This window comes from Vulpes vulpes, chromosome 4 (genome assembly GCF_048418805.1).
Source record: "Vulpes vulpes isolate BD-2025 chromosome 4, VulVul3, whole genome shotgun sequence".
NCBI classification, from domain to species: Eukaryota; Metazoa; Chordata; class Mammalia; order Carnivora; family Canidae; genus Vulpes; species Vulpes vulpes.
In genome coordinates, this window is record NC_132783.1 from 69359485 (window position 1) to 69431573 (window position 72089).

The window sequence follows — 72089 nt, forward strand, 5'->3', positions numbered from 1 at the left end:
GCCTTGGGCAATTCCAAAACTCCTCTAGCCTAGCAAGAGTTAAGTGGTGTGGTAAAATTTGTTTAGAAAAAGAACTTAGGTATTTTAGTAATTTAGCATTTATTTTGTTGATGGTAGCAGGTGTTTGCTTTGAAGCTTAGCAATAATAAGGTAAGGGTGAGTCATAATGTCAATACATTTATTTCTAACTTTGGTAGTTTTTTTTTTTTTATTCAGTTGAAGGAGCTTCTCAGTCAGTGAAAAGAAAGTCCCAGCTCTGCTGATTATCTGATTGAGCAGACAGCCGGAGAGGAGCAGGAGCTGGGAGTGTGGTTTGGAGCAGGTTGGGGTGTCAAGTGCAGGGCCCAGGAGAACAGCGTGCCAGCCTGCGGGGCCCCGGAAGCCCTTGACTGGTCAAAGTGCCTGCAGGGCTGTCACCATGATTTAAAGCTCTGAGAATATAAATTAGCAGGAGGTAGGTTGAGGGTGGATGGTGTCATTCTGGCCCTGAAAGGCCTTCATAAATCAGTGACAGTGGAGCCCCAGCCAACTCCCTTCCAGCTGGTTTCCGGAGGCCCTCCTTCCCAACTCTGCTCAGACAAGTGGAAAGAAGTGATTCTTGAGTGGGTGGGCTATTGGCCTCCCCTCTCCCTAGCTCTGAGACCTGAGCACCTGGGTTTTCGCTGCTCCCTGATGGCGAAACCACAGGCTCCTTGCTCCAGTGGTGGGACTCAGATTCAGGTCTTGGGCCGGATTTGCCTCTGACAGTGGGGGTGATGAGGGTGTCTTTCTGTCCTGTTGGAGAAACACAATAGAGCTCTCTCTGAACAAGAATGGTTTGTTCCTTCCTTCTACCCTTTGTGCTTTGTTAACAGAACGTCCCTGGCACATCTGTGCTCCAGCGTGCTGCCAAAAGCTTAGCTCCGTCCTTGCACAATACTGGGGGACACTGTCAGAAGGTCAGCTGTAAGTCCCTCATCTAGAGGCAGATGGAAGAGCTAAAACCCTGCCAACATCCTTAGGATGTTTATTTTCAGTTCTAAGGTCTGAACTCATTCCCTGCAGCCATCCTCTACCTCCACACCAACCCATCAACTCCTCCCTCTAGCTAGGGTGGAGATCTGGGGTTCAGAGTGTCTATAGCGCCCCTCTGGAAAGCAAGAGCACCCAGCCATTGACACCAGGTGCCACATTATTGCTCTTTGGTCTCTTTGGTTCTGTGCTCCAGCAGGCTTTATATTTTATGGAAGAACCAAGAGTCAACCGGAGGTCAGCTGTAGTCAACTTCCCCCCACCTCCCCAACTCACTTACCTCTCCTGTTAAGCACGTAGGCCCAACGTCATCTTGTCGAATCTCATAGTAGATGACATAGTAGAATGGGAAAAATGACCTGTAAGCATCTCTTAAGAACTGAGGAATAAGATTCAGATATCTCTCTGCATTTGGACAGTTTGCTTTCTTCTCTTCCCTGGAATGCCAAACTCCTTTTACAAACCGTGAGAGGTGACTTACTGTATGGCAGTTGGCCGAGCCTAGGATTCCTGACCTCCCCCCTGTTGTCTCTGCAGGCTGCTCAGCTCGGGGGGTGAAGGAATATTTTCAAGGTGCCAGGGCAGGATGTCTCCTTCTGGAACGAAAGTGTGTGTGGCCAGACATGGACCACCTTAACTTTCGGACACACAAATGCTTTGTGGTTTGGTCATCAGGGATATAAGAAGAGGGAGCAGTAGATCAAGTACCTGGAAATACTATTATTGCTCACATACAGGAGGGCAGAATGATCTGTCTCCCACCAGCCTCTTGCTCCATGTAGCTACCCTGGCTCTGCTACTTTCTGGCTGTGTGACCTTGTACAAATGACTTTACATCTCTGTGCCCCATTTTCCACCTCTGATAAATACATTTACTACAAATCAACAAATCAATAGAAATTAGTTAACAAAATTAATGAATAAAAATACTATTATCTCAGGGTTGCTGTTAAGATGAAATGAGGTCATAACCCTGGAGCTCCTAGAAGGGCGCCTGGCGCCAGGACGCGCTCCAACGTGTTCGCATTGGCTGTGCGTCTCCCGACGGCTTTTATTATCGTATTTAGTTTTAGACAAGCGCCGGCTCTCAGGTCGTGTGTTTTGAAATCCGGCCGTGTGCCTGCGAGCCACCTGCCGATAGCTCTCTCAGGGTGACGGCTCACTTGCGTTTTAGGAGCGACTGCGGGAAGCCGCGGCCCCGGGCCCAGCATGGCTGCCGCGTCCGCCTCCTTTGTGCGCGTCCTTGCGGCGCCCGCGTTGCCCTCCCACCGGCAGCGCGTGCTCGCGGAGCGGCCAGCAGGGGGAGCTGCGCGGCTGTCCCCGAGCCCGCCGGGCCGCGCGCCCGCCTCGGCTCCTCCCAGGACCAGCGGCCGGGTGGGGACCGGCCCGGGCATCTTGACGCTGGGAAGAGGGAAGCCGCGCTTGGCGGACGAGATGCGCAGGTGGAGCGGAGGAGACCAAGGTGGTATCCGAGAGCCGTCGGGAGCTTGGCAGTCACACACACCTGTGATGGGCTTTCGGCGCTGGCCACCTCGTGCAAGTGGCCTGACCTCCCTTAGGGGCGGTTTCTTTCCGTGTAAACCTGGAGAACCCACCTGCCCTCCCTGGGATGGAAGTCACCGTGTGGCTAGCAGAGGTCTCCGCCATGGAGTGGAGGCATTTGGGCAGTGCTTGGTAGCTTTCCTCTGCCATTCCTCGCCCAGGCCATCGTGAAGCCCCCAGGCATTCGCAGGATATTCTAAGGCCTCGCCCCACCCCTCTCCCCCCTCCCCCTCCCGCTCCACACTGGCTCTCTGCCCTTCACTGCCTGTATCTGAGGCCTGGGACGGAGGCCTGCGGGGGGGAGGGGGGGGGGAAGCTGCCTCCTCCTCTTCCTCCTCCTCCTCCTCTTCTTCCTCCTCGTCCTCGTCCTCGTCCTCCTCGCTCCCTCAGGACCAGCCTAGCTAGAGGAGAGGATGAGCAAGTGAAGTATTCTGGGGAAGGCCAGTGTAAACTCTTTCCTACTTCTCTTCACTTTTTAGGTGTATCCTACAACCCTCGCGGGGGGGGTTAGTCATGTGGATAGCAAAATGAACCACAAGCCTCTCTGCATATCCACCTTCACTCCATCTACCCTACCATGGATATGGGATTTGAGCAAGAATGAAACCCCAGAACATCATTCCTTATGGCCCACTGCACAGAACTGGCAATGTTGTCAGATGTCATCCTGGGTGGTGTCCATCCTCACCATACCTGGGTACCTGGATAGGTGTAGGCAGGGCTGTTCTAGGGGACTGGGAGCCTGGTGGTGGTGGTGGTGGTGGTGGTGGTGGTGGTGGTGTTGGTAACAAGGGGCACAGCCCCAGTGGGGTCAGAGGAGATCAGGCTTCTAAGGGTCCAGGCTCAGCTTGGATTGGGGAAACCTTCAGGTCTGGGTTGACACAGGTGATTTGGTTTGGGACACATGTGGAAGTCTCCATGTGTCCTGTCCTCATCTCAAATGAGGCTGGGTGTCTTCTGCAACTAGAGGGCTGGTCTCATTGCTCTCGGTCCTCGGGGACAGATTTCCTTTGTTTCCATCTGAAACTCTGGGTCTCTTATGGAGGGATAAAAGCCCTGTGGGTAGAATGACCAATTTGTTTTAGCTCTGAAAGTCCTGCGTCCTGGCAAACTCCTTAGTCACAGCTGGTGTTGGCCACTTTGTGGGATGTAGCACATGAAACACTACTCTGAGGCAGGACATCTCTGTAGGAGAGCTCCATGGCCCTAGGGGGCACCAGGGAAGACAGGAAAAAATAACTGCCATTTCCTCCCACCACCGGAATTGATGTTGGCCTTCCTCAGGCATCTCTCACAACACCTAATGAATGGGGCATCCAGGCCAAGCCAGTCTCTTCCAGAATTCAGCAGTGACAGGGGTCAAAGGTGGACTTACTCCGGAGGACCACACCTTGGAATGGCCTCCTGGCTCTGTGCCTCACAGCCCTCAGGACCAGGTCACTGGAGCCTTGGCCACTGGGCCCGGGGGCCCCTGAGGCATGCTGCAGCAAGCCCTGCTAGAGAGCAACTGCGGACCTTTGCTTCTAATTGGCCTCCGTCTCTGCACACAGCCATTTCCTCTGCCTGCGGCAGAAGTCATAAAAAGCCAGGCTTTCTTCCATACCTTTGAAAAGTTCAAAGGAACCCGTATCCTGGGGAGATCTGGCAGTGCAGGCACCTGGATCTGAGGGGACCGAGGACTCTGGGTGCCCCCGCCCCTGCCCTGTACTGCTTGTCAGTGTCAGTATCCCGTGCTGCATGGGAGGGGAGGCTCAAACCTTCCAAGGCCAGCTCTGTTCTGTTTTATGGGATCAGGCTGTGCTCTTTAACCCTGCCCTGCATTTTGCAGCAGGAGCTCTCATGGCCACGGAGCAGGTCATGAAACAGATGTCAAGCCCATCCTAAAGCAAGTGTGTGATAAAGCCAGACTCAAAGCTGATGAGTCAGTCAGCCCTGCTCTGGTCACATACTGTCTCCATGGCTTTGCTCCCATCATGCTTCTGCTCTTTCTCTGGGGACTCTGTGTTCCACGGGGAGGTGGAGCTCAGATGAGCTTACTTGAGCCCAAGGTGCAGATGTGTTCAGGTTGGGGGTAGGCTTTGCAGGCTCTTAGGCATAGCTTTTTGGTATTGACTGAACTTGGTTCTTTCCCAGTATCCAAATTGGTGACTTTAAAAAAAAATACTTTATTTATTTATTCATGGGAGACACAGAGAGGCAGAGACAGGCAGAGGGAGAAGCAGGCTCCCTGTGGGGAGCCCGATGTGGGACTTGATCCCAGTATCCCAGGATCACGACCTGAGCTGAAGGCAGATGCTCAACCACTAAGCCACCCAGGTGCTCCCAATTTGGTGATGCATAACATCTTAGATACTATCCTGAACTTCAGACCCCCAGAGTTTCTACGGGAAAATGAAATAGCTCTGTGCTTTCTATCCCAATTGGTGGTGCTTATAATGTGCTCTAGAAATTTCTGAGAAGGAAAACCCAGAGGTCCCAGGTTCTGGAACTCTGATAAACCGAGCCTTCCTGAGGTGATTGGATTCTTGAGGGATTGGGACAAAGGGCTGAGGGGCAAAAGTAGGATTCAGGGAATGGAGAAGGTACTGACAAGCTTTCCACTGTACACATCAGTGCAATTGAATAAGCATCCCATATTCATCTACCAGCTAGTTTGATGGGCAGTAAAAGAGTGAATCTCACTGGGGGGGGGGGGGGGATATATAAAAATTTCACCTTCCAATCTAGCCCCATCCTCTTTCTAGATACCTGTGACTAAACGGCTCCCTTTTGAGATCCCAGTTTCCTGTTCCCTAAGCAGAATTTATTCATCCATTCAACAAGAGTTTCTTTCTTTTTTAAAAAGATTTTATTTATTTATTTGAGAGAGCATGCATGCACACATAAGTGGGAGGAAGGGGAGGAAGATGGTAGAGGGGGGACGCAGACTCCCTGCTGAGGAGGGAGCCCTAAGTACATGGGCTCAATCCCAGGATTCTGGGATCATGACCTGAGCAGAAGGCAAAGTGTTCACTCTTTTACTACCCATCAAACCAGATGGTAGATGAATATGATATGCTTATTCAATTGCACTGATGTGTACAGTGGAAAGCTTGCCAGTACCTTCGTTCCCTCCAGTGTTTGACTGAGTCCCTACTGCAGCCACTGGGCAAGTATGTGGCATCTGTAGCCACATCATTCATAGCACATTGGGCTGGAATGTCTGCCTGTTGCTTCACATCTGCAGCCTCTAGATCATGTAGGGTGGAGGTGAGAATTGAGCCCTCCCTTTCCCCCCAACACATGCGTATTCACACACACACAAGCACACACACATATTCACAAATACACAAATGTGCATACACACTTCTACACACAAACACTACAAACATGTACATACTCCCCTCTCCCTCAACCTCCTCCCACTGGTTGAGGAATTGGGCTAGAAGAGAAGATAAGGAAACTTTCATTTGCTTTTAATCACAGCATTCCGTACAATAATTATTCTGTAGGATTTTTCAATGTCTGACTGAAATTGTTCTAAGTTTTACTGATAACAATAGTTTAACACTATACAAATAGATATGGTTTTTATGGTTTGCAGCCTCTGGAACATGGTCATCTGTCCACGTTTAAAGAGTTTGAGGCAGCAATATCCTTGAAGGTTTTTTTATGTTATTAGTTTGCTTCTGAAACGCATCTGCTCAATCCTGCTGTGGTACATATCGCCCCAGCTCCACCCAGGTTATGAATGTCAGTGCTGAGTTCTGCCTTGAGATATGAATTCAGTTTGTCTGGCAACAGTTCTGATTATAATGTGTTTTGTGCAATGAGTCACCAAGCTCAGCATCTCCCCACAATGGGGGATTCTGTGTGGGGTTGATTGCTTTCCTGACCAGCCTTGATCACTTCTGAGTGCTGTAAGCTTGGAATTACTGTGATACTCTGCTGTTCGCTCCTCCAGCTACTTGGCCATAGTAGTGCCTCTCTTTCAGGACTCTTGTGACAAGTAAGTGAGAGATTTTAGTAAAACCTCTGACACATGTTTTGTGGCCCACTGGTGAAATAAATTTGATGGGCTGTGACCAGTGTTAAAGAAATAAATAAACAAAATAGAATGGATATTGATTTTTCTTTGGGGTGATGAAAATGCTAAAAGTTCCCAGAATAGATGATGGCGAATGTTGCACTACTCTGGAAATATGCTAAGAGGTATCGAGGCATACACTTGAAATGGGTGAATTTTGTGGTATGTAAATTGTATTTCAACGAAGCTATTTATATCTATATATCTATATATCTCTATATATAATCTCTAAGAGATTAGGAGCCCTAAAAAAATCCATCAAGCTGTGTATTTGAGATTTGTATACTTTATTATGGTATGTAGGTAGGCCTCAGTTAAAAATTAAATATAAAAAATGGAATAGAGAATATAAGAATCTCTCCCATGTAGTGAGGCCAAACAGTATTTTTGTGAGACGTATGTGTAAATATGTGTGCGTTTGTGCATGTGTGCATGCACTGGGCTACAATAAAATGTGCTTCTTACTGTGGATTGTTGCATAAAATGTTTAAAGCCTAAATGTTTGGCCTAGATCTGCCCAGTCAGAATAGGCATTTAACAATGGTTATTTATACCCTCCCTTCTTTTCTTTTCTAGAAACCCAGAGTGTGCCCATGTTCAGTCATTGACCTTCCAGTATGGCTGTTTTTGCCACAGAGAAGAGAAATTCTGACTAGCTATAGAAGCCCCCTTTTCTTCCTCCCTTCCATGTGCACACGCGTGCGCGCGCACACACACACACACACACACACACACATACAGACACACGCTCAATTAAGTCAAGCTGTTTTTTTCCAGTTAAATAAACATCACACCCTTGAAAGGAAGAACAAATAGCGGGACTATCCCCAAAGAAAACGTGCCTCTGGGCTTCTGGTTTTGAAGGTTTTGTAATGTTTACTTTTCAGTGTTCTCTACTTGACTGCTTCCCTCTTTCATTTGATTTTAAATACCATGGTTTGAATTAGCTATCCTTGTGCCCTGACCCTGGGTAAGGGGTTGTCTTGACAGACATGTGGCTCCCCAGCCCCTTCCTCCTTCAGAAGTGAGAGTGGTAGAGCTTGTATCCAGAACCTGGAGATACAGAAGCACGGCTGTTGTGTGGGTGCGTGTACACGGGGATCTCAGCCACTGACACCCTCAAGACATGTGTGGACTGTGACTCAATCCAGGTAAATAGATTAAGTCATCAAGTGCTCGGTGACCTTATGAAAATGACCAAGTTGCAGATAGCCTGGGGTTGACTCTGTTTGACCAGGGATGAAAAGATTGTGTTTCTGTTGCTTTTGGACAATGCTGTTTCCTTTGGGTGTTTGCTCATGTGACACCTTTCATGACTATCGAGGGGGCTGGCACAGATATACTGGATGGAGAGACCAAGTTGGGAGTGACAGGGATGGCAGCCGTCTATTGGCACAGGGATGGCACTGAAGTCTGGGAAATTGGGGAATTATTAGAATTTAATCTGGTTTTGTAAGTTCTGGGTTCAAATTCCATTTTGTGTTTTAGAGCAAGATGACTAGTTTGGGGCCACTTGGCAAGTGGTTTGGGATAGAGGGTTAGCCTCTGACTGTAATTAGCTATGATGATGGGAAGGCCATGTCAACTCCTTTAGTCACTTGGTATCCCTGAATGCCCAGAGCAAGGGTGGATGTTTTTATTATTTTTACTTCTGATTTTCTGGCCACCCCCCCCACCACCAATAAGATGATCTATGGTAGATGATAAATAGTAGATGGTGGGTGGTAGAGGCTCGGTAGTCAATGGCCAGTGGTGGATGGTAGTGGTTAGGTCCCAGACCTTGGAATCAATCTACCCACTGGGAATCTTGATTTTGTCTCTCATTTGCAGCCTGGTCTTTGTGCTTCAGTTGCTGTATCAGCAAAATAATAGCACTTTACTTGTGGGATTTCATTTCTATTGTGGTAAAATAATATGTAAAATTTACCATCTCAATTGTTGTCAAAGGTACTGTTAAATATATTCATATTTTGTTACCATCACCACCATCCATTTCCAGAACTCTTCATCTTGCAAAACTGAAACCCTGTCCCCATTAAACAACAACTCCCCATTCCTCCTCCCATCCCAGCCATGGAAACCACTGTTCTATTTTCTTTCTCTATGGATTTGACTGTCCTGGGTACCTCATATGAATGGAATCATACAATATTTTGTTTTTTGTGACTGACTTATTTCACTTAGTATAGTGTCCTCAAGGTTCATCCATATTTGTATCATGTGTCAGAATTTACTTCCTTTCAAGGCTGAATAATATTCCATGTATGTACATATTTTGCCTGTCCACTAATCCATCAATGGATACTTGGGTTGCTTCCACCATTTGGTAATAGTAAATAATGCTGCTGTGAACATGAAGGTAGAAATATCCATTTAAGTCCCTGCTTTCATTTCCTTTGGGTGTATACCCAGGAGTGGAATTCCTAGGTCCTATGGTACTTCTATTTTTAATTTTTTTGAGAAGTCCATATACTGTTTCCACAGCAACTGCACCATTTTACATTCCTACCAGTAGTGTACAAGTGTTACAGTTTCTCCACATCCTCACCAACACTTGTTATTTTCTGTTAAAAACACCTTTTAAATAATAGCCCCCCACCCGGATTTTATTTTTGAGGGTTACATGACAGAATGTATGACAAGCGCTTAGCATAGTGCTTGGCTCAGCAGATGATAGCTGCCTTTGGTACCTCAGGTTTTAGCTCTTTCTTTCCTTTTTTTAAAGATTTTATTTATTTATTCATGAGAGACACACAGAGAGAGGCAGAGACACAGGCAGAGGGAGAAGCAGGCTCCATGCAGCCTGATGTAGGACTTGATCCTGGGACTCCAGGATCACGCCCTGGGTTGAAGGCAGACACTTAACCCCTGAGCCACCTGGGTGTCCCACTCTCTTTACTAGTAGAATAAGTGATAACTTTCTCAGAAGCCACTTCAGTGCCTGCTTGTCACCTTGCAGATCACTGGCCCAGGAATACCAGGGCTGTGCATTTGGACAGGAGTAATAGATTCAGCTGTAGTCTGGAAAGGCCCTATATGGCTTGGGGTCATGTCACGCTTGGAGATTCTTGAGAACAGTGTGGCTTTAAGGGTACCCCAGGATGGGGAGTCCTTTCTATGTAACCTCTTAGTCTTTTCTTGCCTGAGTTCCCACCACCTTACCAGGTTTCACTACCTGGCTTGGTAGACACAAGCTCTGTATAGATAGATGAGCAATGAGAATATTTTGCTGTGTCCCATGGACTCATATGAAGAAAGACATGGTGATTAACACAAAGGTTTTTTTTGAATTCTTATGGAAATGTTGGGAAACAACTTTTTTAATACTTGATCATTTATTTAGTAAGAGGATATTTGAAATATTCTCTTGAATAACTAGCAAGATGAGAAATGGCCTTTATTTTCTAGATTGAGGCTGCATATTTGAAAAAAGGACAAAATGAACATGATATCAGGTAGGAAGACAGTTAACATCAATAGCATTTATTTCATAATTGGAATATTCCAAAAGAGGCTAAGAGACATGTTCTGTGTATACACTATTTCTCAGCCAGACATTGGGCTCTGTCCTCTCCACCTTCAGCAAATGACTGCAGATTTATGTACCACATGTAGGGGTTTATACTCTCTGGTAAGGCCTGAGAAGTGATTTTTGGACTAAAAAACCAGGAAGGGGATGCCTGGGTGGCTCAGTCTGTTAAGTGTTTGTCTTCAGCTCAGGTTATGATCCCAGGGTCCTGGGATGTAGCCTAGCATCTGGCTTCCTGCTCAGCAGAGAGTCTGCTTATCTTTCTCTCTCCCTTTGCTCCTCCCCCCTGCTGGTTCTCTCTCACACTTGATCTTTCTCCTAAATAAATAAATCTTAAAAAGAAAAAAGAAAAAAAAAAAAAAAAAAACAAGGGAAGAATTCAGTAATCCCCCTCCCCCCCAAAATAAATAAAAGGAAAAGGATAGAAACTTCTTTGTGGTCTGGAATTTTGCTCAAAAAAAATTCAGGGGAAGGTGTTTTTGTTTTTGTTTTTTGTTTTGTTTTGTTTTGTTTTCCAAGGAAAGTTTTTAATAGTCATGTTTCCATCAGCTCCATAGTCCTTACTCCTCATTTTAAAAACAAACCTAAATGTAAATAGTTTTACATTTTGATCCAACCTTAAAATAACTCATTGGAGTATACTTGTTACATATATCTATGTATCTACATTTATTGCACACACACACACACACACACACATACACATATATTATCTGTAGATACAGGAATGGATACCAGTTCCATAGCGTGGTAGCTCATGAAATTTCAGTGGCCTTTTTAAAGAAAAAAAAAAAATATGTTCTTACTGTGCAGAATTTTCCAGAAACACAAGTGTGTTAACCCCTCCCAGGTTCTGGCTGAAGCCAGAGTTTCACCGGCTTCCTGGAAATCTGCCCGCGGGCACACATGACCCTCTGTGAGGTGTGCCCCCTGCAGAGGCTCCCTGGAGGGTGCCCTTGTCCGGGGCTCCGCGGGCGGTGCCGCACCCCGGGAGCCCCGCTGCAGCTCCCTCCTGGCTCCGAGGCCGCGGCCCCTCCCCACCCGCACGCGCCGACTCAGCGTCCAGGAACGGCGCTTCTCAGGAGCGAATCCAAGCGCTTTGGTCTTGATGGAAGATGAGAAAACCTGCGGCGGTGGGAGGGGGTAGGGGAGGGGAGGCAGAGAAGAGGGGGCGCGGCGCCGGCTGGGGGTGCACAGGGCTCTCCCCGCCGCCGCGGCACGAGGAGCGCCAGCTGCTTCAAGCTGCGCTGGAAATGGCCTCTCCTCCACGTGGAGGCCGGGAGGCCGGGAGGCTGGGAGGCCGGATTATTCACGAGACGCGAATCGGCCGGCGCCCCCTGGAGCCCCACTCCAGCAGGTGCCTGGTCACCTCCCCGCGGTCCCGGGAGCCGCCCGGCCGAGCTCGGCCGCCTGGAGCCGCGCTGACCGCCACGCGGCCCGATGCTCAGCGTCCCGCCGTCCGGTCTGTGCGTCCTTCTGTCCACAGAGGCGCAGGGTGGGTGCTCGGGAGAGGAAGGACAGCAGACGCACCCCAAGGCGAGGGTGCCTGTGAGGAGAGCGGAGAGAGACCGGGGAGATGCTCCCGGGTACACGGACCAGGGACCCGCTGTCTCCGCGCCCCGCGTACCTAGACTGGATCCTGGGTCAGGGAGAGAGGCCATAAGGGACGTCATGGGACAAAGAAGTTGATACATGAATTATAGAATAGATCATGGTATTTACTGCATTCGAAAATTATACTGTTGTTACATAAAATAGGATCTTTGTTCTTCGGATGAAAATGCTGAAATATGTAGGGGTAAAAGGGAATATTGTCTCTGAAACTTACTTTCAAATTGTTCAGAAAATAGTAATTATATATACATACATGTATACATATATAGTGTACAAATGTAGCAAAATGTGAGTAACTGCTAAATAAAGGGCGTAAGGGAGTTCTTTGTACCATTCCCGAATTCTCTAAAGTTTGAAATTATTTCACATCAGAAAGTCACAAAATAAAAAAGTGGAGGGTATGGAGTTCCTAGAGCCATGTATTTTGGGGTGTTTTCCAGCTGTATGTTAGAATTCCTTGGGGCGTTTAATCCTTTTTTTTTTTTAATATTTTATTTATTCATGAGAGACACACACAGAGAGAGAGAGAGAGAGAGACAGACAGACAGACAGACAGACAGACAGACACAGGCAGAGGGATAAGCAGGCTCCATGCAGGGAGCCCGATGTGGGCCTCGATCTGGGTCTCCAGCATCACACCTGGGCTGAAGGCGGGCGCTGAACCGCTGAGCCACCCATGAATCCCGGGGCGTTTAATCCTAAATCAGCTCCAGCTCCTGCTTCTACGGGATTAGATCAGAATTTTGTCTGCACATTGCAGGGACGCCTAGCCCGGGAGAGGCTCTGACAAGGAAACACACCTGTCCTTCCACCTATTAGGTTGTAAGCTCATCTTCCTGGAGGAAGTGTTTCTTAAAGTAGCAGCTGCTGGCTGCCTGAATCAGAATCATCTGGGGGTGCTTGTGGGAAATGTCTACTCTCAGGCTCACCCCAAATCTGCTGGAGCAGAGGTCTGTGGGTAGAACCCTGACTCTGTAGCTTAAACACCACTTAAGTATGGGGAGGGGGCATTTTCTGTAGGTTTCATTAGGTCTGACAGATAAATATTAGTTATGTCCCAATAATAATAATAATTATAAAAATACTGAAAGCTTTTGTCTCAAACTCTTAATCAGCGGCTTTTGGAATCATCAGGGGTTCCAGAACAGGTGGACTCTTCCCCCCCTTTCATTCTCTGGTAGTTCCTCTCTTTGGCTACATGAGTGATACTGGTGCCACGAGTTCCCTCGTGCCATCACCTCCAAGGTGCCCCTTGCTGTTCCTTGTAGGTAAGGGCTCAACTATCTCCCTTTTCTCTCCAGGAGTTATGCTTATTTATTTCTTATTTACTTAACTTTTATTTAACCGTTATTTATTGAGTAGCTCATATACTCACAGAGTTGAAAAATAAGAGGTATGAAGAATACATGAATAACATCTCTGTGATTCCTGCCTCACCAGCTCTCCCAGGGGCACACAATTTCTTGTTTAGCATTCCAGAGAGAGTCTCTCTGTATTAAGGAATAGGCTTTTCTTCATTATTAAAGAACAAATTCTAGTACATTTTAGATTTTATTTTGTACTTTGCTTCTTTTGCCTATTTAAAAATATATCTAGGAGGGATCCCTGGGTAGCGCAGCGGTTTGGCGCCTGCCTTTGGCCCAGGGCGCGATCCTGGAGACCCGGGATCGAATCCCACATCAGGCTTCTGGTGCATGGAGCCTGCTTCTTCCTCCGCCTGTGTCTCTGCCTCTCTCTCTCTCTGTGTGACTATCATAAATAAATAAAAATTAAAAATATATATATATATCTAGGAGGTCATGCCCCAGCAGTCTATAAGAGGGTTCCTCATTCTTTCTGTGACTGCATAGTATTCCATTGTGTATATGACCCATGATTTGGTTAATTGATTCCCTTTTGATGGCCATTTAGGTTGTATTCAAACTTCCCATTATAATACATATATGAGTATATTGCATGTTAAATTCCTAAAGGTAGAATCAGAATTGCTGAGTCAAAGGATATAAGCTTTGGTAGGTTTGATACATGCTGCCAGATTTCCTTCCACTGAGGTACCAAATGACATGGCTACAAATCATCTGTAAGAATCTATCTTACCACACTCTTGCTGCCATAATAGATTATTAATTTTTTTGACATTTGCAATTTTATAAATGAAAAAAAATGGTCCTCCATTGAAATTTTAATTTGGATTCTTTTTATAATAAGTGGATTTGAACATCATTTCGTGTTTAAAATCCATTTTCATTTTATTTTGGAGGCATTCCCCTGCACCACCCACCCCTGCCCATATCTCTCACTCTTTTCTCTTGGGTTATGTTTTTATTGACAAGGAGCTGTTTCCAGATTAGCTCCTTGTTAGTGACGTGAGGTGCAAAATGTAATGCCATGCAGACTCTGAAACATTTGTATGTAGTTCAATGGATCAGTCTTTTCTTTAATGGATTCTATTTTGTTTTGTAGTTAAGAAGATATTCTTTATGCTAAGATGATTTAAACAATTATTCCATGAAGACTTCTAACTCTTCCATGACTTAATTTTTATATTAAAAATTTAAATCCATACTACATTTACTCTGGTGTAAGATGTGAAGTATGATTCAACTTCATTGTCCCCACAGGTGTTTACCTAATTATTCCAACATCGTATTTTCTGTACTGATTTGATGTGCTGTCCTTTCCATACACTAAATTTTCATTTGTGCTTAGGTTTATTTATAGACTTTTAGTTCTATTTCATTTATCTGCCTCTCTACTTTTCATCATTACCACACTATTGCAATTATTAATCATAATATGTCAGTATTTGTCTGGGCTGTCCTATTATTACTTTTCTTTTTTAAAAATGTGACTGACTGCTTTGTTTGCTTGTTTCTATGTATAATCTTTAGGATCAGGTTATTTACTTAAATAATCTTGTTGGTGTTTTATTTGGATTGTTTCTTTATAGGCTATTTATACAGTAAGTTAGAGAGAAGTGACATTGTGTTATTTCCCAATCCAAGAGTATGATGAGCCTTTTTATTTGCTCAGGATATTTTTAATGTGTCCTATAGTAACATTTTAATTTTTTATATAGATTTTTACTTAGTTCTTTTTGACTTTATCCCTAAGCAGTTTATCCTTTTCTATTGTAAATTACTCTTTTCTTTAATACATATTCTAATTGGTTGTAGTTAGTGTATGTTGAAGGATATTGAGTTAATCATTTTATATTATCACTGAATTTTCTTATAGTTTGAAAGGAACACTGAGTGGCGGTTTTAATCATTAAAAATTAGCTTTCTCCCTCTTCCCTTTAATATTTATTCATGGGATAAATTCTCTAACACTGGTCAGCTCAAGTTTTCTTGTGCAAGTGACTGATGTTGAGTACCGTTTACTTTGACAGAACTTATTATCTAATTTGTCATGGGTCTCCTTTCAGTGGGACTGGTTTCTCAGATTTTGTTATTTATGTTGATGACATTTTTGGGGTCAAGTCAGAAAAAAAAATAGTTTTCACAAAGAATTTTGTGATTCACTTCTATTCACCGATTGAATTGTCAAACAATACAAGAACCTATTCATCATAATTGATTATGTAGACTAGAAATCTTTTTTTCTGCTAATTAATGTATTATTGCTTTTGTTATGGTCCGAAATTTCTTTTGGTTACAATTTGCTTCTTGATATCAGAACAATTTCTATTGGTTTCTGTGCTTCTATTTGTCACTTTTGTTTCATATTCTAATGGAATTTATATATGAATTTTCTCTCAGGTTTTTAAATAGATAAATTTAAAGGTGAGAAAAGAAAGTCCCTTTCATATATACACAAAAAAAGAAATTTGTACTTATGTTTCAAAACATCTTTCAGTGGCAGTTATATATAAGGGTGTATTTAAGCTTTAATAAACTTTTAAAAAACATTTTATGGGACACCTGGGTGGCTCAGCAGTTAAGCATCTGCCTTCAGCTCAGGGTCAGGATCAAGTCCTGACCCTGCGTGGAGCCTGCTTCTCCCCCTGCCTATGTCTCTACCTCTCTCTCTGTGTCTCTCATAAATAAATAAATAAATAAAAACATCACAAAACATTCTGCATTTTGTTTGTATTCTGGGTTCTCTTCCTTGTATTTGGAAATACATTTTAGACTCCGTAAAACAATGTTTACTCATGTTGTGGAGCTTGAATAGTGGATTTTGGGGACTCTGGTGAGAGTTGGGGACTCATTCCCTTAGGTTTAGTGGCCTGCAGTCACCTCTGTGTATCATCAGTTGCTGTTAATGTCCTGGTGTGGGCTAGCTCCCAGGAATATCTTATTGCCAATCCTATGACTGACCATGAGGATGTAGGAGCCAGTTCTGTAGCCACCTACTCCAAAACAGAGAGGAAAGAGATGGTGGTCCTAATGGAGCTCAGTTAAGATATTTCATCTTTGCAAATATTCAGGAACACACAACCACACTAAGGCTAGAGCTCTTTACAGGTGTTGGGATGATGGTGCAGGTGATAGGCTAAGGCGTGGCCTCTTCAGCCCTTTGCAATCACCTCTGATGATGCACCTGCACAGGCTCCATGGCTTCTCTAGTTTTTCTTAGAAAATCAAATGTCCTTTGGTGACTTTTGATTGCCAAACTCCATTTCAGCTAGGCAATTAGAATGTGCAGGCCTGTGTAATAATGAAATCTTCTAACTTGATTCAAAGTTTTTTTTTAAATTTTTTTTTAATTTTTTAATTTATTTATGATAGTCACAGAGAGAGAAAGAGAGAGAGGGCAGAGACATAGGCAGAGGGAGAAGCAGGCTCCATGCACTGGGAGCCCGATGTGGGATTCGATCCCAGGTCTCCAGGATCGCGCCCTGGGCCAAAGGCAGGTGCCAAACCGCTGCGCCACCCAGGGATCCCAACTTGATTCAAAGTTATACTAATTTCTACTTCCCCTGCTGGGCCTTCTGCACTTTGGAACTGGGATGGGTTACAAACTTTCTTGTTCCTAGTACAGATTTTATTTTTGACAATATTTTTGTTGATTTTCTTATTCTTTTCCATGTAAACTATTCTATTGTTTGAAAATGATTGGAATTTTGTAATTCTATGTTGAGTTTTGTTTTAGCTTTAGTTTCTTCCTTTTGCCTAATTATTTTGGCTAGTGTGCAGAAGAGTTAACATGGCAGGCCTGAACTGCTTTCCTTGGGAAGGTCTGCTTGCAAAATTGGCACTTGGCTATCTGGAACTTTGATTTCAGGAGCATCCCACCATTCCCACAGGTGACGAATGGCTCACTGTACCTAAGCTGTTTGTACAAACAGCATGGTCTTTGCTAAACACCTACTTCCTTCTAGGTATCTGGAATTTGGGTCCTTGCCAGCTAGAGGCTGCTTACATGATCAGCCCCCGATAAAATCCCTGAGCAATGAGTGTCTAATGAGCTTCCCTGGTTGGCAGCATTTCACACAGGGGAGTTAACCCTCCTGACGTTTTGATATCAAGAGTGAACACTGCCAAAGTGGTATAGCCATCTCTTGAAGTAATGAGATCCCAACAAGAGTTAAGGCTAACAGGGACCTTGGTGAAGAGGACACAGTTGATAATAATGAGATCAGAGTCAAAATCTTTTCAACTATGGGATCAGTGTTTCGTTTTCAAAACCAATAGATTCTTTCAGGCTTTTCTCCCCACCCCCATTCCACTCTGCACACTACACCCAGAATAAGCCACTTTTATCATATCACTCTGTTCAATATCAGGAGTGGCCTCTACTTGCCTGGCTTGTTTTCAAATCCCTCCAAAATTGGGCCCCACTAACCTGTCTATATAATTCTTCAATACTATATTTAAACATCCTAATGTGGGGCCATACACATAGCATATGTACACTACCCCCATGCCAGTTTTCTCATTGCCTCCAATAGATGTAGTTTCTTTCTTTCTTTTTTTTAAGGATTTTATTTTATTTGTTTTTCAGAAAGAGAAAGAGAGAGCACAAGCAGGGGGAGTGGTAGGCAGAGGGAGACACAGGCTCCCTGCTGAGCAAGGAGGCTGATGCCGGACTCGATCCCAGGATCCTGGGATGCATGAGACACTGAGCTGAAGGTAGACAATCAACCGATTGAGCCACTCAGGCTTCCTGAGACATAGTTTCTGCTCATCTTGTTGTTGCCTCCCTAAGCCACCAGTTCTTCTTTCATGTAGTAATTACTCCAGAAAGCCTGGCATAGGTGTTGGCTATTCTAGAACTGACATGGGTTTTGGGGTTCCTTTTTTAAAAAAGATTTTATTTATTTTTATTCATGAGAGACACGGAGAGAGAGAGTCAGAGACATAGAGCAGAAGGAAAAGTAGGCTCCATGCAGGGGCCCAATGCGGAACTCAATCCTAGGTCTCCAGGATCACGACCTGAGCCGAAGGCAGTTGCTTAACTGCTGAGCCACCCAGGTGTCCCTAGGGTTCCTTTTAATATCAAGTTCCAAGTGCTTTTGGCATCCCTGGAGCTGTCCTCAAAATGCCCAAGAGCAAATGCGAATGAGGCATAGCTAATCTGTAGGACAGTAAGGTGAGCTCTTACATGGCTGATCTGAGGCTGTGTTAATCCACCAAAGCCTGTCCTTTGCAGCAATTCCAGGCTGACCAAGAGACATGCTGTTAACAGTTAGCAATCCACAGAGTGAATTTAAATATAATATATTTTTCACAGTGGAATTATAAGATATTATCAGAGATCAGGTTTAATCAGAACATTGCATTCAAGTACAGAGCTGCAGCAGCATATTTTCAAAAATTAACTTTTATTTATATAAATAATTTGTACTTATTGTACAAATTAATAATCAATAGTTATTAAATAAAAGGTTCTTCTGAAATTGCCCACTTAACACTTTGCTGGGAATCCTTTCCAATAATTTACACATAATATATATTATATACATATATGATATGCATATGTATGCTTTTCTTTCACAAATGAGAAATAATCTGTACATATTATTGTTTTGTTTCCACTTATCCATATAAGCCAGACATTTTTCCTTGGCATATAGAGATAACTCATGTTGTTTTCAACGGATACAGGGTATTTTGCTATATGGATGTTCCAGTATTTATTTTAGCAGCCTCTTCCTTTTAGCCTTGTTTTTTCCCAGTTCTTTTGCTACTAAAGACAATACTGAAATCAATATTTTTATGCAATGATACCATTGTATATTTTTAAAACTTTATCTGGTGGAGAAATGCCTGGAATTCCAATATAATTGCTGGGTCAAAAATATACATATTTATAATTTGGGTGGATGTTATCAAGTTGCTCTCCAAAAAGGTCGTGTTGATTTATACTTCCACCTACAGCATTTGAGAGAAGAGCTACATCTTTGGCTACAAAGATGGAAAGAAGATATCTTTCTACCTACCTGTGCTCTTAATGGCAGCATATGGAGGAGTGAAAGAGCACAGAGATGGTACTCAAGAAAATCTTATAGCATCAGTTTGGTGTCGGACAGAAATCAGAGAGTTTGGGAATCATAAAGACTTCACTTTTCATCTTGATCCTGCCAGCCACTAACAGTGAATCTGGTGCAATTCACTCAATCTCTTTCAGTGGTGATAACAGTGCTCCCCTGCAGCGGTGCTGTGAAGGTTTAATAAGATAATATATACAGAGTATATATAGGTAACCATCTGGTCCTGGACTTTTTTTGTTGGGGGTTCTTTGATTACTCATTCAACATATTTGCTGGCAATCAGTCTGTTCAAATTTCTATTTCTTTGTACTTTGATTTTGGTAGCTTATATGTTTCTAGAAATTTATCCATTTCTTCTAGATTGTCTAATTTGTTGGCATATACTTTTTCATAATATGCTCTTACAATTTTGTATTCCTGTGGTGTTGATTGTTATTTATCCTCTTTCATGTGTGATTTCATTTTTTTGGGTCCTCTCCCTCTCTCTTTTTTGATGAGGCTGGCTAAAGGTATATCAGTTTTGTTATCTTTTCAGAGAACTAGCTCCTGGTTTCATTGACTTATTCTATTGTTTTGTCTTAGTTTCTATATCACTTATTTCTGCTCTTCTCTTTATTATTGCCTTCCTTCTGCTGGTTTTGTTTTTCTTTTTTCTTTTTCTTTTTCTTTTTTTCTAGCTCATTTAGGTATAAGATTAGGTTGTTTATTTGAGGTTTTTGTTTTGTTTTGTTTTGTTTTGTTGTCTTCTTGAGGTAGGCCTGAAATGCTATAAACTTCCTCTTAGAACTGCTTTTGCTGTGTCCCAAAGATTTTGGACCGTTGTATTTTCATTTGTCTACATGTAATTTCTGATCTCTTCCTTGAACCAACCAAGAGGCTGACCCATTCATTATTTAGTGGCATATTATTTAACCTTCACGTATTTGTGGTCCTTCCAGTTTTTTTCTTGTAGTTGATTTCTACTTTCATAGCATTGTGGTCAGAAAAGATGCTTGATATGACTTCAGTCATTTTGAATTTTTTGAGACTTATTTTGTGCCCTATTCTGGAGAATGTTCCATGTGCACTTGAAAAGAATACATATTCTGCTATTGTAGGAAGGACTGTTCTGAATATATCTGTTAAATCCATCTGGTCCAGTGTGTCATTCAAAGCCATGTCCTTTGATGATTTTTCTGTTTAGTCCTGTCCATGGATGTAAGTGGGGTGTTAACGTCCCCTACTATTATAGTATTACTATTGATTAGCTTCTTTATGTTTGCTATTAACTGTTTTATGTATTTGGGTGCTCCCACGTTGGGTACAGAAACATTTACAATTGTTATATCTTCTTGTTGAATTGTCCCCTTTATTATTATATAGTACCCTTCTTTCTCTCTTCTAACAGTCTTTGTTTTAAAGTCTATTTGGTATGATATAAGCATTGTTACCCTGGCTTTCTTTTGACACCCGTTTGCATGATATGTATTTCTCCATCCTCTCACTTTCAATCTGCAGGTGTTTGAAATGAGTCTCTTGTAGGCAGCATATAGATGGTTTTTATTTTTTTTACCCATTCTGTCACCGTATGTCTTTTGATTGGTGTTTTCAGTTCATTTACATTCAAAGTAATTATTGATAAATATGTATTTTTTGCCATTTTTTAAAACTTGTTATATGGTCGTTTTGTAGTTTTTTTTTTTCTGATCCTTTGTTCTCTTGCTTTCTTTCATGCTTTATTAGCTTTCTTTAATCTTTTTATTAGCTTTCTTTAGTGATATACTTAGATTCCTTTCTCTTTCTCTCCTTTTAAAAGATTTTATTTATTCTTGAGAGACACAGAGAGGCAGAGACACAGGCAGAGGGAGAAGCAGGCTCCCTGTGGGGAGCCCGATGTGGCACTCAATCCCAGGACCCCAGGATCATGACCTGAGCTGAAGGCAGATACTCAACCACAAAGCCACCTAGGCATCCCGATTCCTTTCTCTTTATTCTTTGCATATCTACTACTGGTTTTTGATTTGTGGTTACCATTAGGTTTGTATAGAACATCTTCTGCATAGAGTACTTTACATTAAGTTGATGGTGGCTTAAGGTTGAGCCCATTCTTTACTTCTCTCCCCCCATGTTTGACATATATGGTGTCATATTTTGTATCCTTTTATTTTATGAATCCCTTGACTGATTTTCCAGAAATATTCATCTTTATGGCTTTGTGTGTTTTACTTTTTATACTCTCCCTTATGGTCTTTCATTTCCAAAGAGTCCCCATTTTAATATTTCTTGTAGGGCTGGTTTAGTGGTCATGAACTCCTTTAGTTTTTGTTTATCTGGGAACTCTTTATTTCTTCTTATATTCTGAATGACAGCCTTGCTGGATAGAATATTTTTAGCTGCATATTGTTTCCTTTTAGCACTTTTTTTTTTAAATTTTTATTTATTTATGTATGATAGTCACACACAGAGAGAGAGAGAGGTGCAGAGACACAGGCAGAGGGAGAAGCAGGCTCCATGCACCGGGAGCCCGATGTGGGATTCGATCCCGGGTCTCCAGGATTGCGCCCTGGGCCAAAGGCAGGCGCCAAACCGCTGCGCCACCCAGGGATCCCCTCCTTTTAGCACTTTGAATATATTGTACTACTCTCTTCTGCCCAGCAAAGTTTCTACTGAAAATCTGCTGATGGCCTTATGGGGTTTCCCTTCTATGTAACTGTCTTCTTTTCTTTTGCTGCTTAAAAATTTTTTTCTTTATTACTACTTTTTGCCATCTTAATTACTATGTGTCTTGGTGTGTACTTTCTTGGGTTGATTTTATTGGGAAATTTCTGTGCTTCCTGGATCTGGATATGTTTCCTTCTACATTTAGGGAAGTTTTCAGCTATTATTTATTCAAGTATTTTCTGCCCCCTTTTGGTGTCTCTTCTGGGATTCCTATAATGCAAATGTTACTACATTTGATGGAGTATAACTTCAGCGGAAGTCCCTTAGACTGTCCTCAATTTGCATACTTTTCCCCCTCTCATTTGCTCAGCTTGATTACTTTTCATTAGTGTGTCTTTCAGGAATTAATTTATGCCTCTTGTTTTTCTAGCCTGTTATTTGTTCCATCAAGTTCATTTATTGTGTTTTTCATCTCTGCTTGCCTCTTTTTTTATCTCTTTGCTAAGGGTTTCACTGATGTCCTCCACTGTTTTCTCAAGTCCAGTAAGTATCTTGATAATCATTCCTTTAAGTTCTGTCAGACATATTACCTATATCCATTTCACTTAGGTCTCTTGCTACAATTTGGTTCTATTCTTTCATTTGGGACACATTCCTTTGTTTCCTCATTTTGTCTCTTTGCATCTGTTTCTGTGTTAGGAAAGTCAGTTATGTCTCTTGGTCTTAAAGGTAATGGCCTTATGAAGAAGAGGTCCTGTAATGTCCTGTAGTGTGGTGTCTCCTGTTCCCTAGGACTTGGCAATTCAGGGAGTGTCTCCTATGTGTTTTTCATGTGCCTTCCTGCTGAGACCTGGCCTCTCTTGTAGTCCAGTTGTCTGCCAAGGCTCTTTTTGTCTGTTATAGGCAGTGTTTGGTCCCCGGCTGGGTGGGGCACTTTTTAACAAGATATGTGTTGGTCTACTTGTGAAATGAGACCTGCTGTCACTGCTGCCAAAACTGAGGCTCCATAAAAGGCATAGGTCAGGAGATACAAGGCTGGTCTTCTGGGAGAGGGGTACTGCACCACAGGGACTGAGGTAAGCAGGACTGGAAAGGGTGGATCCGTGGAAGCATGGGGAGCAGGGCTTGGTGTAAGCAGGTTATTTAGTGAGTGTTGGCATGGTAATGGTTCCTGCAGATGGCTATATGTTTATGTTTGAAGGGTTGGGGAGGAAAATGGTGCATGCCAGCTCCTTTGTTCCTGAAGGGGTCTCCCCATGATCTCTGCCTCTCTGGGTTATGCTCTGAGATGAGTAAATAATGCCCCTTACCATCTGTCTCTAGCATTTTTCAAAATGCTGCTTCCAGGCTGTATCTCCACTGGCTGTCTGCTCTCTCTTTAAGGGCAGGGACTCAGCTTCCTAACACCCTCTGTGCTCTCCCAGAGCCAAGCATGCTGATTTTTAAAATTCCAGGCTCCAAGTCCAGCTGGTCATAAGAACTCACAAAATTCAGTCCCTCCTGCTTTCAAAGCTGAATGTTATGGGGATTTGTCTAACCTGAATGGGCTCCCCAGTGTGATTTTCTGTTTCTTGCCCTTCTCTGCAACCCCAGCTTCCTCCTGTGCAGATGGTCATGGTTCTTTTCACTCCCAAACTGCATCTTTGCCCTTCCTACCTTCTTTGATGTGGCCTCTTCTCTACCTTTAGTGTGGAGTTTGTCCTGCCAGTCTTCAGGTCATTTTTTGGATTATTTATGCTGATGTGAGCGTTAGCTAGTTGTACCTGTGTGATGAGGCAAGCTTGGATTCTCCTACTCCACTATCTTTCCAGCATCCTCCCCAAGTTGTTCTGTTTTGGGACTTAAGTAACTAGTGCATGTAAAATGCTTAGATGAGATATGGAACTTAGCAAGTCCTAAGTAAATGTTTGTTAGAGAAATAAATTACTTAGGCCCTCTCTGCCTAGATGACCCTTAGACTTGTTAAATGGATTTGCCATAAAACATTTCAAGCAGGGTGCTCAGTTCAGGTGAAAGAGCTAGGATCTGGGGACAAGGGAGCTAGATCCAATAAACTCTAAGTAGCATAGTTGCTTTTCCTGACCAACAGGTTTCTTGCCAGACCTATATATCACAGGGCCAAGAAATGACACAGGATCATAATAAAAACTCTCTATTGTTTCCAGTGTAATTACAGCTGAGAATGGAAGCCAAGGCTCCTTTCTTCACTTCATTTATTGTGGTTATACCAGCATGCTCTTTTTTACCTTCAAGCCATAAGGTCAGACTCCAAGCACACTTATACCACCCCTTCCTTGGCAAACATAACCCCAAAGCTGCTGGGAAGACAATGTCTGTACTGATTTTGCCCCAGTAGGAGCTTTGAAGCCACAAGGAAGAGGCATTGAGGGAACAAGAGCTGAGTCTTGGAATGGAGAGCCCTATAAACTGCTCTTAAATTCTTACAAAGTGGCGATGTCATGCAGAGTGATGGCTCAGCTATGAAGAGCTTGTTGTTCTCTATGACATCAGAGGACCAGAGGTCCTCTTCAGAGATCCCTTGTGATGAGTTTCAGCCTGCAGTCCCTGCCTATTTCTGGGTATGTTTGGCAAAGTCAGCTCTTTTAGGTAAACCTATCTTGGATGGAAGGAGAGATGACTTGCCCTGAAGTAGGACTCCTGGACTTATTTCTGGATTCATCCACTGTTTTTCTTTCTGATCTTGCAGTAGTCATTCAACCCCCTTCCTGATTTTTTCTTACCTAGCTCTAAAATAGCCATTCAAGAAGCCACTAAGTCCCTAAGCCACAGTGAGGAATTGATGATGTTCAGGAGTGGCTCATACTCATGCTGCTGAGAAAGAAAATATCACTTAGTCTCCCTCTCTCTCTTCCTTCCTCTCTTAATAAGAAGGGGCTGAATTCATCTTTGGGACACAGTCAAGAGATTTGGAAAGTGATAGAAAAATCTTACATACTTAAGAAGAAGTCTTTAGAAAGGACTCACTCATGAAGAGGTGGGATCTTTAGATATTCTTTGGGTTCTGCCCTTAATTTGTACTGTCACTAGGCAGTCATAAGACAGACAGGTATGTGTCACCTTTGTTGCTGGGGAGTTGAGAGAGCTAATAAATTAGGGTTCTTGTGTGTAAAATTGTATGAGACGTAACAAAAATATCTTTACAAAACTGAAATTTACAATCCAATACCTTGAAGGCAACAATGATTTTCTGTGGTTTAGTAGGAGTCTGACCAGGAATAAATTGTTGCAGCCTCTCTGTAGGGAAAAAAAAAAAAAAAATCCTGCCCTAGACCCTTTGACACAAGTACCTGCTGGTCTGACTTGTCATCAGCAGTAAAGATCCTTTAAAAATAGAGCCTAATTAACAAGGCAGAAGAAAAGACAAGAGCAGGGGTTCTTTTTTTTTTTTTTAAGATTTTATTTATTCATCATAGAGAGAGGCAGAAACATAGGCAGAGGGAGAAGCAGGCTCCCTGCAGGGAGCTTGATGGTGGGACTCGATCCCAGGACCCCGGGATCACTCCCTGAGCCAAAGGCCGATGCTCAAACACTGACCCACTCAGGCATCCCAAGAGCAGGGTTCTATAATAATCCTGTAATAGATGGGAAGGGAAAGATAGTTCTTTTATGGTACATAGTGCACAACCCTCTACCCTGGGAAAAGCCATAACATGAAGTGATATCATACTGTTTCTCTCTGTAGCAGAGACTAATGTCCATTTCAAGAGTACTCTCCACCCTGGCCTGGAAAGAGAAGTAGGATTGCAGCCAATTGTCAGGGGAGACATGCTGCATGGTAAGACCTGCAGTGAGTATAGGGCTAGCCCACTTGGGAGCTCATCTGTTGAGGGCCTACAGAGTGCCCTACCATGGATGCTTAGCAATCTGCATGTTCTCAGAGGATGACATTTGAAATTCAGATATTGGGACAGCTGAAGGTCAGTGTATGTTCTGTATAGCATTTAGCACATGATTGATATTTAGCAGAGGGATGAAGTTTTATTGTTTGAGAGTCTATGACCTCTCACCAGAATCCACAAGGATCATTCCTAGAAATTGTTCAGGTGAGAGCTGCTCAGGGTCCAGAGAGTTTGGGGGCAGATGTCCCTAGAGGAAATCTGCCCTGCTGCTGGGGTCTGGCCTGTGGGAATCCTTACGTCCTGTCTCTAAGTACGCTGACCTGTCTTTCTGATCCTCTTTAGTTCATAAAAGTGGAGGAGAAGATGGTGGGCACTTACTTCTGCCACAGAGTGCTGAGGAAGGCTTTTCTCAGGTAATCCACATATCTTTGAGTTATGGAATTCAGAAATAGGATAAGACTTAGGAGTCTGGCCACATTGAATACTGCAAGAGACAGCCAGGAGAGGCTTATGGTAGATGAATTTGAAGACCTCAAGGGGGTTCAGCCAAAAAATGGCAAGAGTGAAGTTTGGAAGGAAAAGGAAGAGGACAGGCATTTCAGAACATCTAAAGGGCTCCTTGCCTATTGTTGGAGCAGAGGGGAGAGGACACCTCAACAGTTGACTCACCTAGCTGTTTCTCCTTTTGGTGCCTGGCCACGACCTACCCAAAAACAGTGCTAAAGCATGGAGGAGGAGCCAATTTGCAATTTGTGATTTGCCCATTATCATTGCAAAGCAAGAGGGACTGAGTGGCTTAGTGTCCTCAGTCTGACCTGACTTGGGAATGGGACACTAGCTCTGCATGGAGGCTGATTGACACAATGTCAATTAGCAAATGATAGACATGCCTCTGAATTTGTGACTACATAGGAGAAAAATACTTGGCTTTGGAGCCAGACAGGCTAGACTGAAATCTATGTTCTATCACTTAGTATTTGTGCAGCTTTGAGAAAGTCCTCTCCAAATATCAGAGTCCCCATTTGTGAAAGAAAAAACTATTCCATTGCTCAAGGTGGTGGCCATTGCAGAATTTGCATGCTCAGAATGGCAGGGAGTCAGCTGTGGCTTTTATGATGGAGGAGAGCTCCTGATCCTGTGTCTTTGTGTCTCTTCTGAGCCTCCCAAGTAGTAAGCCTATGAGAGACACATTGTTAAAGGCAGAAGGCACTAAAATATGCATGTGCCAAATGTTGGGAAAGCTTGAATGTAAGCAGCGTAAATTGGAAACAGCCTTGCAGTGCAGCATGACTAATTTTATCGCTCAGAGAAGTTATCGAAGCTCCTCCATATCATCCAGATGACTGTATTAAGGAGAACATCTTGAAAATTTCAGATGAGCTTCTGATCCTAAGCGTGACATGCCATGGTTTCACCCTTAATGCTTTGTATCTCCCAAGGTGGGGTATGGTCGTATTTACAAGCTCACTGATGGTAGCCTGGGGAAAGGCCAGGGCTGAACCCTCTACCTAATCCCTACTTTTCCCTGGGCAAAAAACTGGCAGGGTTTTCGGTTTCTGAGGCGATTCTGTGATCATGGCATTTTTTTGTTTCCTTGCATGAGCTGGTACAGGACTGGCAGGGCAGCTGTCTTAGTGGCTGGGTAGAGGGTGTGGAGGGAGGCCAGAGGGATAGGGATGGGGGAGGGCTAGGGCCAGTCTTTGATCTCAGGTCTCCTTCCCCACCCTCTGGACTTGTACCCTCCTGCCACTGGCCTCATTCTCTCTCCCCAGAGGCCTTGACTGGACCTTTCTGGCTCACACGCCACTTCTCTTGAGAATGTTATCTCCATTTGTCCTCAGATTGTAAGGAATGTATACTTCCGGGCCTCATCTGCCTGGTGCTTTTGAATATTGAGATCTAAAACCATGCTAAACTGAAGAAGTATAGTTTTTGGTCAAAAGAGATCAGGCACATTTTCTCCTTTTACTCCTTTCCCACTTTTCTCAATGCATCGGCATCCCCTACATGTGCCTGGAGTTTCAAGTACAAGGCAGTCTGGTTCAGTGAAGTTCCTGTGGACACATTCCTGGGTGGAAAGTAGTTGGTTCCACACACAACCTTCTTGGAAAGTGTGACTGCCATGCTGGTGGGGCTCCTCTGCTTTAGGGACACTGTGGAACTTCACATGGGCAATGCTGAGCCTATGTTCTTGGAAAAATGGTCTTCAATCTGCATGAGGCTACCTGGTCAGCACCAGGAAGTTGCCTTGTCCCCGCCTTCTGTGGATGCTCCCTGATGCCTTATCACTGACTAGAACTCCCAGCCCTCCTGAAGCCCATTGCTGGGACAGACACCTTTTGAAGCCGCTATTCCACTATTTTCTGAACACAAGCTTTGTGCCAGGGACTCATGTGCATGCCCTCCTCTAATCCTGACAACCCCTCTGCCAGGGAGATATTGGTAGGCTCACTTTACAGTGTAAAAGCTGAAGCTCACACTGACATACGGACTTACTCAAGGTCATGTGGCCTCTGGGATTGGAGACCAGCCCAGCGGGCTCAATCTCCTACCACACTGTACTGCACACAGGCCCTTGACCAGCACCGGCCTGGGTGTGGCAGCAAGCTGCTGAGTTAATGCACAATGAAATGGGACATGTGTAGGTGGGAGTGGTTCGATTGACAGCCCAGAAAATATTTCCAGAGCCACACTCAGACTTATGGCTCCTTTCTTTCCTTTCTGGTTTTAAAATCTGTATCCTGGGTTCAACAGTTCTCACCTCTAGAATCACTGCAATTGGGATATTTTTCTGCTCCCAACTGTTTCCAAGGATAAAGTGGAAGTGAAAAAAATAATAGCAGCACTCTGAAAAGTATGGAGCATCAATGTCTAGAAAATATTTATGGCTTCGGAAAGTCTATTAATCAAAGGGCTTTTTATGCTAAACAAACTAAAATGCACAAAAGCCCTAGAAATCTACAATTTCAGAAGTGAATTGTAGGAGAGAAAAACAGCAAGAGTTCAACCAGAGCTTCACTGAGCCTCTCACTATGAGAGAAAACCCTGGATTCCACAGATTTCATCCCTGTAAACTTTGATGAGTGAGTGACAAGTCCTTCACCCAGTAAGATTCCACGTTGGAAGCATTACATCATGGAGGCAAAAGCTCATTGGTTGTCTGGCCTCTGAGATCCAATCTCTGGCTGCTGGCAGGTGTAAAAACTGCTTTTTGTTGGAATGATGCTTTATCCAGCTTCTAGCATCCATCTGTTTCAGAAGGCACATGTTTGGTTTCCCTTGTACCCAGATGAGGGATGCATGTATTTGCACTATTAGGGCCACTGACAAGACCTGCTAATGAATACTACAGCTTCTGCAATCTGTAATTGAGTTTCCCTGCGAATCCTGTTCCAACTTTGTGGTAATTCTAGTGTCACTACAGGACAGATACGTTCTATTGGATCAGGAACTGGGAAAGACAATTTTAACAGTTGGCTCATTTGCTTAGTGACTGGAGGTTTAGGTCTGTATTAACCTCTCAAAGCAGATAAAGTCCAGATTACTGCAGTTTGAAGGTTCTTCTCCCCAGAGGAATGTTGTAGTGGTACCTCTCCTTGGCCTAACAGGGATGGGAAGAACCCTGTAGATTCTACACATAGAAGGATGGGATAGGAGGGTAGGAGTATCTGTTCCCACGGGAAATTCAAATTCCTGCTCCAGGAAAGCATTTCCAGCTGGGAATGGAATCATCTGTGTCTGGGAAGGGACTTGTTAGAACTGGGAAGAAGAGTGATGTGTGCTTATCTTGTCTGTTATTTTTACATGTTTGAAGTCATATGGCAATAAAACTTGCAGAGAGAGATAGAGAACCCCAAGGCCACAGATGGGCTTTCTTTTTCCCTTGCATTATGATATGTGGGAGAGACCACTGGATTTGAAGTCAGAAGAGCTGGATAGAAATACTATGACTTTGGGCAAGTCTCCAGGCCTCCTAGTGTCTTGACTTTCTCAGATGTAGCAAACTGTTGATAATAACTCATTTCTTACATGGATGATATGAGAACTAAATTAAGTAATTTGAGTCTATGCTCTTAACCACTAAAGGAGAGGGCAGTGTCAGGCCATGACAAAAGCCCTCCTGGGATATATGGTTTTATATTCTTCTGGTTTTACCATCCCATAGCTAATATCATAGGGTGGTTGTCAGAGAATTGTAAATATGGATTGCTGTAACTCAAGGGTTGCCTGCGTATATAATTGTGAAATAGTTTGGCTCCAGCTCTTGGTAAAATTGCAGTTCAGAGCAGAGGAGTTAAATTGTTTTAGTAATGGCAGGTAACTGCTATAACAAATACTCAAATAAAAACTTATTTCTAGTGCTCACTTTGGCAGCACATATACTAAAATTGGAATGATACAGAGAAGATTAGCATGGCTTCTGTGCAAGGATGACATGAAAATTTGTGAAACATAGGAGAAAGGAGGGAAAAGCAAAATAAGATGAAATCAGAGAGGGAAAAAAACCATAAGAGACTCTTAACTATAGGAAACAAACAGAGGGTTGCTGGAGGGAAGGTGGGTGGGAGGATGGAGTAATTGGGTGATGGGCATAAAGGAAGGCACTTGATGTAATGAATACTGGATATTATATGCAACTGATGAATCACTGAACTCTACCTCTGAAACTAATAATACACCACTATATGTTAATAATTGATTTTAAATAAAACTTAAAAAAGAAAAAAAATTATTTCTATCTTACTTGGTAGTCAAGTGTGTATGTGAATGTGTGTGTGAGTACGTGTACATGCATGTGCATGATACATGCAGGGACCCAGGCTGCTTCCCTGTAGAAGATTTGCAATAACCTGGGCCTTTGAGTCCTCCCCTGGATGCACTGCATATGGACAGCTAGTGAGGAAATAAAGCAAGAATAATGGCTCAGAAGACTTTTTAGGGGCCAGACCTGGAAGTGCTATGGACATTTCTACCCATGTTCCCTTAGTCAGAACTGTTTAGCCCTACTAACTACAGAGAGACTAGGAAATAGAACTCAGCTATGTGTCTGAGATGAGAAGAAAAATGGGATTTGGGAAATACATAGTATTACTGTGTTTGCCATAGTCTATCCTTCTGGTCACTAAATACCTGTTTTATCTTTCTCCCACATTTATTTCTCCCACATCCCATAATCCCATCCAGTCTCTGCATCCAGTTTAATGATCACACACAAAAGATGTGCAGTCCTCCCCACCAGTCTGCATGTAGCTGCTTATGGTCTAATGCCCTAAAGACTAAAATACATGTCTTTCCACATCCTCATAAACTGAACATGAAGGGTAGAACAAAAACAGGATAATCACAGAAGTTCATATCTGCCAAGTTCGTCTAGAACTGAACACAAATTGAAAAGCAGTAGGCCTTCAGGAGTTTTAAACTCCTAGTGGACAGAGATTGTGAAGAGCCCCTCCCCCCACCTTTTGATTTGATCATTGTATTAATTATCTATTGCTGCATAGCAAAATATCTTAACATTTACAACTGAAAGCAATAAATGCATACTTATATTATAGTTTCTGAGGGTCAGGAATCTAGAAGTAGCTTTCATGAGTGGTTCTGGCTCAGGGTCTCCCCTAAGGTTTCAGTTAGTATGTTGACTGGGGCTGTTGTCATCTGAAGGCTTGACTAAGGCTGCAGGAGTTGCTAACCCACACAACCGTAGGTTTGAGGCCTCAGTTCCTCTCTGGCTGTTGATGAGCGGTCTCAGTTGCTCATGATACAGTTCGTAGGACTACTTATGTGTTCTCCTCCATGGCAGCTAGCTTCCTAGAGTGAGCTATCTAAGAGAGAAAGAAGGAAGCCACAATGCCTTTTTAAAATGCTTTATTTCAAAAGTCATACATTATTCCATCACCTTATTCTATTTGTTAGAAGCAAGTTTACACATTTAAAACCATCACAACCATGATTCTGCCTTCTGGAAGAATACCCAAGTCCATTATTTCCATATTAGTTCTGTGTTAGTAACACATCCAGAGCATATTTCCTAGACATTATTACTACTATTATTTTTCTTTTTTCCTCCATTATTATTTTTACTAATTATTATTCACAATAATCATTCCTCTTTCTTATCAACTTAATGGTGGCCATTTTGTTATTATTCAAGAAAATTATTAGGGAAACAATACCCTTAACGTGATCATTGGTGAAAGACTGAATTGTTCAGCTGAGAAGTTTACTGGACTTCTGACTTTAGAAATAGTTGGGTTTTCCAACCTTTCAACACCCAAATTTCCAGACTATATTTCCTTTCATTCTGCTTACTCATTGGTCAGGTCTCTCTTGGTCTCTTATCTTATATATCTCGCCCAGAAAAAGCCAGTAGTGGCCGATGCACTCTACCTTACTGGTTCTTTCCAATTTTTAGTACATGTGTTGCTGAAGCAAGCACAACCACACTGGTTCTTTCCAATTAGTTACCCTGAAGCCCTCTGGTTGGTAGGCAGGTGGTTTCCAAGTTATTGCAGGTGGCAGTTTTACCAAGTGCTTTACCACCACAGAATATGGGGTGCCATTTTTCTAGACTCTGATCCTGGTTTCTGCATGCCTGCCACACAGCTGTTAAGCTAATTCCATATTTAATTTTCATGGTGAAAACTCATTTCAGGGCTCCAATGACTGTATCAGTCAAAGTTTGGTCTAAAACTATTCTGGGGCAGCCCCGGTGGCTCAACGGGGCCCCTGATCCTGGAGACCTGGGATCGAGTCCCACATCAGGCTCCCTGCGTGGAGCCTGCTTCTCCCTCTGCCTGTGTCTCTGCCTCTTTCTCTTTCTCTGTGTCTCTCATGAATAAATAAATCTCTAAAACTACTCTATGTTAAAAAAAATAAAAAATAAAACTACTCTATATTTTAATAGAAAAAGATATAATATGAGGAATTATATGCTCATAAAATTGTTGGCAGGGTTGAGGGTACAACAGGAGAAACACTCCTGGATTTGAGAAAAATTAGAAAGTGCTGGAATTGTAGGAGGTCACCACTGGGAAATCCACTACCTGCTGAATTAAAGCAGGTGATTTCTGGGAGCTTGCCTAAATACCATGAAACCTGTGTCTGCTGTCTGGTCATACACCTATTCATTGCTATTAGAGAAGAACGATACTTTATCCTTTCTCTTCCATCTTCCAGATTTCATCTTCCAGTGGCATAATGGCATAAGCTAGACCAGAAGCTTCCCTGGTTGAGAGAATAAGATATAATTCCCAGGATTTCAGTCCCTGTGATATAGGAATGATCAGAGGTGAGAATGGTGCTGAGGATCAGGAGACAGTAGGACAAGGGCACCATCCTGGAGAAAATAATACTTGATTCAGGAAACAGACATAGGATTTGAGTATGTAAAGAGAATAGATGATGTCTTTGAAAGTGACTGGAATCATATGATGAGAACATATGTATGACAACTTGCTTAGTAGTTTTGGTCCTAAATGTACTCCATAAATAGGTGACAGATGAATGTAGGTGGAGATGAGTGTACTATATTCATGGAAAGAGACATCTGAATGGGAAAAAGGAGTGGATTAGATCTAGAAGGGTATGATGCCATCTCACTCAGCATCTTATAGTTTTCAAAGTTCACCTATATTATCTTTGGTCCTTTTAAGTATGGTAGGGGGTGGATTACCGGGGAGCTTGACAAGAGGTGTGAGAATTCAGACGAGGGATGGGAGATGACAGCTGGCATTTACTGAACACTCATTACATCTAGGCTTTTTACATACCTCTCCTTGTTACCTTTGCCTAAGTAGTTCATCCTGTTCACCTTCACCTCAACATGCTCACATCTACCCCTATATATTCACCTTGTTCATCATTATCTTTACATAGTTCAGGACAATCCTAGCTGAATGCAGTTTTATTGTTCACTTTCCAATGAGAAAGACTGATGTTTAGAAAACTTAGGTAATTTTAGGGCAATGCCTGAATTTGAACTTAAGTCTGCCTGACTTTTGGTCCCAGTGCTTTAATCTTAAATCTAATCCAAGATTTCCTGTTGGGCAAGAAAGAGGCAGGCATTCCATGTCTCAAGAGCATGACTTTACTTGGTAAAAAAAAAAAAACTGTGTAGGCTGTCTCCAGGTAGCAAGTCCTTATCTGGCCAGGACTGACTCCCTCCTCCAGGTTGCAGTTTCTAATTCCATAAAAAGAGGGGATTGGACTAGAACAGGGTCAGCCAACTGTGGCTAGTGTCACATGGCCCTTGCCTGTCCCTGTGGATATGGCTTTATGGGCACAGCCACACCCTCTCACTACCTCCTGTCTTTGAGGCCCTTGCTGTACCACAGTGGAGCTGAGTTGTGACAGGGACTGTATGGTCTACAAAGTGGACACATTGACTCTCTGGCCCTTTACGCCCTTTACAGACAACATTTGTGACTTTTGGACTAGATGATCTAGAAGGGCTCTCCTAGGTTTGTACTCTGAATTGTAAGGTCAGTTCTTAAATTCCTCAACTAACTGTCAAACCCTTGCCAATGGATCATTTACTTCAAGAAATATTTGTACCAATTCCCTTTACAGAAGATCCCTTGCAGTTTGTGTGATGGGGTGTGACCCATAACATTGCTGAACACCCTTGTTGCCCACAGCCCATTGCATCCAGACAGGAGGATACTGGATACTGACACTTTTACCATGTGTAAAAAGGGTGACCTCTGGAAAAGTAGCAGACCTTGCAAATATCCAGGTAGTACATTCCCTACTGTTAAGAGGCACAGGGGACCGCGGCCTCTCACATCCTAATGATTCTGGTGAAGTTGAGCAACAGTTGGAGCACACTGGGCAGAAGAATGTGAGCTGGGTGGAGCTGGCCTGGCCCATCCTGGGGGGCACTGCTGCCATGTCCTCACTTGAGACAGCAAGATGTGGCCTGGGATGTGAAAAAGTGGGCCATCTGGTTTTGTAGCTGCCTATAGCCTACCAGATAGTTTATGATCAACTGACCTGTGGCAGGAACTGCTCAGGTAATTCCAGTGACCACCCCTGCTGGGCTATTCCTAAGTACTATCCCCTTTGTGTGTGCATAAGGAAGTTGTCTTTCCATCATGTTGCTTTTTGAATAGTTTATCCTCAGATCACTGGCTTTTGTGCTATTTTTTAAAAGATTTTATTTATTTATTCATGAGAGACAGAGAGAGAGAGAGAGAGGCAGAGACACAGGCAGAGGGAGAAGCAGGCTCCATGCTGGGAGCCCGATGTGGGACTTGATCCCGGGACTCCAGGATCACGCTCTGGGCCAAAGGCAGGGACTAAACCACTGAGCCACCCAGGGATCCCCTGCTTTTTTTTTTTTTTTAAGGATTTTATTTATTCATGAGAAACACACACACACACAGAGAGAGAGAGAGAGAGAGAGAGAGACAGGCAGAGACACAGGCAGAGGGAGAAGCAGGCTCCATGCAGGGAGCCTGACGTGGGACTCGATCCCAGGTCTCCAGGATCATGCCCTGGGCTGAAGGCAGTGCTAAACTGCTGAGCCACCTGGGCTGCCCCACTTTTATGCTTTTTTGAAGATGATTTCAGTAAGAAATTAATTTTATAGTAAACTAGTAGGTAAATACTCAGTGCTGATAGACGTGTATGTTTCTGCCTATAAAAATGAAACAGTTTCAGACAACAATACTCACCCTCATTCTTAAGTGATATACTTTGATAGATCCTATCCTAGTCTGTACTTTATCATGGTTTCAATTTACTAAAGTGATTTTCCAAGAAAATCAAGCCATGACTTACAGCTTGAAAATACTGCTCTAGATAATATGTGGAAAGCTTTTGGGGGAGCTATTATTATTTTTCCATAATTCTTAATTGCAGGCCACCTCAGGAACACTGGCTTGTATCATGAGAAATGCATTTGTGCCTATGTATCTGTGTGAACTTAGGCAGGTCACTCCCCACTCTTGGGTGCCTCTTCCCTTGCATGTAAAATGGGAGTTAGGACTGGCTAGTAGTAGCTGGGTTTCCTTCCAGCTCCAAGTAATCAGTGAGTCTATGTTGTGTGTGTCCCCAGGGTGTCAGGAATACCTATCCTGTAATATTGGAGACAACATTCAAGGACACCTCTGGCTCAGGAAGGAAGGGGTGCTCCTGGATGCTTTTCCATTGCAGCCCGAACAGAAGGAACTTCTCAGAAAGATCACTAAGAAGTCTCAACTTGGTTGTTGGGCTTGTCATCTGATGTACTCACATGTATTGTCATCCTTCTTTCTGGAATATTCATATTTACCTCATGACACTCTCTCTTCATCCCTGCAAGGACCTGCAAAGTGCCTATGTGCTGTATGCACAGAACTGCAGAGGCCAGGCTCCTTGTGCAGAGCTGGATGAAAATCTAGGCCTCTGACTCCCACCTAGTGGGACCTTGAGGCCCCTAAATGGGCAGAGTTGATATCTCTGGCTGCAGAAAGCAGGATGGAGAAGATGGCCTGTTCAGGGGACCCTGCCAATTCTAGCATTTCTTATTTTGTCTACTGTAGGAGACCTATCAGGCATGATGCCTGCTATAAGCAGTGTCACCCCTCCTTCCTGCTCTAACCCTGCCTGGGAAAGAAGCAGTTCCAGGCTAGGTTGGTGTGTGTGTTTACCTGACCCAGAGGCTGGCTTTGAGGTTCTGCCCAGGAGAGCAGGGGCAGGCAGCCACACCAAGCAGTCTAGCCCCGAATCATCTAAGCTGGGGAGACAGGAGGACTGGCCAGCTGGTGGGAAACAGGCAGACCTGGACAGAGCAGCAGGAGCTGTGAGGCCATGAGGACAAGTGGGTGTCCACCTTGTACTTCCTTGTCCTCTGTTCCAGGTTCAGGCTCCTTGGAGCCTTGCAGGCAAGGACCTCCTTCCTCTCGGGGTGGCTGACTGTGGCTCGGTCACCCACAGTTGCATCCCTTGCTCAAAATTATGTAGTAGGGTGGGGGAAAGATGGGATGTTCCCAGCTTTCAACTCCCCACTCCAGCCTTGGTCCTTATGTTCTCTGATCATGTCAGCGGAAAGGTTTTGGGCTTACACTCTCAATTGTGAGTTATTTATTTTATTTAATCTATTGTACAACTGTGTTATATATAATTTGTACATTAAAAATATACACAAAATAAAGATCAAAGTGATATACAAGTAATATTTTGAGTTAACGTTTGTTTATTACTTATTAAAGAGTCCCAAAATCATTTTCTCTCAGTGGGAAAAATATTTACATATTCTCTATTTTCTTTTGACATCTTGGCTCAACTCTGAGTGATGTAGTGATTCTAAGGCCTGTGATAAACCCAGTTTATTTAGATACATGGATTAATGGCTGCTGCAGCTAAAGAAGATACACTGGGTCCAAGTGGAAGCTGCCCATACGAGGTGGCACATTCTAGGCCTTCACTGAGTGTCATTACTCATTTTTCAGTTGTATCTACTGATTATGCAACGTTATTTATTAAAACTTAGTAACTACATTTCTACCTTTCTTGCATTAATTAGTGAAGTTCTTAAAATGAATTGGATTGCCTTTATATATGCATTGTTTGGAGATTTAAAAAATATATTGGAAAGGTCTGTTTTTAAGGATTTTTTGGTATCAGCTTTATTGAGATATAATTCACATACCATATAATTTACCCATGTAAAGTGCCCAATTTAATGGCTTTTGTATATCCACAGAGTTGTGCATCTATCACCACAGTCGATTTTAGAACATTTTCATCACCATAAAAAGAAATGCTAAACCCGTTACAGTCCCCCCTCATTTTTTAGCTCTAGACAACCACTAACCTACTTTCTATCCCTATGGACTGCCTTCCCTGGACATTCCATATAAATGGAATCATTCAGTGTGTGGTCTTTTGTGACTAGTTTCTTTCACTCAGCATACCATTTTCAAGGTTCATCAATGTCATGGCATGTGTCAGTACTTCATTCCTTTGTATGGCCAAATAATATTCCTTTATATGCATGTATCACATTTTAAAAATCTATTATCAGCTAATGGACATTTGGGTTGTTTTCACTTCTGGTTATTATGAATAATTCTACTGTGAACATTCATGTACAAACTTTTGTGTGGACATATGTTCTCATTTCTCATACCTAGCAGTGGAACTGTGGGGTCATATGGTAATTGTGTTTACTTTTTGAGAAACTGGTGGATTGTTTTGCCAAGTGGCTGCACCATTTTGTCTTGCTATCAGTAACACTTGAGAAGTCCAATTTTGCTATAGGTTTTGCTTTTGTTTCTTTGTTTTTGTAATGATTGTTATTATCTGTCTTTTTTTATTATAGCTACCTAGTGAATGTGAAGTGGTATCTCATTGTGGTTTTGATTTGTGTTTCCTTAATGTCTAATGATGTTGAACATCTTTTCAGGTGCTTATTGGGCATTTGTGTATCTTCTTTAGAGAAAACCCTATTAAGTTGGGTTGTTTGTCTTTTTATTATTGCGTTATAAGTGTTCGTTGTGTGTTTTATGATATTATATATGTGATTTACAAATATTTTCTCCCATCCTTCGGGCTGTCTTTTCATTTTCTTAATGTTTCTAAGTTTTTAAAATGTATAGATACCAGGGTTTCTGTAGGTGTCACACTTCGGTGGTTTTTAGGAAGAAAGTCACATAATGATGTAAACATTTCCAGAGGCTGGTTTTAAAAATGCCTTCTCCAACACACAACTTTGTTTCTAAAAGAGTTCTTTTCCCACTCTTGGTTATAACTTTTCTTTTATCTTGAAGAGTAAGAGTGTTTCAAAAATTTATTTACATAATCTTAATAAAATCTGCTGGCAAACAAACTGCTGAGTCCCTCTTGTCATCACAGAAAATGTCAGCCAACTTGGAGTACCTTGTATAAGAAGAACAGTTGGATTGATAAGTCTTTTAAGTATCTTGCCATGAGGCAACCATTATGGTACAGAGTTTCATGATCACTCTTAATAAAAGTTTAAAGGTTTTGTTTTTATAAAATGAAACACATTGGAAATATCTAGCAGCACTTATTGTTGCATTGTGACATCCACTTTTATGCCAGAGTAACTTGTCTGCAAATGAAGTTCAAGTGAGGTGCTTTATGAAATTCTGGAATTTCTCAAATATATATATATTCTCATATATACAAGAATTCTGGTTATAGCAGAGTTTTAGTCTTCCCATAGACTTTATTTTTATTGAAGTATCATTTAATGTTGAGTACATCTCCAGGGCATCTTTTAGCAGCTCATAAAAAAAGCCTTTTTAAGACACATTGCATTATTGATTTAGACTCTAATAAATACTATAAGCCAAACCATGTTAGGGACATCTGTCTTTTCATCTAATTGTATAATAAACTTCCTCAATGAATTAATTTGCTTTGATGCTTGCTTCTTCAAATGCTCAACAAGATTTGAACTTGTATCTTTCAGTAGTATCTGCTAACAAAGGGTTACATTTTAGTTTGTTGCTATTGTTTTTCATATCTTTTATTTCAGTCATTATTCCCCCAGCAGGACAAAAAAAATATGTGTTTCCCAAAACAATGATTTTGTAGTCTACTGTTATGAAATTAGAAGAATTGAAAAGAATTTTAAAATTTATCATTAAGTTCAGTGAGCTTTTCAAAGGTGGTGGATGAAATATTTCCTCACTTTTTTTTTTTTTTAATTTATGATAGTCACACACACACAGAGAGGGAGAGAGGCAGAGACATAGGCAGAGGGAGAAGCAGGCTCCACGCACGGGGACCCCGGTGTGGGATTCAATCCTGGGTCTCCAGGATCGCGCCCCGGGCCAAAGGTAGGTGCTAAACCGCTGCGCCACCCAGGGATCCCTATTTCCTCCTTTTAAACATCGCTGAAGAACGGATACAGGTCTGTCCTCGCATCTATATTCTTGTTTAGATTTTAAATGTCTCACTCATAATAATGATTTCATTATCATTAGCCAGGATCTTGACATAATATACACTTTGAGGAGATTAAGAGTAGCCATAAATTCATTCTTCAAATCATCTTCTTGATTATTGCAATATTTGTGGCTGATTATCCATCAGGTCTGATTAGATTGTCCCTGTTTTTACTTGTGAATGTGACTGATGGAGAGTTTGTATCAGGGATGGGAAAAGGATCATCTCTGCCATTTTCTGGTAGTTCACTAGGCTTACATGATTAACTTTATCTTCACTCTGTCGTTTTCTTGCAGGAATCTTTTAAGGTCGTTTTGTAAGAGTTAATCTAGTTCAAACTAGACAACCTAATGGGGCACATGTCACTGCACCACGCAGCAGCCACTGCAAGAAGAAATGAGTGAATGAGAACCCCATGCCACCTCTTCCAGGGTCCCTCAGGATACCTGTGCATTGCTTCCAACCTGGGACAGTCTGATATGTAGAAAAAGCAAAAGCTGCAACTTCAATCATGGAGTAAATAGCACAAAACAATCTCCTCATTTTGTAAGATAAAAATTAAATTTCTAACATTTGTTTCCATCCCCTAGTAGATTGTTGTGACTAGTTTTAAGGTACATGTACCCTACTTTGGAAACCAACTACTCTAAACATTAGACCAAAATAACGTTTTAAGACAAAGTTAGCAAGCAAGTCTGATATATATAATTGTTTTTCAAAAAGAAAAAACCCAAGCCTCCCTAGAGGCATGCTCATTTAACAAATGTATTGCTTAATAGTTTTATTGGAAACCTAATTTTTAAAACAAACTAATCTAAGTAGATAAGGAAAACTTGTGATCCTATGATGGATGAATCCATTGTGTAAAGCAAATGATCAGTCCCTAACTGGATTTCGTAATTTTGGACTTTGTTTTTAACCCCAGACATGGAGGGCTGAGTTAATAATACTTCTTGGCTCAGGGCACATTATCCTCATTGTCTGTACAAGATCCTACTCTGGTTTCTAATTTTCATTATTCATTTCTTTTTATAGGCATTTCCCATTTCCATTTTCTTTCTTTCATAGGCAACCCTTCCCCATTTTGGATCTGTATCTATATCTACTTTTTTGTTTATAAACATATAGTTTATCCAAATACAGTTCATGCATAAACTATGTATAAATGTAATTTATAAAATGTGGTGTAGTTTTGTATGCATGTGTTTTTAAAATTTAAATAAATGGTAATGTGCTCTAGATCTAATTCTGTTTCCGTTTTTCACTCAACACTATGTTTTTGAGATCTGTCTGTACTGCTGTGTGTACATCTGGTGTGTGTTTCTCACAGCTGCATAGGATTCCACAGTGCCTATCTACCTTATGGGTATGTTGCTTCATCTGGAAATGGATGCTTAGATCACCCTACTTCCACAACACCACAACAAACGGAGACGAACATCCATGTATTCATCGCCTTCATCCCCTTCTAGGACATCTATGAGTACTTGCTATAGACTGAATATTTGTGTTCTGAAATTCACATGTTCGGATCCTAACCCCAATGTGATTAGGGAGAAGGGCCTCTGGGAGGGGATTAGATCACAAGGGCAGAACCTGTATGAATGGGGAAAGTACCCTTAGGAAAGACACTTTCCAGAGTTCTCTGAACCCTTGTGCCACGTGAGGACACAGGGAGAAGACAGCCACTCACGAACCAGAAGTGGCCTCTCCCCAGCCACTAAACCTGCTCGTGCCTTCATTTTGGACTTCCCAGCCTCCCAAACTGTGAGAAATAAATTTTTGTTGTTTATAAGCCACCTGGTTTATGGTACTCTGTTCTAGCAATGCAAATGAGCTAAGACAGAACTACTCAGGAGCTGGATGGCTGGGTCCTCAGTGTCCATATACCTACATGGAATAGCAACCATCAGGTTGTTGGCCACATGGCCGCACCAGTTTACAGCAGGGCACTTAACCCTGCCCAGCCTTTCAGTTGTTGCCAACACAAGAGGTATTATGTGATATTTTGTTGTTTACTTTCATTTTTCTGATAATAATGAATTTGAATATCTCACCCATGTGCTTGTCAGTCCTTTTGGATGTCCTTTTCTGTGAATTGCCTATTTCTATACTTGGCATACACGCTATTTTTCTGTTTGGCTTCCTTGTTCTATGCTTGCTGGTTTGTAGGAATTCCTTATATATTCTAAATATCAGTCCTTTGTTTTTAGACACATTTTAGACACACTTTAACAAGTAGCACCACTCTGTGGAGTGGCTGTGCAGCAAAGTAGAATGTGGCTCCCAGCGGCCTGGCTGGCTCAGTTGGTAAAGTGATCTTGGGGTTGTGAGTTCAAGCCCCACATTGGGTATAGAGCTTACCTATAAAAAAAAAAAAATGAAGAAGAAAAAGCAAGAACATGGCTCTAGATGTTTGCATCTAGACAATCTGGGTTTGCTTTCTGGCTAGGGCCATTAACTATTAACTATGTGATCCTGAGTATGTTAACTTCTGTGCAGCTCAGCACCTTATCTGTAGAATGGGGATAAAAATAGTACCCATATCATAGGGCTTCTAAGAACATAAGATCAGTCAGTATTTTGAAGCACCTAGATCAGTGCTGGCACATAGTATGTTGTATAGGAGTATTTGTTAAATAAATACAAAATATTAACTTTGCTCTGGAGTTTTTTTTTTTTTTTAAGATTTTATTTATTCATGAGAGTCACAGAGAGAGAGGCAGAGACATAAGCAGAGGGAGAAGCAGGCTCCCTACAGGGAGATCCTAGGACTCTGGGATCATGATCTGAGCCAAAAGCAGATGCTCAACCACTGAGCCACCCAGGTGCCCCTGCTCTGGAGTTCTTAGTTGAACAGAACTCCTAAAATTTGATGCAATCATATTCGTCAATATTTTAATTCATGTTTTGTGCTTTTTGGGATTCCGTTTAAGTTATTCTCCATTCCTAGTGAACAAGGTTTTTTTCTACATTATCTTCTATAAAACTTACAGCCTTACTTTCTACATTGGGATGTTGAACCATCTGGTTTCTACCATTTCATATGGCTTTAGGAAAGCATCCAGCTTTATTTTTTGGAGTCAGTTTCCTAAGCCCATCCCGGGATGTCCTGGCTTCGGTGATTATAGTTCACTTCATCGCAGCCTCAAACACATTTGGGCTGGTGGAGTTCTCAGTCATGCTTATCACCATTACTGCTGTTGAGCTGTTGTCATGTGGACATATTAGTGGGGCTTTAGAGATGGTAGTAATTTCTAGTTACGTTTTTTTTTCTCTTCTTTTTCAATATAGATTTAGCTATATATAGATATTATTCTTTCATAAACATTTTAGAATGTGTTTATCAAATTCCTCATAAGGTTCAGCTATCATTTTTACTGGTGTAGCATTGAATTTATGCATTTATTTGGGAGAAAAAAGGTATCTTTAAAATATGATGTTAACCCAGCTGAGATCATGGAATATTACCCTATTTTTTCAGGTCTGTTAAAATGTCCTTTAAAAGAGTTTTGTTTTTCACAGAGGTCTGAGATATTCTTTAAGTTCATTCTTTGATACAATTTTTGCTACTACTGTTAATCATTTATTATTAATATCATTCTCTTGTTGATTTTTGGTGATAAAGAGAAATGCTATAGTGATTTAGTTAGTTTTTCTTGTCTCCGGGAATTTTTATGAAATCCATTTGGTTCCTTAGTATAGATGATTCCATTCTCTGCAAATAATGATACATTTTTCTTTTTCCTTCCAAATTTTATGATATTCATCTTCTTAAAGAAATTTCGTGGGGTACCTGGGTGGCTCAGTTGGTCAAATGTCTGCCTTTGGCTCAGGTCATGATCTCAGGGGCCTGGGATTAAGCCCTGCATCAGGCTCCCTGAGACTGCTTCTCCCTCTCCCTCTGCCTGCCGCTCCCTCTGCTTATGATCTCTCTCTCTCTGTCAAATAAATAAATAAATAAAATCTTAAAAAAAAATAAATTTCCTGTTGGCTGAGACCTCTAGGACTGGGTTAAACGCTGGTGATGGGAAAGCACTGTCTTACTTTCAGTCTTAAAGGGAGTGAGGCTGAAGCTTCTCCCATAAGCTTAACATTTGCAAGTTTGTAAGTTTTCTGGTATAAAACTTTTTCTGAGTTAAGATATTTCCTTTCAACTTGTAATTTGTTTAGTTTCTTAAGAGCTTTTTAAAAAAATTATAGATACTGAACTTTATCAAGTGTGTTTTTTGCAAAAATTGAGATAATCATAGAATTGTTATTTATTCTAGTAATGTTAAAAATTACATTGACATATCTTCTTATTTTTATTTTTTTAAAAGATTTTATTTTTTTATTTTGAGAGAGAGAGAGAGCACTCACGCTGGCCCATGCACATGACTGTGGAGAGTGGGGGCTTGGGGGGCAGGGCAGAGGGAGAAAAATCTCAAGCCAACTCCATGCTAAGTGTGGAGCCTGTCACGGGGCTCCACGCCACAAACCTAAGATCATGACCTAAGCTGAAATCAAGAGTTGGACGCTTAACCAACCGAGCTGCCTGGGTGCCCCTAGATCTTTTTATTTTTTAACGCTGAACCACTATTGGCTTCTGGAGATGAATCCTGATTAGTTATAATTTTTCTTGATATACTGTGAGAAACAGTTACATTATGAAAAATATCTATTCCTTGAAAATTTGGTAGAATTTACCTATAAAATAGTCTTAGCGTGAAGATTCAGGTTTTGATATGTAGTGTTTTCATTGTTAGTTCACTGCTAAGTATTTTATAATTTCTCCTTTATTTTTAATTTGATATTGATTTCTAATTTTATTGTTATGTGGTCAGAGAATATATATGGATATATTAAAAATATATATATTTACATACTAACTATATATACATATATTTTTTTTTAAGAGATTTTTTTTTTAATTTTTTTTATTTATGATAGGCACAGTGAGAGAGAGAGGCAGAGACACAGGCAGAGGGAGAAGCAGGCTCCATGCACCGGGAACCTGATGTGGGATTCGATCCCGGGTCTCCAGGATCGCACCCTGGGCCAAAGGCAGGCGCTAAACCACTGCGCCACCCGGGGATCCCTATATATACATATATATATTTATATTCCTTACAACCCATCAAGGTACATGGTTGCCTTTTTATGGATATTTCATGCATTCTTTAAAAGAGTGTGTATCTTCTTGCTAGGTGGTGTTAAATCCTAGCTACAGCTGATAGCTCAAGCATGCTCATGACTTTTGTCTACTTGGCCCATTAGGGTTTGAAAAAGTGTGTTGAATTTCCATCTACAACCATTGATTTACTGACTTCTCCCCACGGGGAGAAGTCTTTGCTCATGACTTTTGTCTACTTGGCCCATTAGGGTTTGAGAAAGTGTGTTGAATTTCCATCTACAACCATTGATTTACTGACTTCTCCCCACAGGTTTGTTAGTTGTGGCCTCATATATTTTGAGGTTATACTGTTTTGAATTTAAGTGACTATGTCTTTTGGTTCTATTATTCTTTTCACTAGTAATCCGTGATACCATACGCTTTGGATTCTATTTTGATAAATATTGTTATCCTAGTTTTTGGATTTGATTCACATTTGCCTAGTAATATTTCCCACCTTTTATTTTCATCCATTTTTTAAAAATTTTTGTTTTTAGTTCCCAATGACTATGTTTTAAAGGTGAGGGTATTTGTGTTGCATTCTATGTACGTGGAGAGTTCTATGGTACCTGTGAAGCAGAATTTACTCAGGGCAGCAGGTGCTTTTTCTGAGGGATGACCAGTCCTGGTTTCTCTTTCTCTACCAATGCCTTCATAGCTCCCTGGCTGCAGAGTGTGTCTGGTAGTGTGGCTTTCCTGAGTCACACCAAAAACAAAAGTAAAGGTCGAGTTTCTCAGCCACTGGCCTCCCAAGCTTGAGAAGCCTGAGCTTAGTAGGAGTTAGCGTTAACTCTCTCATGGACGCTAGTTGATGTTTATTTGAAGTACGACCCCAATCCTAGATGAAGAAACCAAGAGAGGAGGCAAGAAGTTTCACTGAAGGATGAGCCTAAATGATGCAATTGAAGAGACACTATAATGGTTTGAATTTTGTACCATCTTATGCCATTCTCATTACTCTCTTCTCCCACTTTATGCACTGAGAGTTGGCCTGAAAGCTTCACCCCCTAAGCTCTGATACAGGCCTCCTACTTTTTCCTAACTTTCATAGAATGAATCTGTCCCTGCATGTGGGTTAGGCCTGTGAGCATTGCCTTTTTCTTCACTGGTCCTGTTCCCCCACTTGGTCCTTTCCATCCCTCCCTGCTCTGCTCTTCACAAATCATCTCTCACCCTCCACCCATCTTCTCACCCACCTGCAGAATCTGATTTCCCTTTCTGACTGATAATTAGATTTGGAGCCGAGTTCCAGATGCCAAGGATTTATTTATTTATTTATTTATTTATTTATTTATTTACTTGGGAGGTGGGGGCAGAGAAGAGGGAGAGAGAGAATCTCAAGCAGACTCCCCACTGAACACAGAGCCCACACAGGGCTCCATCCCATGACCTGAGATCGTGACCTGACTGAAATCAAGAGTCCAATGCTCAACCAACTGAGCCACCCAGGAGCCTTCAGATCCTAGGGATTTTAATCTTGAAGACCCAGCCAGAGAATGACCTTGAGAAGCCAGCAGGCACACCCATGCTATTGTGGCCCTGTGTTTGCTATTCTGTCACCATGGGAACAGTGGTATTGCACGTGCCCCCACCCGGCAGGGACTTAGATTGGAACCATCTGCACACAGAGCTTGGGACTCACTCACCCTGGCTCTTACCTGTCCTGGGGTGACCTGGGATACATGTTCACCTTTATGAAACTTTGATTTCCACCCACATTTAAAAGGTAGAAAATCAGCCTTGATCTTTACCCATTCCTATCAGCTCTGGTTTAAACTGATTTATTAAAAATCCTTTTGTCTCAGCCCAATGATTCAGGTTTTAATTATCAGTCATTAGCAACCTGTTTTGTGTTCTGCTCTTTCCTCTCCTTGCAATGATTTACCTTCAAATAATTACTAATGAATTCGACTTGAAATAAAAGTTGAGACTCATCCGACCACTTCCTGAATGTATTTTCTAAGGCAGGGGTTATCCCAACCCCTTCTCAAGGTCCTGTATGGGTGGGACGAGGAGACCAGGCCTTGGAGAGCTGCAGGTGCTGACAGTGTGGGCCTTGCACAGGTGAAAGCATGTGTCTATGCATGAGCATGTGTATAAAACAGGGAAATAGACTCTGAGATTCTGAAGGCAAATCCAATGTGAGTTCTAGGTATTTTATGAATATTAATCATCTAGAGAAGAGGCTGTTTCTTGATGGTTCCTGGAATTTGGTTCATTACTTGAATTTTGCTTTGTACCTTGTAACCTGTACCCATTTAGATTGTGCTGGCAGTCATGATTCATTGGACACAGCTGGAAAGGATGATTAATTACTCCTTTGTTCCTGTGGTTTGATTTGAGAGCACATAGGGACAGCTGACCTTTGGAGGTTGTTGTGAGAAGCTCTGTGCTGCTGGGGTGTTTAAGGCCTTGTGCATGGCAGATTATCTTAGCCTCCCAAGATTTAAGTCCTTGAAGCAATTTGATTAAAGCTTGGTGTTCTTTTGCTCACTCTTTGTCCCTGAAGAGTGAACAGTTTTATACTTTCCTGAGCTTCCTTTTGGTGACTTAGGAAGGACTTGCCTTTTGAGCTGCGTCAGAGAGGACAGAGGCAGAGTTTGGGCCACCATCTGCTAGCGCAGCTCAGCCACGAGCCCTATTGGTCTGGTAATAGTGACCATAGCAGAAGCTTCTCTGTGAGATCAATAGGTTAGGGAGGGTATCAGGGACAGCTCATTGCCATTTTTGGAAAGGTAGCCTAGGATGTGTTTCTTCAGCTATAAACCATTTATTATCCTACGTGAATTGACTGGAGTAGATGCTGTTCAGTACAGCCCAGCTCTATCTAATACAAAGGGAAATTTGTTACAAAGCATGCATATGAAGTGGTTTATTGATCATTTCATTCTCTTGCAAGAGAAAAGGGAAGTATGAAGGTATTGAGGGCCTGGCCCACAGGCAGGCAAAGAAAATGTGGGGAGAGTCAAAATAGACAGTTGGAAGGTGATTGGAGAACCCAGAGCTCCATGTGTCAACCCTGACCACTTCCCACTCTGGCTCTGAGAGTTGACTGGGAGAGGGTCCCTGCATGTGAGTGTCCTTGTGGATTGTGTATGACTTCTGCCAAGTGTGGCTGTGATAACCCTGTGGGCCTGGGGCATTTGCCTTGTTATTTAAACATGAAATATAAGAGAATGTCACCAATTCATGAAAGCCCTAACTCTGGCCACACTATGTTCTCTCTCATGTTCTTGACGACTCTTTTGGGTGATCTATTTAATAGGGTTGTGGTACTGACTTCAGTGGTTGTTAAGAGCTTTAAATGCATCTAATGTGCCCCCACTCCATCCATATTTGTGCACCCAGGAAAGAGTGTAGATGAAAATCCTCCCCACTGCCCAGCCTTGACTCTACACTGCATCTCGATGGCCTTATGTCCATGTGGTGGAGACCTTAATTTCATGTCCCTGAAGACAGCCATTCAAGCCTAGGAGTTTACACACCTACAGGGTGTTCTGTCCTTTGGAAGATGGATCCAGGGAAGAGGTCTGTGTGGTCCTGGAAGCTGACCCATTTGAGGGCAAGAGCTTCAGGTGACTGGCCTGGAAGGGAAGGTACACCTGGTCCCCTGACCCCCAGACTCCTCACCCCACAGGGAGAGAGTGGACAAATGAGAACATGAGCAGGACCCTCTCAAGTGGGAGACCCAGAGATTGGAGTGGCTCAGGTCTAGGGCTGGTGCTGTGACACACCATAACCTATTAGGAGACTTTCTGATGCAAGGAAAAACCTAACTCCCTCTAACCAGCTAAGGAAAAAGGGACTTATTTGCCTCAATCAGAAAAAAACAGAAATGGGGGCAGCTTGGGTAGCTGAGAGGTTTGGCGCCTCCTTTGGCCCAGGGTGTGATCCTGGGGACCCGGGATCGAGTCCCACATCGGGCTCCCTATGTGGAGCCTGCTTCTCCCTCTGCCTGTGTCACTGCCTCTCTTTCTCTCTCTGTGTGTGTCTCTCATGAACGAATAAATAAAATCTTAAAAAAAAAACACACACACACACACAAAACCAGAAATGGAGTGGCTTTGGGCATGTTTGGATCTTAGGACTCAAAGAGTGAGGTTGAGGCCTCTCTTTTTCCTCTTGTCCTCCATCAGCCCTGGGGTGCCAGTGGGTAGACTCAGTCTCCTCATGAAGACAGACCTGTTTCTTATGTAGCCAAAGAGGCACACACAGATCACATCAGTTTAACAGCATCAGAACAAAATAAAGACTTTTTATTGTGCTCATTGAAAATACTGGTCACATGCCCATCCATCCCTGGGCCAATCATGGTGTCTAAGTAGAAGAATACTTACATCCTAAGTATTAGGATGGGCCAGGCCAGGGCAAGTTTTGGGGTGGGATATTGCAATGGCTGGAAGCACTTGAAGGGAGAGAGGCAGTTCTCCAACAGAGGGAGGTGCTGTGTGAAGGCTGTGTGGTGTGAGCAGAGGGAGCTGGATAGACAAAACAACCTGTGTACCACTCCCCACCCACAGCCCTGCCTAGGGAGGAATCTGCTCAGCCTGGAAGAGGAGGCAGGCCAACCCCCCAGTCTTTCTGTTTTCTCCTTGGAAAACATTTATCATTAATAACTCTTATGCAAAGGAGTCACTAAGATTTTCTGTATTTATCTTTATCCCCCGTAGGGTCTGATACTCTTTCCAATTCTCCATAAAAGTGGGAGCCTAATCATATATGAAAATATAGGGAAAAGCTGAACCTATGGATCTGGACTCTGGTCTTGCTCCCACTCCCCCTAACTCCCTACCCTTCATGGTTTCTCCTTCTCTTCTCCTCCCTTTTTACTTCCCTTCCTGTCTTCTCCATCCCCATCTCCCCTCCCCCTTTCTCTCTCTCTGTCTTTCCCTTTCACCCCTATTCCTGGTAGATTTCCCTAATTTCTTGTACATCAGCTGGATTCACATGTGAACAGATGTTTTGATCATTGACTTTGCCTAAGTGCTAAAAGTAGCCAGCTAGCAAGTTCAGTACAGTGCACTTATAAGAAACCCTCAAAACGCAAAGCAAAGGTAAAATTTTCTTTGATTTTTCTTCTTGTTTGTCATCACATTGCTTTAAGGTAGGTTTATCTCTCACAGCTGCAGGCTATATTTATCTTGATATATAAGTTTAAGGGATTTCCTCTACCCACACCCAATATAAGGTCTTAAGCTTTCAATCCAATTACTTTCTGATTGGATTTGCATGCTTCTTCCTCAATTAGTAAATGAGCTGTCATTTCATCCATGGGGCATGTCCTTCCCTCTTTATTGAAGGTAGCCCTGAAGTTTTCCGTTTTTCCTCGGGGTGGGTGTGTCAAAAGCTGAGCCTGCAATTTATATATATATGTATATATATATATTTTTTTAAGATTTGGTTATTTATTCATGAGAGTCACAGAGAGAGGCAGAGACAAGGCAGAGGGAGAAGCAGGCTCCACGCTGGGAGCTCGATGCGAGGACTCAATCCTGGGTCTCCAGGATCACGCCCTGGGCTGAAGGCTGCGCCAAACCTCCCAGCCACCTGGGCTGCCCAGAGCCTGCAATTTAAAGCCTGCTTCAACCATCTGTAGACAAGAAGCTCTTTCCTGGTATATGGGTGTCAGCACCCTGTAACACAAGATGCTGGATGAAGCTGGTGCTAGCCAGTGTACACTGACGGTGCAATCTCTGCGGTGGAGCCAGTGGGCACCACTGAAGCTTGAAGGATATAGTTTAAGACAAAGGAGGAGGAAGAATTGCAGTTAATAAATTTATGAAGCTGACACAGTCTGGAAATATTAATCTGTATGTCCAGAGTCATAGACAACAGAAATGTGATGGGCCGTCAGTGGTGTTTTTTGTTAATTTTATTAAGATGCTCCATTTGAAATGTTCCTAGAATCATCAAATGCCAGACAGAGCACCATCTAACTGAGTGTTTTACCATGGGGCCCTGCTGATCTGGACAATTGCTTGTGCATGGAATTGACACCTGCATAGCAGAGCATTTAGCATCCTAGGTCCCTGGGTAGTGAAGGCTAAGAGCCCCTTCCCCGTTCATGATGTGAATCAAAACTGTTCCCACACATCCCCATAAACTCTCTATAGTTCTCACTTTTTGGACAAGGAATCTAAGAGAATTGAGGCTTTCCCAAGAATAATAGCTTGGTGGTGTCTTGACTCCCATAACTTTCTACTTATACAGGTCAATTTGTTTTTTTTTTAATAAATTAATTTTTATTGGTGTTCAATTTACCAACATACAGAATAACACCCAGTGCTCATCCCGTCAAGTGTCCCCCTCAGTGCCCGTCACCCATTCATCCCCACCCCCCCACCCTCCTCCCCTTCCACCACCCTTAGTTCATTTCCCAGAGTTAGGAGTCTCTATGTTCTGTCTCCCTTCCTGATATTTCCCACACATTTCTTCTCCCTTCCCTTATATTCCCTTTCACTATTATTTATATTCCCCAAATGAATGAGACCATATAATGTTTGTCCTTCTCCGATTGACTTATTTCACTCAGCATAATACCCTCCAGTTCCATCCACGTTGAAGCAAATGGTGGGTATTTGTCGTTTCTAATTGCTGAGTAATATTCCATTGTATACATAAACCACATCTTCTTTATCCATTCATCTTTCGATGGACACCGAGGCTCCTTCCACAGTTTGGCTATTGTGGCCATTGCTGCTAGAAACATCGGGGTGCAGGTGTCCTGGCGTTTCATTGCATCTGAATCTTTGGGGTAAATCCCCAACAGTGCAATTGCGGGGTCGTAGGGCAGGTCTATTTTTAACTCTTTGAGGAACCTCCACACAGTTTTCCAGAGTGGCTGCACCAGTTCACATTCCCACCAACAGTGTAAGAGGGTTCCCCTTCTCTCCGCATCCTCTCCAACATTTGTTGTTTCCTGCCTTGTTAATTTTCCCCATTCTCACTGGTGTGAGGTGGTATCTCATTGTGGTTTTGCTTTGTATTTCCCTGATGGCAAGTGATGCAGAGCATTTTCCCATGTGCATGTTGGCCATGTCCATGTCTTCCTCTGTGAGATTTCTCTTCATGTCTTTTGCCCATTTCATGATTGGATTGTTTGTTTCTTTGGTGTTGAGTTTAATAAGTTCTTTATAGATTTTGGAAACTAGCCCTTTATCTGATATGTCATTTGCAAATATCTTCTCCCATTCTGTAGGTTGTCTTTATACAGGTCAATTTGCACAGAGTGAGGGGCCTGAGCTAGGCAGAGTGGCCACGAAGTGTCTTTACTTTGTTTCATGGTTGGTATTAGAGGACTGAGTATGTGCTCTCTTGCTCTGTCTCTCTCTCTCTGTGGGTCTCTCTCTCTCTCTCTCTTACACACACACACACACACACTCTCATCCATCCATCTAAACACACAATCGGCTTTCTCTGAGGTTCTTTTTGTGTTTTTTCTCTGATGCTTTTAGCCCTCCCCAAAGTGGCCTTGAAATGCTAAGGTTCCTTGCATCAAACCACAGATCAGAATACAGGATTTGTTATTCCCATTCATTTTACTTTTGGGCAAGAAACTCAGACATAATGGTGGCGGCTTGTTTGTTGTTGTTGTTGTTTTTGTCTTTTTGATCCAACAGAATGGTGTATATATAGATTTACTAGACCATGAGCTCCTTTAGGGCTGCATCTTGTCATCCTCACATTTCTGTTTCCAGGGGCAACCACAGTGCCTAACACATAAGAGTGAGTGTGCTGTGCAACAAATGAATGAACGGGGGATGGGCAGACCTCAGGCTGTCCTGATGGGCTACACAGTTCCTGTCAACATTGACCCCATGAGGTCACAGTGACGGAGAATTGCCTGATGTCAAAGGGCAGAGACCTCAGAGGTAATATTGAACTATCGTGAGTTATTAACACTGTGTACATGGTCCATTGTTTGCAGTTATGAGTAAGTAGGGACTCATGTATTAGACTAGAATAGTCTCAGGAAGTTTGCTACTAATCCACTTAAATATTAACAGTAATGAAGTTCATTGTAGATCCTTTCCTAACCAGAACTTAACTGACTAGACCAGTGAGGTGAATGTTTTCCTTTATACATTGAACTTTCAGGAGACGATATTACTGTTTTTTGCTGAGACAAAAAACAACCCCTGTCTCTCAGTGATTTTCTTCTCTTCAACGGGTTGGCAGGGCAGCTGCCTGGCTTTGCTCCAGGTCGGGTCAGGTCTGGGGACTCCTAGGTGAAGAAGCCTGGTCTCCTGCTAGGGACCAAGCAAACCCTTGGGAACATTCAGAGCTTTGCCTGGACTTGGCATAGTCATGCACATTCAGATTTCTTTGGCAAGTCTCATGTCCCAGCCCAGGCAAGGATGTGTGTGTGTGTGTGTGTGTGTGTGTGTGTGTGTTTGTGTGTATGTGTGTATTTTCTTGATTCCAAGATACCATCAATTCTAAGATACATCCTGACCACTTAATAGCATTTTACAAACAAAAGAAGTACTTTAGTGGAAACATGAATCCATTTCAGAAATAGTAAAATGTGATAAAAGTACATTTTTAAATTGCAAAAACATACATATCATTCCCAAAGTGGGACCATGCTGTACATACTGTTTTGTAACACTTAAAATTAATATCATAATTATCTCTCCTTTCCATTAATGCGATTCTACAACATAATTTTAGATGTCTGTAATCATTAACTTAAATCACTATATGGATAAACATAAAATATATGACTAATTCTCTGTTAAAAAATTTACAATTTTTTTTCACAGTTTATTCTGCAATTAACTTTTTGGTTACTAATATATGTGCATACCTATGATAATTTTCTTAGGATAATATTGAAACATTGTTAATGATTGTTATATGTTAATTATCTTGGAGTTTGTTTTGTTTTGTTTTGTTTTCTAGTGGTTGTCCTAGGGCCTAGCATATGCATCTTTACTTATCGGAATGTATTTCAGATTTATTAACTAAGTGTGCTTACTAACTTAATTCCAGTAAGATATAGAAACACTCCTGTATAAATCTACTCTCCCATCCCCCTTGGAATACTACTACTCTTATACACATTACATCAGTGTATGTTACAAAGCTAATAATACATTGTTATAATTATTACTTTATATTCTCTATGCCTTTTAGAGAAACTGGGAAAATAAAGAGCAGGTACACAGTATATATTTCTTTCTTTCATTTCATGTGATCTTGTGGACTTGTGTTACCCTGTGGTGACATTTCCTTATTCCAATACAGTTCGTCTCCACCTACCTTCTTTGTGACGTTATTTTCAAATATATTACATTTCCATATACTATAGGTCTGACAGTACATTACAAATATATGCAATTGTTTATAAAATCAGTTCAGGGCAGCCCGGGTGGCTTAGCGGTTTAGCGCCGCCCTCAGCCCAGGGCGTGATCCTGGAGACCTGGGATCGAGTCCCATGTCAGGCTCCTTGGAGCCTGCTTCTCCCTCTGCCTGTGTCTCTGCCTCTGTCTCTCGTGAATAAATAAATTTTTAAAAATCTTTAAAAAAATAAAAAATAAAATCAGTTCAGAGAAGAAAATAATATACATTTAAAATATATTTTATAATTACAATTACCTCAATTTTTTTCATGAGGATTTGAGTTATCATCTGGCCTCCCTTGCTTTCAACTTAAGGAACTTTCTTTAGTATTTCTATTAAGATGGGTTTGCTATCAATGAATTATCTCAGTTTTTGTTTAACTGGGAATGTCTTTATTTTGTCTTTGTTTTTTGAAAAATAGTTCTACTTGATATAGAATTCCTGATCAATGGTTTTTTTCTTTCAACACTTTAAATATGGTATCCATTCAACAAAGCAGCAAAGAATATCTATCCACTGGAAAAAAACCCCAGTATTTTCAATAAATGGTGTTTGGAAAATTGGACAGCCCCATGCAGAAGAATGAAACTAGACCATTCTCTTACACCATACAAAAGATAAACTCAACATGGTTGAAAGATCTAATTGTGAGACAAGAATCCATCAAAATCCTAGAGGAGAACACAGGCAACAACCTTTTTGAACTTGGCCACAGCAGCTTCTTGCAAGACACATCTATGAAGGCAAGGGAAACAAAAGCAAAATGAACTATTGGGTCTTAATCAGGATAAAAACCTTCTGCACAGCAAAAGAAACAGTCAATAAAACTAAAAGACAACCTACAGAATGGGAGAAGATATTTGCAGATGACATATCAGAAAAGGGCTAGTATCCAAGATCTATAAAGAACTTACCAAACTCAACACCCAAGAAACAAACAATTCAGTCATGAAATGGGCAGAAGGCATGAAGAGACATTTTCCTAAAGAAGACATACACATGGCCAATAGGCACATGAAAAAATGTTCTACATCACTTACCATCAGGGAAATACAAATCAAAACCATAATGAGATACCACTTTACAATGGTGATAATGACTAAAATGAACAAGACAGGAAACAACAAATGTTGGTGAGGATGTGTAGAAAGGGGAACCCTCTTGCACTGTTCGTGGGAGTGCAAGCTGGTGCAGCCACTCTGGAAACCAGTGTGGAGGTTTCTCAAGAGTTAAAAATAGAGCTACCCTATGACTCAGCAATTGCACTACTATGTATTACCCCAAAGATACAGATATAGTGCAATGATGGGACACCTGCTCCCTAATGTTCATAGCAGCAATGTCCACAATAGCCAAACTGTGGAGGGAACCAAGATGTCTACGGAGAGATGAATGAATAAAGAAGATGTGATACACACATACACACGCACACACACACACACACACACACAATGGAATATTAGCCATCAGAAAGGATGAATACCTACCATTTACAATGACATGGCTGGAACTGGATGGTATTATGCTGAGTGAAATAAGTCAGTCAGAGAGATAATTATATGGTTTCACTCATATGTGGAATATAAGAAATAGTGAAACAGACTATAAGGGAAAGGAGGGAAACTGAGTGGGGAAAGTTAGGAAGAAAAACCGTGAGAGACTCCTAACTCTGGGAAACAAAGGGTTGCAGAGGGGAGGAGGATGGGGTGGCTGGGTGGTGGGCACTAAGGAGGGCACTGGATGAAATGAGCACTGGGTTTTATACTATATGTTGGCAAATTGAATTTAAATAAAATATTAAAAAAAATAGATAACTATGGCATCCAACTGCACCTGGCCTCCACAGTTATTGATGACAAGTCAGCTGTTAATCTTACTGGGATGCTTTGTATATGATGAGTCATCTGTTCTTGCTGCTTTCAAGATTTTCCTATTATCTGCCCAATTATTCTACTTACAATAGATTCCAGATAGAAGGCACAGTAGTGTGATAGTTGTTACCTTTAATTTTACATATAAAATTATATATAAATTATAATTTGCTTATATAATTTAACACCTACACTTAATAGATGATCACACTTTGCTATCTAATCCTCTTAACAACTGCAGGAGGTTACAATTTTAATTTTATTGTTGTGGAAACTGAGGCCCAGAGAAATTATGAAATGTGCCAATATGACAGAGAAATTAAAGAGTCTTCCTTCTCTCTGTCCCTCTTTTTCTTCTCCTGAGATCTAGAGACACAAGAAAGAGCAATAAGGGTGTGAGTTCATGTGAACATTGGGAGGGGAGAAAGGATTAGAGTGGGAGGGAAACACCTTTTGGGGATATATCAGTAAACAAGTCCTGCCCTGATAGAAGTTTCACACTAGTTTGGGAGACAGCCACACTATGGCAGATCTGACCCCTGCATGGGCAGCTCAGTGGCTCTTGTTCTAGGCCTAGATGTTCTGTAGGTCTATAGAAACTTTTATCTTGACTCTTGCCTTTTCCCTCCACCATGTCTTCTTGCTCTTTCCTATGGAATGCTTCTCCACTTTCTCCATCTTTCCCTTCCTCCTTCCCTTCCTCTTCTTTCTTTCTTTCTTTCTTTCTTTCTTTCTTTCTTTCTTTCTTTCTTTCTTTCTGTCTTTCTTTCTTTCTTTCTTCTTTCTTTTTCTTTCATCATCTTTCTTTCAACACAACTGGACAACAGACACTTAGTGAATCTCCTGGATCTCTTCCATGACCTTTTCACTGGCCCTAGCCTGGCCTCTATTACAAAACTTATTGTGAGTCCCTACTGTTGTATTTTCCAAGGCCAGGCTCCCTGGTAGGTCTTCAAGATGATAAGATGGTCCATAATTTTGCCCTTCCCAACATATTTGACTTCATCTCCCATCCTCTGGAAGTTGACCCCTGCTGGTTAACCAAGTTGCCCTCCCTGTGTCCTCCACACAGATCTTAGGTTCATCAAGCCCCCACCTGTCCTTTTGCCTATTTTTTTTTAATATTTTATTTATTTGGGAGAGAGAGAGAGTGTGAGTACAAAGCAGGGGGAGGGGCTGAGGGAGAAGAAAAGGGAGAAGTAGAATCCCTGCTAAGCAGGGACCCCAGTGTGAGGCTCAATCCTAGGACCCTGGAGTCATGACCTGAGGTGAGGCAGATGCTCAACCGACCGATCCACCCAGGTGCCCCTCCTTTTGCCTTTTTGAAAAACAAGTTCCTCCTGCCTCCTGTCCATCCTAATGTGCAAAATTGTAATTTTGGGCTTCAGAGTTAAAGAGATATATGTTAAAATTATGTAATTATCACTTGGCTGCTGTGTGTGACTTTGTTTAACATTTAAAGTCAGAGTTACCTCATATAAAATGAAAATAGTAAGAGCAATTTCCAAGTGTTGACAAAAAAATGACATGGTAGAGAGTCACATACAAAGCACTTAGCATAGGGCAAATGGGAAGGACTCACATGTGGTTATGGTCATTGTTACCATCCATTCTTTAAAGTCCATCCCAGATCTACCTTCTTCATGAGGCTTCTTTGGCTTCTTTAGCTACATAGCAATCAAGTCCTAGTGTACCAAGGGCACCAAATTTGGCCCTAAATTGTTCTCTATGTGGTGAATGTTTTAGACATATCCTCCACACTAGACCACACACTTCTGGGAATGTAGACTGTGGTTTTTCTTTATATGCCTTTTGTCTGTCCACACCACTTGTGAAATCTTCTGGTCAGAGCTAAGGGAAACATAGGGTGGTTTCTTCATCCATTGCAAGTCCATACGTCTTCTGAATCTAAGCTTCTGAATATACTATGAGCCCACAACCCCCATATGATTTAGGTTGTGGTCACCCCCTAGAGGGTTGCTGCAACCTGGGAAGACCCCCAACTGGGTTTGAATAAAGTTGGTCTGTGGCAAATGGAGGGGGTGGACTAGGGCTGGGTGCCCAGCAGTATATCAGCTTGCTAGGTGAGAGAGGGCTTCATAGTTATGGCCCTTAGGGGCCAGTCAGTATCCTGCTTTGCACATCTCATGGAATCTTCATGGGTAACATTGAAATAGGTAGAAGGATTTTTACATGAAACAGGCATGAGTTCTATTTAATGAGAGGAATTTGAGAAGTGAGCTAAAGAGATTATGTGAACCAACTTCTTGACAATGTTATTACAGGCTATTTTTCACCACTAAATTGAGATAGCTTAACAAGGCACTGGCCCTATTTTGGTTAGTATAAGGGAACAGAGTCCTACGTCTGCCTTTCAGCAATGGGCTGAGGCTGTCTTTGATGTTGGAGTACCAGGGAGGTACATCTGCAGTGGAGTGGTGCTTGTGTTAAGAATATTCCTAAAAACAGGTGGGGGTGGGTGGGGCAACTGGGTGATGGGCATTAAAGAGGGCACCTGATGTGATAAGCACTGGGTGTTATATGCAACTGATGAGTTATTGAACTCTACATCTGAAACGAATGATGTACTATATGTTGGCTAATTGAATTTAAATTAAAAATAAGAATATTCCTGGGGTGCTTGGGTGGCTCAGTCAGTTAAGCCATCTGCCTTTGGCTCAGGTCATCATCCCGGAGTCCCAAGATTGAACCCGCGTTGGCTCCCTGCTCAGTGGGGAGTCTGCTTCTTCCTCTGACCCTCCCCTCTCTTGTATTGTCTCTCTCACTCTCTTTCAAATAAATACATAAAATATTTTTTTAAAAAGAATATTCCTAAGAAAATGTGTGTAAATTGTTTTTTTATAAATAGTTTACCTTTTGCTGACATTATAGTATCAGAGTTGTTTCATTTTGAGCTGATCATCAAACACCTTGAATGTTTCATTTTTTAGTTTCATAAGTAGTTAATTATCTGTAAATATGTGAAGGAGGGACTCTATTTAAAGCAATAGGCTGTTTTAAATGAATCTTTTGTAAAGTATAAAATCCTATTTTGGTGAAGAAAAATTTTCCCCAATTGATCTAATAAATGGGGTTTCTCTTGCTGTATGTAATCTCTAATGTACTAGAAGTAGCCATGTCTAGATGGCTCTTGAAGGGTATACATGTGGGTAGAGCAGTGTGGTGGAGGAGCACCTGATACACTCTCGTGTAATGTACTCAGGGTCCTGTGAGGTAGGTATTATTATCCCCATTTAGCAGATGAAGACAGTGGGGGCTCAGAAGAGGTCCATGACCAAGGTTGCATGACAGGCAGGGGCAGTGCTAGGACCCAGTCCAAGGCCACCTCACCACCTGGCCCAGAGGGACGTCCCAGCCTCACAGTCCTCTGCCTCATGCCCAGGCTTTTCAATGGGAAGCAGCCTGGGAGAGCAATGTAAGCTTTGGGTTTCCAAGTCACCCCCATTTGCAGTTCTTTGAAGTCAATCTCAGGGTCAAGACCCCTTATCCTTAGAAAAATGGAGATGGATATTCTCAGGATGCAGTTTTCCTGGGTGGCTCCACTGTGGTAGTGGAGAATAGTGGAGAAAAAAATGGTGGCTCCGCATTTCTCTCCTCATCCTCCCCAATACCTTGGACACTGCCAAGTCACTTTTTTCTTTATCTTCTCTTCTCCAAGGTGAAGGCAATCCTCTAAGACGACCAAATTATTTAGGGCAGCAAATAGCTTGATTGTCCTATTTTGACCAGTAACTGGGATTAACATTTTTAATGGCTAGGGATTTCTCGCATTTTATAGATGCTTTGAATAGAGTCACAAAAATAAAGTTCAAATTTATAAACACCAATACATTGAGAAATGATGGAGTAGGAAGAGTATTTCTATTTTCAAAATGCTAACTGGACAAAATTTTTCTTTAGCATTCCTTTAAATGGTGAGCTACCTAAATGCATATATTCCTAAAGTTAGAGCTAAGTTTTTATTCAAGTCTGTTTTATTAGAGATAATTTATCTGGCATAAAGCTATTGCATAAAGTATATGAATTAATTTTTTAGGGGTGGCCCCGGTGGCTCAGCCGTTTAGCACCGCCTTCAGCCCAGGGCGTGATCCTGGAGACCTGGGATCGAGTCCCACATCAGGCTCTCTGCGTGGAGCCTGCTTCTCCCTCTGCCTGTGTCTCTGCCTCTCTCTCTCTGATGAATAAATAAATAAAATCTTAAAAAAAAATTTTTTTTAATAATAAGTACAACCACAGCTAGCCTGGATCTTCCCAAACTGTGCTCTGTGGAACTTTAGCATCCTGCGATGTTAAAGTGTTCTTTGAAAAAACCTGTTCTATAACTAAAGCATTAAGAAAATATTGAGTCAAACAAAGTAAAATGCAGTTAAAAACATTCAGAATGCCTTCTGAGATTAAAATATGTTAATATATTTGTATTAGTTATATATTGTGGTATAACAAACTGCTTTAAAATTTAGTGGCTAAAAACAACAAATGTTGAATAATGCTCAAAATTTCTATGGATCAGAGTTTGTGGGCAGCTTGGCTGGGTTGTTCTGGCTTGGAGTCTGTCTTGAAATTGCAGTTAAGATGTTGGCTGGGGCTGCATCATCTGCAGGCTTGGTTAAGGCTAGAGGAGCCACCTCTAAGCTACTGTACTCACCTGATGGGCAAGTTGGTCCTGGTTATTGGTGAGAGCCCTCGGTTCTTTTCTATGTGTGTCTCCCCAGAGGGCTGCTTGAGTGAGTGTCCTCATGGCATGTTGGACACCTTCTCCCAGAAAACAAGGTGATCTTTGGGGGCCACCTGGAGGCTGGCTGCCATAATAGTATGCAATCTTAGGTAGAGATTATGGTATAGAGTTTTCCCCAAATTTGCTTTACCACAGATAATCACAAAATCCCTTTGTTTTTTTAGGGAATGCTTATTTCTGGTATGTGTTGACATCTTATTATTCTAGTTCAAGTTGTGAACCACTGTCTACCACCCTGCATGATGCCAGAAGACTCTTTTGTATTATGTGTGTGGGTATGTACATATGAAACTGTGTGTGGGGTGTGTAGAGCCAAGATCCTGATATGAGGCTAGATGGGATGCAATGTGCAGGCCAGGAAAAGGCTGGGGTGTCCTCAGGCAGAACCCTGAGTTGAAGGAGCTCCTGAGCATTTAAACTGCACTCCTCCAGGTGGATCTTCCCTTGTTTTACATACTGAGTTAGTGCCCTCCTCTGACCACTCTCTCCCCATGGTCACAGACTCCCATGGAGTCTCTACTTCTCAATCCCTTCCTCACCTTCTGCCTGGATCCTTTATTCTCTTCCACATTGAACCCATCTTCCTGGATTTTCTTTTACAAAAAGCCACGATGGCCAAATCAGAAGGAGCCTTTAAAACAGGATTATGAGTCATTAGCAACAGAAAAAATCGGTTCTCTCTTCTTTGCTCTCAAGAAGACTCTACTTATAAACACAAGTGCTTGCTGTGTACTTTCTGGGAAAGGTTGTTCTCTCTCCCTGCCCATCCTAGAATGTACCACATCTAAGGTGGGGAAAGAAACAAAAACAACTTGAGATTTTATAACAAATTAGATTGAGTATTCATATCCTTCCATATTGGAACATTGCTTCTATTGTACGTCTGGCTCCAGCTGCATCTACACTTGGGCATAAATGCAACCTTCATAATAATAAGGCTTCATTGAAGTTCAAGAAATACTCAAGAGATGATGTCTTTCCTGCTTTACTTTTGCAATGATGCTCCCATCCACCTCCCTAAACCCTTCTATCTACTGAAATTGCTTCACATTTTCCTGCTGCAAACTGGGCTCATCCCTTCACCTGCTGTCTCTTACCTAGAGAAAGTGTGAAGTCATAGAATTAGTATCTGAAAGCTGTGATCCTGATAAACATACTGTTGCTAGAAGCTGAGGCTGTGATAACTAGCATCCCCAGGAAGCCAGGCAGAAGGCCTGGAAACCATGCGTGTTATTCCTTGTTTATCTGTAGGTTGCCTTGCATGGTGAATATGGGAAGGCCCGTAACTGCCCAATATCTTAAGTTACACAATCCTGGAAAGGGAGAAGAAATTCAACTACATCAGATATGGCCATTCCTGGGGATATGAGGCAGTAGGAGTGTAAGTTCAATCTATGTGGACACTTAAAGCATCTCTGAGAAGCAGAGCCAGGGAGGGGTAATAAGTCCGTGTGTGTGTGTTTGCATGAGCGTGCGTCTCTGTCTGTCTCTGTCTCTCTTCTCTCTCTCACAAGTGATTTACTTTTCCATCCACTTTACTTGAAGTGACCTCCTGAGCAAAGGTTACTTATTTGTGGGAATCTTTTCCCTTGAATCATTTCCTTCCTTCTATGAAGAGCAGATGTTCCACTTAGGATATCTGGTCACAGGCAAGAGGAAAGTGTTTCCTAGACAGGATAGTTCTGGAAATTTTTGGCTCTCCTTTATATTGTGGACCAACAGACTTAAAGTACTTTTTTCCTACACAATTGCTGATTAAGCACCAGAGTTGTTATTACAAAGAGAAAAAGGGTGGTTTCTAATTTTGGCAGGGAGGATAAAGACTTAACCTCTTCAACAAAATGCTTATCAGGGAGTTTCAAACTCTTGTCAGAGATCTGTCTTCCCAACTGAAGAAGGTTGCCCTCCCTTGCTTCTTCAGCAAATCTGCTGATATTTTCATTTGTCAATTCATTTTCCCAAAATGCTGCACAATCATTTTTTCCTTCATTGTCTCATGGAACTACTTAGTATGTTTTTCCTGAGTAAAGGGTGACAAACTTGTGGCATGGAGACAAAAAAAAAAAAAAGCATAAATAAACTGCTTCGAAGGAACTCTTCCCTGGCTTATGGATGAATGGGGTGGAGTTGGGACAGTGTGACTACCTGCATGACTTGAGTCATCTGGGCCAAGTGACTGTCTTCAGTCATTGATCCCCAGATCCTCTGGCCTAGCCTTCCACTGCATCATAGAGAGAATCTGGAGATCATTGCTGGCTCCTAGCTGTGGAATGCCCTGGAATGGGATGGTCAATATGGAGCCATTTCTGAGCAGAAGACTTAAGAGCCATTCATGGCCACCCCATCTCTCTTTTCTCTCTGCTGGAAGACCAGCATGTCCCAGGGAAGGATGTTCCTTCACTTTCAGTCCTGATTCTTGACAACCTGGAGCAGGCTGAAGCTGAAGCCAACCCTTTTGGCTGTGACATAAATGAGAAATAAATCTTGGATATTGTAAGCCACTAAAATTTTGGAGGTGTCTGCTAGGGAAGGGTAAGTTAGCTTAAGGTAGCTGGTAAAGAGGTTAAGTCTATGTATATAATCAAGAGTTGATTCTCAGGAAACGGAGACAAGATGTGGAAAAGCTGGGTGGGCTTAAGATTTCGGGGTGTAATCAAGGTAACAGGGTGAGGGGTGAGACATTCAGAGAGCGGGGGGTTTCAGCAGCTGTGGTGTACAAGAGAGTTGGAAGGGACTGGAGAGGAGAGGAAAGGGATATCTTTTCTAGGTTTTAAATCAAATCACTCTAGTGTTCTTTGAGAGAAAAGATTCTACCAGAAGCCTTTGCATGAAACGCTGCTGAGACTGAATTTTTAAAGACCCAGGTCCTTGCAGGAGTTTCCAGAGCACTGGCAAGGACTCAGGGGAGAGGTGACAGGAGGCCAGAGGAAGTGGAGAGAAATGAAAAGGGATAACACAGGGAAGTCTTCGGTATATCAGTGAAATCTTTGTTCAGATGTTCAGTGAATGTTTCTCATTTTACTAGGTATTGTCACACATGATACGCACTTCAGGAAGTGGATGATTATAGAGGGTAGAGTAGAAGACATATCAGAGCTTCATGCAGAAGCACAGATCATTTCCTCCTAGCTGCCTATCCCACTTTTTGCTGGAAAAAACAAGAGCAGGAGCAATCCCTGATGAAAGAAATATCTATTTGCATTGGGGTGTCATTTTTCCATGGGTCAATCAGAGGCTCCTGTGGAAAGCAGCCAAACCTCTCCTTAATATGTTCAGGGCTGTTAACCTTGGCACAGACTCACAAAGATGGTAGACTCACTACTAAGCAGATTCTCCCAATTGGTTGAAATCTTTTCTACACTAAACTTTTTCTTTTTTCTTTGAGAAGGGCAATTGATAAGAAAACCAGGTTATATTAGGCATTTAGTAAACAAAGAAGAGTGATTTCCAGATTCTCAGTTGATCCAATAAGACCCCCAACATCAGTGTCCTTTATGCACTGTTTTTGTTTTTTGTCTTTTTTTTTTTTTTTTGTAGTATAACTTCTTGGTTAAACAAGAACAAATCTTTTATTCTAATATATAAAACAGTGTATGTGCGGTTGCCCTGGTTGAAGAAGGGGGGTGGGATTTAGAACTCCATCCCCTTGGACTAGACACCATTTCCCCACCTCCAACCCCGTCTAGCTGGTAATTTACCTCTGAGTGTGGCAGACAACTCACTGGCCATCCCTCCACCCACCCACCCAGGGCTCCTGGACCATGTGGCGCTGCACCAGCCTCAATGCCCAAAGGTCCTCTATTCTAGACCTAATCTACTAGGAAAGTAAACTATAGACTTATACCTGTAGGATAGGTATTGAAAATCATCCAATTCAGCTTCCTGTCTTCATAATCAAGAAAACTCAGGTCTAGAGCACTGTTGTCCTGGGTGAAATGGTTAGATAATTGTAGAACCTGGACAAGAAATCAGGTCTCCTGGTGTCATTCCAACAACCCCATTTGTTTTCTTGTATACTGTTTGCTTGCTTACATTTTAGCAAGATTAAAGGAAAACAGTACAAGCTAAAATAAAAAATGAGGTGGGGGGTTCTTGTTAAAACTCAGTTAATAGGTACTTACGGTTTTCTAGGACTATTCCTCAAGCAGTCTGGCTAACCATTTTATCTGTGTATCTCAGACACTTCTCATTCAACATGAAAATGGTAAACCCACAACCTTGGTGAGGCAGCATTTCACCCCAGTGGTTGCATTTTAGTTAGATTTTATCCCTGGGGTTGGTGGGTGGAGAGATTTGATATTGAGGGAGAGATAGCAAATCATCACGAAGAGGAAGGCTTATCATAGGCACAAGGGGTTGTCCAGGGAACTATTGTGGGGAAGAGGCACCTTCCCCTTCTCAGTGCCCACAGGTCTGGAAATCTCTTTCTACCATATCCTGTCACAGGCTTTTCTCCAGCAGTGGGCATGCCAGGAGGGTTTATGGAACATGCACACTCAGGAAGTACAAAGAAATGTAATGTCCAGGCCCTTTATCCTTTGCTGAATCTTGGGGAACCACCAGAGGCCAGAGAGCAATCTGGCTTTGAGGATGCAATGTGCTCTTGTAGGGAGGTTCTGTACTTTTATGGTTGAACTTTGAGCAAGGACAATGGAGAACTCACCTGTCCCTGCTGACACAGGGCGGAGACACATCTGACTCAGGCTAGTCTGGACTAGCTCAGGACATATAGGTAGAGAACAGAGCTTGGTGACTAACTTGAAGCACTCAGACAAACTGGGGCCAGGCCACTGGCTGAGGACCAGGGGCATGGATATTAGTAATAGGCTCACAATGTAGTTATATGTGTGCAGGGTTTGAAATTGATGTACTGTTATAGCTTTCTATATTTATGGTTAATTAACTGTTTGATAACCCACCAATGTTTATGCCATTGCATGAATTCAATTCTATTCACCTTCTATTATGTTGTTACTTTGCAAATTCATGAGTTAAAATAAATTGCTTCATGTGTATTGGGAAATTAGAGCAACTGATGTCTGGAAGCATGGGATCCAGAATCATGTCCTCAGTCTAAGACTCTATGAGCTTCCTGTGGGAGATGAGCCCAGAGAACAGCTCCAGGCAAGAGAGCACTTTGATGCAAGTTGAGGCTTTGGCTCTGACCTCCATTGCCATTCTCTGGAACTTTGCTACATCCTGTGGAGCAGGGGAATGTTCCGCTCTATAGACTCTGGCAGTCTAAGCAGCCTTTCCCTGGTGTCACTTTCAGATTTCTTCTGGGCTTTTTCTGGGAGTGGGGATGGGGCAGCCAGAGGAAAGCCTCAGATCTGCTGGGGTTCCTGAATTTACAAGGAGAAGAGACAGAAAGGAGCAAGCAGGGAGGGAGTGAGCACATGAGGGAGATAGAATGAGGGTGAATGATGGTGGGAGAGGTGTGTGTGTGTATGTATATGTGCATATACATGTGTGTTCATGTGCATGTGTGTGTCTGTGTGTGCATGAGCATGAGAGAGCAAGTTTGGAAATGGCTTGCTTTTCAGTATCCTTACCACTCATGCTTTATGGGGAAAATGATGTCCCCAAAGAGCACGCTTCTATGGGCACCAAAACTCTAGCTTCCATGTTCACTGTGTTCCAGTGTTAGGAATGGTTTTGAAACTAATCATATCACAGCAGAACAGTTCCTCCATGGAGGTGGGTTTCAGCCCTGGAGGCACTCCGAGCTTATTTTTTGTCAATATGGTGTTGTGGAGGAGAAATACCTGGCCTGGGTGGACTCCCCTGAGATTCCTTGTCTCCCTCGCAGTGGTGTGGTCTGGCTGACCATGGCCTCGTGGACTGGCCCAGATCAGAGGCTATTGCTGTTTGCGTATGCTGTATCTGCTGCGTGCCCACAGAGGGCTGTGGGACAGAGAGCTCCAAGGACCTACTAGCTGCTCTCACAGGTGCTCCTAATGCCCAGGGTCCCCCAAGCCCTCCCTTGAGGGATACCTGTCACCTGTGGAACTTATATATACCCTTTCAGAGGGAGTTAAATGCTGAAGACCTCCTTATGGGGATCTACTGTAGGTTGGGGCATCCTTTAAAGGCATCTCCCAAAGCTCCTGTTTTCCTTTTCAGATTTCACTTTAGATATGTGTCAGAGATCAGCCAGGCTATTGGAGAGAGGACAGTTGACCCTGAACAGAAATGGCCCCTCCCTGCTTTTAGACCTAGAGGATACTGTTGATAAGTGCCAAATACCTGTAAGATGAACCTGGGCAGGGCTCGAGAGATAGTACTCCTGCCCCAATTCTGCCATCATCCACCTTGTCGCCTGAGTCCTCAATCTTCTGGGGGCAGAATGAGATGACAGCTGAGGTCCCTTGCCTGAGGCCATCTGAAGGCTTATAGGTTCCAAAGGAAGCTAGGCACTAGTCCAGGGCCCATCTGTTGTCTTCCCATCTGACCTGATGGAGAGACCTCCTGAGAGAGCCCATAGGAATGGTCACCAAGAGGCAGGAGGTTGGGGCCTCTAGTGTGTCCTTTCTTATTAAAATCTCTCAAAACCAGAGAGCACCCATGGATGGAAGACAACTTTGGGGATCATGGAAACTAGTGGTTCTCAAACTTAGTAATGCACCAGAATTATCTGTAGAGCTTTAAAAAGGCAGATTTCTGAGACCTGTGAAGTACCCAGTGAAGCAGGGTGTCCAGGGATGAAGCCTAGCTACGTGGCCCTGAGCTGGGGCAGTGCTGCTCTAGCCAAGCCATTAGCACATGTTTGTGACCAGAGTGGATTATCTGTTTACCAGCTCTGTCTGTCCCAGGACAAGTTACTCAGCCTCCGTTTCCACGTCTGTAAAATAGGAATAGCAGCGCAGGGCCACGGTAGAGGGATAAAGAAGCCGCTGTGTGTGAAGAGCTCAGTGTGGGGTTTGGGCCCAGTTACCGAGTTACAGCTAGCCCCAGGTGTTATTTGCTGCGGCCCCATGGGGAGCAGGTGGCAGATCTCTTGTGGGGGAAGGTGACCTGCTCATCCGTCAGGCATTCTTTCCTCAGGGGAGACTGGGCTGCAGCAAGAAATCTATCCGATCATGTGAGTCCTGGACACAGAGGGAGTGACTTTGCATAACAGACTCTGTAGCGGACTCAGGACACACCGTTCTCGGAGCGCCAGCTCCAGCAGAGACGGCTCAGCGTTATCTTTCCCTCACCTTTGAATACTGCCAATACAAACGGGTGGATGGATTGTTACCTGGGACACTTGATTAAGTAAAACCAGAGCTTTGTGCCCAGGGGAGCAGCTGGAGGATGGAGGGCTGAGGAGGGAAGGGGTTATGTAAATACTGGCTGAATAACTGGGTTTGTGTGTTGATTAGATAAGGGCTGAGAAGCTGAAGCCCAATGAATAACAATTGAGCTTCCAGGCTAGTAAATGGCCTGATTTGAAAGTCTGAGGCAGGACCGCCTGGCACGGGGTGAAGGGCGGATTTCCCTGATAGGTCTGTGGCTGCTGAGATAATGCCGGGTGACAAGGGGACAGAAGTACAGGGACCTCTGCATGCCCCTTCACAAGTGAGTCCAGGCCTATCTGCCCATCCTCTTGTCCTCAGTGGAATACAAAGACAATCAAACAGATGGGAGCATTGCCCCTGGGAGTTTAAAATCCTAATGAAGCTTAAGTCAAATTTTGAAAGTTAACCAGATCCTATGTAAATATTTGTAAGCATCACAAATGTCATGAGCAGCCATTTGCACGCTTGGGAGTCAGCTATGGGGACAAAGAAATAGCAGAGGACTAGCATGTACTGCCCTGTGCTGGGTTCTTTGCTAGTTATCTTTGGGGTTCTGTGAGGTAGACAATCTCATCTTCACTCTGTGGATGAGGCGGCTGAGGCCCAGGAACGTTGAAGGACCTCGTAAGTGTCCAGCCTAATAAAAGGCAGAGCCAGGATTCTATCCATGTCCACCTCAAGTCACAGCCCTTGATGTAGGAAAGTGGGCAGGAAGGACAGAGGGGAGCACAGCAGTTCCACTCATAAAAGGCTCTTCCAGTTACTGACTTTGGATGGTCTGAGTGTTTTGAGTTGAGGCCAACTCAGCAAAAAGGCCAGATTCCCATGTTGAAGTTTTAATCTCCAGTACCTCAGAATGTGACTGTATTTGGAGATGGGTCCTTCGTACAGGTGGCTAGGTTGCAATAGGTTATTAGGGTGGGTGGTAATCCACTGTGACTGTGGTCCTTCTAGAAAGAAGAGATTAGGAATAGACACATAGAGGGAAGACCATGTGAAGACACAGGGAGAAGATGATCTTCTGTGTGGCAAGGGGAGAGGCCTCAGAAGGAACAAACCATGCTAACACCTTGATCTCAGACTTCCAGCCTCTAGAACTGCAAGAAAATAAATTTGTGTGGCTTAGTTCCCTGTGATACTTTGCTGGTGGACCCAGCAGACTAATACACTTGGTTTCACCAAAAGGGGGGAGTGGAATGCTATGAGCAGCACTGCCTGAAGGCTTCTCTCTCTTTCGCCACAGATGCAAAATAAGACCAATTGTGATTCCCGTGGAGAACCACTGGCAATTTCAAGACTAGGTAGTTTCGGATGTAAATATGATAGGAATGCTTAGGAGTGAATTCGAACTATCAGAAGAAGCTTTTTAAAGAATGAAAGGTGGGGATCCCTGGGTGGCGCAGCAGTTTAGCGCCTGCCTTTGGCCCAGGGTGCGATCCTGGAGACCCGGGATCGAGTTCCACGTCGGGCTCCCGGTGCAGGAGCCTGCTTCTCCCTCTGCCTGTGTCTCTGCCTCTCTCTCTCTCACTGTGTGCCTATCATAAATAAATAGAAATTAGAAAAAAAAAAAGAATGAAAGGTGGCAGGGATGCCTGGGTGGCTCAGCGGTTAAGCATCTGCCTTGGGCTCAGGGCATGATCTCGGAGTCCCACATCAGGCTCCCTGCATGGATCCTGCTTCTCCCTCTGCCTGTGTCTCTGCCTCTCTCTCTCTCTCTCTCTCTCTCTAATGAATAAATAAAATCTTAAAAAAAAAAAAAAAAAGAATGGAGGTAGCTGACCCTTGAAGAATGAGAATGATGGAGATGAAGAAAGGAGAAGAGAGACCCTCCTAGGTGGGTGTTCCAGCACATTTTCAACAAAAAGCAGGCAGAGACCTTGTCCTAGGGCCCTAGGAGTCCGTGACTTCCTTATTGGGGATTTCCTGAGACTCCATATCACACTTTTAATCCATGAAAGATACCTCCAGCACCATGGAATTTTCTGGGATCTGCTGTTATATGGCCCAAGAAGCCTGACCTGCTGCAGGGCTCCTTCTTGCTCAGTGGCCCACTCAAGACTTGGTAGCCTTCTGTGTCTCCTGACAAATGGTTCGGTGTATTCTCATGTGCCACGTATGCTGCCTCTAAAGCCTGAAGAGCCCTACCAGGCACCGTGTTTCTCTTGTAAGTGCAACTTGCAATAACTTGTCCTCTACCTTGGAGAGTATTTCCAGGAAAGATAAATTTGGAAAAAATTCTGTGTCACCTGTCTTCGTATTTCGCCCCTCTAACTGGAGGATCATCATGACTTTTCAGATCTCCTCATGTCTGCTTCAGCTCAGACCCATATCTAATAGTTTTGGAAATATCTGTCTAAATCCTTTCCTCAGGGTTTAGTGACTTCAGCAAATGGCCTCTGGTCACTTTGAAAAAGGTTTGGGGGGAAATTTAGTCCATATACTTGTGATGATGTTGCTAAGTCTTTCTTCAAGGGGATGTAGGGTCTAGTCAGTAGGGTCTAAATCTGTGAAAGATTTAGATCTGAGAATTGAATGAAGGACCAGAGCTTAATTTTTTCAGTACAAGTTGAGTGGCACCCTAGTTGACTCTCCTCTATCTTGTGCCTGATAACACCAGGGTCTAGTAGCCGTCACCACACATAGCACCTTGATTACTATTCTGGTCCGGGGAAATTGTATGCAGTTTTCTTTTGAAATTTGAGTGCCTCCTGGAATCTACAGTTCCATGAGTCTGTTATCCTCACTGATATTGGAGAGCCCAATTTTATGACATCATCTTTCACTGTCAGCTCTGCCCTAAAGAATGCAGTCATCTCTAGGCTTTTCAGTGATGTCAGTATAGCCAACAACAGTGCATTCGTTATCATCTCAGTGAAGGGTGTATCCTCTAGGCTTTCTTGGGTAATGTAGACAGGGTGACTTCTCAGGTCTTATTTGGAAAACCACCCTAATTTCCTTAACCTCCCTGTGCTGATTGATCCTTTCCTTTGATACTATGAAAGGGAAGTTGGAATCATTGCCCCATTATATGTGGGTTCTCTTTATATCTTTTATATCTTATCATCAAGGGGGCATCTCAGTAGAGTCTTGGGGCTGGCTCCAGGTATCCTTGTCATAACTTTGAACCCCAAGTTCCATGTCAAGTAAATTCTCCCTTATCAGCCTATGTCTCTTGCTTCCAATGCCAATATCCTCAACATTATTCCCACATGTTTTTCCAGTTTTTGACAGCACTAATTATCCAGGATGGCAATTCCTTTGGTATGTAAACTTTATTGTAGAGCAGGGACTCTATTTTCCCATTTAGGTGACTTTTGTCCTGAAATCAATCAGGGTAGCCAGGAGCAAATCCAGAAGAGAACAAGTATCAAGCACGTCATGTGCTTCAGGAGGGTCTTTTGCTGCTCAATTTCCAGGCAAAGGGATACTCTTCTAGGAAGGAGGATTGGGCTTCTTCTTCTTTTGGTCTTTTATTATTATTATTTTTTAATTTAAATTCAATTAATCAACATATAGTGTATTAGTTTCAGAGATAGAGTTCATGGATTGTGTCAGTAGTATTTAACACCCAGTGCTCATTACATAATGTAGGATTGGGCTGCTTCTGATGGTCCACTAGATTTAGGATAGTCTAGAGACTCAAAATTCTAAGTCTCATCCATTCAAATAATCTTGGTACAGGTCTCAGGGTCCCACTTTTATTTTTTTCCTCATCAGGGCCTTGACTTTGACTGATGACACCTATCAATACTCTGAATTCAGTCTCTTCTGTAGCCAGTATGGCTCTGCTTTGGTTATACTTTGATCCTGGGCCTGATTTTCAGCCTACCCTGCCCTGTGCCTGCAAGAGGCTACACCCTCAGTAAAGCCAGCATTGAAGCTTTCTGACATTTACCAGATATGAGTTGGGAGAGGACTGTCCTGAGTTTATTTTCTTTTTTTAAAAAGATTTTTAAGACAATAGTGTGTCTTCTACTTGTACCTCATTCCAGTTACCCATAGATAAAAGCATTCAGTATTTCATGATTAAGTGTGATATTAGTTACAGTATTTTTTCAGAGACAGGATTTACCAACTCATAAT

The 72089-nt window shown here is 42.6% G+C and overlaps 1 long non-coding RNA gene and 1 other non-coding gene across 2 annotated transcripts; both read left to right on the forward strand.

Annotated features, from left to right (window-relative positions):
- Positions 1–6439: 6439 nt before the first annotated feature.
- LOC112927323 (uncharacterized) lies at positions 6440–10576 on the forward strand. Its single transcript, XR_003236501.2, has 2 exons — positions 6440–6541; positions 7196–10576. It is a non-coding gene; the product is annotated as an uncharacterized lncRNA (long non-coding RNA).
- A 19482-nt stretch (positions 10577–30058) lies between these two features.
- On the forward strand, positions 30059–30165 carry LOC112927423 (U6 spliceosomal RNA). The gene has a single exon (XR_003236530.1). It is a non-coding gene; the product is annotated as a U6 spliceosomal RNA (small nuclear RNA).
- Positions 30166–72089: the final 41924 nt, after the last annotated feature.